The following is a 69,872-nucleotide window of genomic DNA, read 5'->3' as shown; positions in this document are numbered from 1 at the left end:
GTTTATAAATGCTTTATAAATGATTATAAATGCTATGAAAGCTTATGAATTGGAATCCTCGTAACGCTTGTAAATAATGAAACACCTATTTATTAACAGTTTACTAATGCGTGTTCATGATAGGTTTTGTAACGTGTTGACCCCGTTATATTGATTCATATTCATATCAATCCATACGGTTTCTGCTCACACTATTGGTACGGAACGTTCCACTGTTGTAATCCATATTGAGTAGTAGATAGAGGACAAGACAAACTTAATCCACAAACCACGCAACTCTCTTTCCCCCAACACAAAGTTACATAACCAAGGTGTTAAATCCATGTCTCTACAGGCTATTCAGGTAATGCCGTGCTGGCAGGGGTCTGGCCTGGGCTTAACCCTGTGGAGCTTGCTATGCCACAGAGATGTACTAATGGAGTGTCTTGGGGTCAATCCGTTCGGCTAATACAGAAAAATCACACAATAGCTCTCCTGGTCCCAATCAATGGAAAAGACAACAACCAATCAGAATAAATCAAAGGCTTTGTTGAAATAGGAGGGTGTCCAAAAACTGTCCATCAAGCCGTTCATAGGGCTATAAAGGGAAGTCTTTACATCTGGTTTAGTGATAAGCATCATGACAGATATATGTTATGCTCCCATCTCCGCAGGCTGCCACGAGACTGTTGGACGAGATGTGCCATCTCACGGCCCAGTCGCTGACATCACTGGAGACCTCGGACCACTTCCAGGTGGTCAAGATGTTAGGGGAGGGGTCGTACGGGAAGGTCATGTTGGCTGTACATCGGAAAAGAGGTCAACTATGGATCTGTTTTAATCCTAACCCCAGTTTGCCTGGCCTCATATCTCCAGAATGTCTTTCTTTCTTTTGTTCTGATCACTTTTCTCTCTTTTCCTTCCCCCAAGGCACTCCAATGGCCCTGAAGTTCTTTCCTCGTGATTCCACAAATCTCTTCTCCTTTTTGCGAGAGTATAACCTCTCCCTCTCCTTCTGCACCCACCCGTCCCTGACCAAGGCCCTGGGCATTGCCTTCTCCACCCCCTCACATTACGTTTTCGCCCAGCAAGCCAGCCTCTTCGGTGATCTATACGACGTCATTGTCCCTGAGGTATAATATACAGTATGTGTAAAAAAATTTTTTTAAAACATCCACGCCCATGAGACATTTGTCAGTGTTCTCTTATAAATCTTTGGTAACTAACAAAATGGGAAATGTAGTTCAACTGTGCCTATGTCTATGTCTCAGGTGGGTGTGGAGGAGGACTGTGTCCAGAGGGTGGTTTCCCAGCTGTGCGGTGCCCTAACCCACCTCCACTCCCTGGGCTTCGTCCACCGCGACGTCAAGCCTGAGAACATCTTCCTGGTCGACGCTGCCTGCCGCTGGGTCAAACTGGGCGACTTCGGCATGGCCAAGGCCACGGGAACCAAGGTACCTGGTGTGTGGTACAGTTCTGCTTACTGTACGCCCGAGGCAGAGATATCAAAGGAGTCGGAGGATAGTAGACATAATACTGCTTCAAAACCAGATGGAGGAAATGGGTTGGACAGCAAGATCAAGCGGGTGTGGGTGTCGGTAGAGGCCAGTACAGACTGCTGGGCCTTGGGGATCCTCACCTACGCCATGCTGACTGGCAGTCTACCCTGGACGCAGACAGCGTCCGACGACCGCTCTTACATCAAGTACAAAGAGTGGTTTGACCAGCAGAAAGATCAAGAAGGTCAGGACGATGAACTAGACCTATGGGGGGGGGAAGGAAAAGACGAGGGCATCATGATGAGTTTGGATAAAGACAAGCAGAATCGGAGCAAGAGAAAATCCCATCCGGTCGCCCCCCAGTTTGCCTGTTTCACCCCACTGGCCAGTTCCCTTTTCCTGTCACTACTTCACCCGCAGCCTAGGCTTCGCGGTAGGCCCGACGATGTGCTGGGCTACCTGGGAGGAGACTGGTTGCAGGTGAAGGAGAAGATACAGCTGGAGGAGGAGAAGAAGAAAATGAGAGGGCGTGAGGTCATCAGGAACGAAAACGAGAGGGAGGGACGGGGAGAGGGATAAAGGAGTGGCGACACACGATCATATGAACTCACAAACTCAGAGGTGAAAGAGACAATATTTTTTGACCTCCCAGAAGACAATACATATCCTCTGATGTGTCACATTGGTGCATAAAAAGACCGTGTACAGTATATAATACCACTACAGTTGCACTTACTACAAGATAAATAGCCATCAAGTCATTGTTGATACTGGATAGCATTTGGGGATAGACACAGCTGCAATTGGCTACTTTAGGGACTTGTAAGCACTTTAAAAGTATAATTTCGATGTGTTCAATCTAGTCAATTCTAAGTGTGACTTGATGATGGTGTTTCTGTATTCTAATGTTTTTTTTATAATATGTAAATGTCATCTGATTGTCATATAATTTCTTGTGGTTGGAATTGAGTCTAATAAACATTTTATTCTGAATTATCATTTGGATTAAACTCATAACTTCAACGTTTTCCTGGGCCTGCCTCGCCTAGATTGCTATGATACTTACAGATGTTAAAGTCTTCTCCATTTTGTGTTGATTCTACAGTAAGTTATCTGGTTACTCTACTGTATTAAGTTAAGCAAGAAAATTGACCAGATTTCAGATTTGTTTATTGTATTATTGGACTTGGAAAGTAGAATAACAACTGCGACTGCAAGCACCGCACTAGGCAGAAACTGGTTGAATCATCGATGTTTCCATGTCATTTCAACAACAAAAATGCAATGTGATGACATTGAATTAACGTGGAAAACTGATTCGATTAGCAAAAAGTCGTCAACATAAAGGGAATTCAGTCTTTTTCACCCAACTTTTAACCTAAGTCCAATGACATGGTGAGAGGTTTTGTTGATTTCACGTTGAATTCAGGTTAACTCAACCAAACGTAAATCAAAACTAGACGTTGAACTGACGTATGTGCCTAGTGGGACATGACTATCACTCCATAATGTGAACTCCATGCAGTAGGCAGTCGGCCTTCAACAAGTAGCCATACCCCTTGCCATAGAAGGAACTGGCATTATGATACAACATAAATCTGCTCGTCTGCACAGCAGGGTCCTCCAAAATCCCATAATAATGCACAATGTCAGCAGAACGTCATCGTCCCCATTGCAAATGGACGGAAATATGGAGGCCATCTTATGTGTTTGGGACCATCTCACTCCACAAGACGACACAGTGACTGTCATTCACTTATCATGACAAACAAGATCCAGAGAGGATTGGAACAAAATGGCTGCTTGTTATGACACATTTGCATTGTGGTGTGCGAGTAACTGAACACTATGTAATAACCATAATATGACACCCCGGCATGCATAGGCCTACATACAAGCACACACCCTCACATACAGACACTAACACTCAGAGTACCAAACACACACAGAGAGATCTTCCCAGGGTGCCACCACAGACATATTTAAAAATAGACCGGACTCAGTTTATTAACCACTACGAACCATCATCATCCCCAACCCCCTGCTCGGCACCTTTCTCACTCTCTGGCCTACAAAGTTCTCAAACAGGTCACACACAGCATTCACTTAACCCACTCACACACACGTTCAGTCAACATTATCACAAGCAATGGGTGAATTCCTTGAACAGACCACACATGAACACGTAGTCCTGTCAGCTCTCTTTCTCATACCATCAATGCACATACACTACCGGTCAAAATGAATCAATGCACATACACTACCGGTCAAAATGAATCAATGCACATACACTACCGGTCAAAATGAATCAATGCGCATACACTACCGGTCAAAATGAATCAATGCACATACACTATCGGTCAAAATGAATCAATGCACATACACTACCGGTCAAAATGAATCAATGCACATACACTACCGGTCAAAATGAATCAATGCACATACACTACCGGTCAAAATGAATCAATGCACATACACTACCAGTCAAAATGAATCAATGCACATACACTACCTGTCAAAATGAATCAATGCACATACACTACTGGTCAAAATGAATCAATGCACATACACTACCGGTCAAAATGAATCAATGATGCACATACACTACCGGTCAAAATGAATCAATGCACATACACTACCGGTCACCTTCACATTCAAGGGTTTTTATTTTTACCATTTTCTACATTGTATAATAATAGCGAATACATCAAAACTATATGGAATCATGCAGTGACCAAAAAAGTGTAAACAAATAAAACATATATTTTATATTTGAGATATTTCAAATAGCCAGCCTTTGCCTTGATGACAGCTTTGCAAACTCTTAGCATTCTCTCAACCAGCTTCATGAGGTTGGCACCTGGAATGCATTTCAAATAACAGGTGTGCCTTGTTAAAAGTACATTTGTGGAATTTCTTTCCTTCTTAATGCGTTTGAGCCAATCAGTTGTGTTGTGACAAGGTAGAGGGGTATCAAGAAGACAGTCATATTTGGTAAAATATTTGGCTCTCATGAGGACCACCACAGGAATGGAAGACCCAGAGTTACCTCTGCTGCAGAGGATAAGTTCATTAGAGTTATCAGCCTCAGAGATTGCAGCCCAAATAAATGCTTCATAGAGTTCAAGTAACAAACACATCTAAACATCAACCGTTGAGAGGAGACTGTTTGAATCAGGCTATCATGGAATTGCTGAAAAGAAACCACTACTAAAGGACACCAATAAGAAGAAGAGACTTGCTTGGGCCAAGAAACACAAGCAATGGACATTAGACCGGTGGAAATTTGTCCTTTGGTTTGGAGTCCAAATTGAAGATTTTTGGTTCCAACCGCTGTGTCTTTGTGAGATGCGGTGTGGGTGAACGGATGATCTCTGCATGTGTATTTCCTACCGGAGGTGGTGTTATGGTGTGGGGGTGCTTTGCTGGTGACACTGCATGGCTACCACAGCATTCTGCAACGATACGTCATCACATCTGGTTTGGGCTTAGTGGGACTACCATTTGTTTTTCAACAGGACAATGACCCAACACACCTCCAGTCTGTGTAAGGGCTATTTTACCAAGAAGGAGAGTGATGGAGTGTTACATCAGATGACCTGGCCTCCACAATCCCCCGACCTCAACCCAACTGAGATGGTTAAGAATGAGTAGGACCACATAGTCAAGGAAAAGCAGCCAACAAGTGCTCAGCGTATGTGGGAAATCCTTCAAGACTAATGGAAAAGCATTCCAAGTGAAGCTGGTTGAGAGAATGCCAAGAGTGTGCAAAGCTGTCATCAAGGCAATGGAAGGCAACTTTAAACAAATCTAAATGTATTTTTAAATTCTTCAATTGGTTACTACATAATTCCCTATGAGTTCTTTCATAGTTTTTGATGTCTTTACTTTATTCTACAATGTAGAAAATAAAGAAAAACCTTGAAGGCAAAAAACACCATTCGTCGAACATTCTCATGAAATAATAACAAAATACTAAATCTAACTTTCAAACGTTCTTTTTTACCCTCTAAGCTTAATGAAGGTCATTTTTTTCTAGCATGCATTATCCATGAGACGCACGAAGACACACAACTCCTTTTGAAGGTTTTTATTGCCACTTTCACATGTCATGATGAGTAATGAGGACCAAGGCAATAAATCATAAGTACGCATCCAGTGACAGGCAAAGGGTATTTGAAGAATCTCAAATATAAAATATATTTTGATGTGTTTAACAATTTTTTGGGTTACTACATGATTCCATATGTGTTATTTCATACAGTAAAGAAAAAAGTACAAATAAAGAAAAAACATTGAATGAGTGTATGTAACGTTTGTCGTCGGAAGGAGACCAAGGGGGAGGCGTACATTCTATTCCACCAAGAAAAACAATAAACAATACAACGAACAAAAAGCTTAATCGTGCAAACTACATTTTTTTTAACCTTTATTTAACTAGGCAAGTCAGTTAAGAACAAATTCTTATTTTCAATGACAGCCTAGGAACAATGGGTTAACTGCCTGTTCAGGGGCAGAACAACAGATTGGGACCATGTCAGCTCGGGGGTTTGAACTTGCAACCTTCCGGATACTAGTCCAACGCTCTAACCACTAGGCTACCCTGCCGCTACCCTACATGCACTTAAACAAAGACAAGATCCCACACTGAAGGAGGGAAAAAGGGCTGCCTAAGTATGAGACAATGAAAGACAGCTGCCTTTGATTGGGAACCACACTCGGCCAAACACAAAGAAATAGAGAACATAGAATGGCCACCCAAATCACACCCTGACCTAAACAAACATAGAGAATAAATAGGATCTCTAAGGTCAGGGCATGACAATGAGTAGGTGTTCTAAAACTTTTGACTGGTAGTGTACGTGAACAGTAAACACTCCGTGAGCATATATCACACTAACTCCATGTACAATGAGTCTGCCAATAAAATAGTTATTCTTTAGAACTATTGTAAAAAGTCTTCGTGTACAACCCTACATGGGTCAATTCTGCCTGACTGTGTTCGGCTAGTCAATTTATTAGCTTGAATACATTTGCTCTCTTGACACCCGCAACTTCTTGGAAACGACAGCTTGGAAACGACAGCGAGGTCAGTGGCAAGATATCTACGTGCACAGTATGTTGAACCATTACCCAGTCAAATCAAAACATCATAGAACTGTAACTCAACCAACACAAGGCAACTGGAAAACGTGTGGTTGTATCATTCTTACCTAACACTTTACATACAACCTGGTCTCAAATATGTAAATCCAGGACACTCAAATTAGTCTGATATGTTACATTTGGTATGGTTACCTAAGACAATATTTAACACTTTCTCCAATTAGAAAAAAACAGTACAAGAATTCAACATCTATTGGGTTTGAGTAATCTTGACCCATAGACTACATTAGATCCCAAAGACCAACAGCCGGTCCTTACAAACAACTGATTCCATGTTGGGTCCTGGGCGATACAACTCCTGATCCCCTTGTAAAACACTGAGGTTGAAGCGCCCAATGCAAGATAGGTCACACTACAATGGGTTGTCCTTTGCGTAAATCAAAGCGCAAAAATTCTGGTTTTATGAGCAAAACCGAGGGCCGAAAATGGCGTCAGAAAAGGGGCACTAGCCAGTTGTAAATGTATATGGATGGATAAAATACAGTTGTCATCTGCCAGGCTAACAACACCAGGTTACAACTCACTCGGCCAAAACTCGTTAATTACGTCTCGTTAACGGCTGGACAGTTTCATTAGGGTATGACACATGAGAAGGAGAGGGGGCTGGGTTGGAGGGGGCTGAGAAGGATCGCTGCACAGCTCCAATACATTATTACAACCGCGGCGCACTCCTGACATTTCACCTGATATGAGTCACTAATGGTGTGTGCTTGTAAAAGTACGCCAAAGTTTGTGTGTGTGAGAGTGAGTGAGAGTGGGGGGGGGGTCAAGAAAGATCGAGAGAGATGCAAGAAACTGCATTGTAGATATGTTTAAAATGTATTTTCTCGTGGCCACAACATCAGAACATCACATGCCAACTAAATTCAAACCGATCTGTCTCGTATTTTGGCTTAGAGTTTCATAGATATGTATTAAATGTTGACATACAATTTTACATAAGGTGCCAGTCTCTGATGGGTAAGTTAATATTAGCATCCAGTAGCTACAAGTCTGTTAATGGGCCTAGTACACGACTAGTGCAGTCAGGCACTCTGCGGTCTGACACCTGAACCCCCGCACTGCCTTCGACCAGACCTGTGTTTGTGAGGCAACTTTAAAAAATGATGGATGTAAGACATGAGGGCATTGGAATCAGAACTAGAATCTCATGTGCTTGTATACAAATGTCAAATATAATTTGAAATAGATAACAAAGTGACATTTCAAAGATGCTATTCAGTCACATCCTCCCGAAAAGGATACTTTTATAATATGAGTTGGATTGAAGTGTTAGAAAGATGTTTCAGATATATTTTCAGAATTAATGAGGCTCTATGGTAACACTGAAAACACCAAAATCAAATACCTAAAGCGAAATACAGCACATTTATCCAAAAATGGTTTTTCGGAATCGACAACCACCAAGTCGATGGAAACATCATGTTAAATTGTGTTTTGAGAGCAACATCCCTTCCTCTGCCACAACTAACCACTACCACCAACCACTAATTTTAGCATTTTCTAATGTAGGATAATGAATGTCCCCTAGTTAGCATGCTTCAATTATCATGTCCAAATCATCTCTGAAAGGGATTGTGTAGCTCAAATGAAGTTTATTTTGGATGATTTGGGCATGAAATTAAAGCATACCAATGAGGGACATTTACTTACAGTGCCTTGCGAAAGTATTCGGCCCCCTTGAACTTTGCGACCTTTTGCCACATTTCAGGCTTCAAACATAAAGATATAAAACTGTATTTTTTTGTGAAGAATCAACAACAAGTGGGACACAATCATGAAGTGGAACGATATTTATTGGATATTTCAAACTTTATTAACAAATCAAAAACTGAAAAATTGGGCGTGCAAAATTATTCAGCCCCTTTACTTTCAGTGCAGCAAACTCTCTCCAGAAGTTCAGCGAGGATCTCTGAATGATCCAATGTTGACCTAAATGACTAATGATGATAAATACAATCCATCTGTGTGTAATCAAGTCTCCGTATAAATGCACCTGCACTGTGATAGTCTCAGAGGTCCGTTAAAAGCGCAGAGAGCATCATGAAGAACAAGGAACACACCAGGCAGGTCCGAGATACTGTTGTGAAGAAGTTTAAAGCCGGATTTGGATACAAAAATATTTCCCAAGCTTTAAACATCCCAAGGAGCACTGTGCAAGCGATAATATTGAAATGGAAGGAGTATCAGACCACTGCAAATCTACCAAGACCTGGCCGTCCCTCTAAACTTTCAGCTCATACAAGGAGAAGACTGATCAGAGATGCAGCCAAGAGGCCCATGATCACTCTGGATGAACTGCAGAGCTCTACAGCTGAGGTGGGAGACTCTGTCCATAGGACAACAATCAGTCGTATATTGCACAAATCTGGCCTTTATGGAAGAGTGGCAAGAAGAAAGCCATTTCTTAAAGATATCCATAAAAAGTGTCGTTTAAAGTTTGCCACAAGCCACCTGGGAGACACACCAAACATGTGGAAGAAGGTGCTCTGGTCAGATGAAACCAAAATTGAACTTTTTGGCAACAATGCAAAACGTTATGTTTGGCGTAAAAGCAACACAGCTGAACACACCATCCCCACTGTCAAACATGGTGGTGGCAGCATCATGGTTTGGGCCTGCTTTTCTTCAGCAGGGACAGGGAAGTTGGTTAAAATTGATGGGAAGATGGATGGAGCCAAATACAGGACCATTCTGGAAGAAAACCTGATGGAGTCTGCAAAAGACCTGAGACTGGGACGGAGATTTGTCTTCCAACAAGACAATGATCCAAAACATAAAGCAAAATCTACAATGGAATGGTTCAAAAATAAACATATCCAGGTGTTAGAATGGCCAAGTCAAAGTCCAGACCTGAATCCAATCGAGAATCTGTGGAAAGAACTGAAAACTGCTGTTCACAAATGCTCTCCATCCAACCTCACTGAGCTCGAGCTGTTTTGCAAGGAGGAATGGGAAAAAAATTCAGTCTCTCAATGTGCAAAACTGATAGAGACATACCCCAAGCGACTTACAGCTGTAATCGCAGCAAAAGGTGGCGCTACAAAGTATTAACTTAAGGGGGCTGAATAATTTTGCACGCCCAATTTTTCAGTTTTTGATTTGTTAAAAAAGTTTGAAATATCCAATAAATGTCGTTCCACGTCATGATTGTGTCCCACTTGTTGTTGATTCTTCACAAAAAAATACAGTTTTATATCTTTATGTTTGAAGCCTGAAATGTGGCAAAAGGTCGCAAAGTTCAAGGGGGCCGAATACTTTCTGTATATGTGTTATTTGTTAGAAAATGCTAATATTAACAGCTGGTGTCAGTGGCTAGTTGAACATAACCAAAGTGTGGATTGCAGTCTTTTCTTGTACATACAGCCAGTAGAGTAAGGAAACAAATGTGCTAATTTCCAATTTGGCTAAGTTATCCATTGAATGTGAAAAATGTAAGGATATGTGACACTGAGCTTGGTCCAGACCCTCTTGGTATTTTCACAGTACGTCATCTTCAAAGCATTGACAGACTCATAGCATTGCAAGTCCCGTTCCTCAGAACTATGAGTGTATGTGTATGAGCCCCGTGTTGCCAATTGATCAGTTGAACGATATCCTGGGACGGATGGGGACAGATGGGGGAATAGAGCGAGACAGATGAGGCTCAGTGGAAGTCATTGAGACTGTACCTCCTCTCCTTTTTCCATCTCTCTCATTACTCTCACTATCCATCCATCTCCTTCCTTCGTTTTCACTGTCAGCAATGCTAAAAGCGACCAGCCACGGAGAGATCATGCACTGACCCCCTGTTCCTCACCTCTCCCTCACTCTTCCTTCTCGTCTGTCTAGGTCATGTCACCAGCAACCAGTCATGGAGTCACGCTAACCCCCTCTCACCCCCACCTCTTTCTCTCTCCCCCTCTCTCTCCCCCACTCCTTCTCTTCATTGACTTCCAGCCTCTGCCTGGCTTGTCACAGTCTTATCAATCTGTCTGTCCACTGTGTTCTTCACATGATGTTCCCTGTGCCCATGTCCCCCTGACCCTGTTGTGCCAACTTGGTATTTGTGGCGAATGTGTCAGGTCAATTGAAAGGTCCAATGCAGCTATTTTATTTTAATATCAAATAATAAAATAAATATTTTCTTCTATTTATTCAGGGCAACCCAACTGAGACCAGTGTCTCATTTACAATGGTGCCTGACAAAATTACATCAACAAAATGATTAAGAAACTATCAGACAGCTATGAATACATCAGGTTATTACAACAAGTTATAATAATACATTGAAACAATTGCACGTTTCAGTAAACTCATTTAACAAGAGTTTTAAACTGCTCTATCGGCAGCAGGGAATCCATTTTGTGTAATGAAAGTTCCGGAGGGATCCGTGACAGCTTCCTGCTGTTCGTAGAGAGGTAAGATCTAAAAGATCTCAAAAATAAGCCCATCTTAAATCTTAGCTCATCTGTATACATATTTTAAAAGGTTAGATCTTATCAATCCAAACGCCCAGATATTTATAGGCGGGACCCCACTCGATAAGAGAACCAAGCATCCAATGAGTGAATGTGTAGCCCATGTGAGATAATTCCCTGTGAATTAGGGAACAAAGTATATTTAGTTTTGCCTGCATTAAGTAAAAGTTTTAAATCACCATCCGAAAGCACACATTGTCTGTCAAATAGTTTTTAAACCATTTGCAAGAGTCCTTATCTAGGCCCATTTCAGACGGTTTTTGAATGAGTAGGGAATGGTCAACTGTGTCGAAGGCCTTGGAACGGCCTCTACATAAGGCAGCACAACGATTTTTATGATCTAGGCAATTTAACCCATCAGCTGAAACAAGCATAGTGGCTGAAACAGTGCAATTGCCAGGTCTTAAACCAGACTAGTGGAAATGTAGAATAGATTGAGAAGTTGAAAAAGTTCTTAGCTGGGAGTTGATCCAAATCTTTCCAAATCTTAGGGATAACACCAGTAGCAATTTGTCAAGTAAAAAAACACAGGTCAGAGGTTCAACGACGAGCGGGGCAGAGAGCTGTAGTGAGAAGAGGTCAAGTGAACCATCTCCTGCATAAACATTACATCATAGAAATCAAATGGTTGTAATGAAAATAAAGTATGTGGGGGCGGCAGGTAGCCTAGTGGTTAAGAGTGTTGGGCCAGTAACCGAAAGGTTGCTAGGTTGAATCCCCGAGCTGACGAGGTACACATCTGTTGTTCTGCCCCTGAACAAGGTAGTTAACCCACTGTTCCAAGGCTGTCATTGTAAATAAGAATTTGTTCTTAACTGACTTGCCTAGTTAAGTAAAATAAATTAAATGTGTGTCTGCCTCATTCTCTACAATCTGATGTGACTAAAGGACTCCCTCTAGTGGAATGAGATACATTTGCATAGATTATCCTTCCAAACAGATGGCTAGCTGACGCAAAATGGTTATTAAAAGCACTACAAATTTCCATTTTGTCTAGTATGGGACCAGAGGCTTTCAAAACCTGCTGGGCATTACGACGGGGTGGTGTTTTGTTTGAAGGATTTGACCACTTTTCAGAAGTTGGCTTGATTACCACCACTCTCCGACACACAATTCGAGAAATATGTTGATTTTGCTTTTCTTTGAGATAGATGTCCATTTCTCAAATGTCTGAAGGACAAAAACATCTTCTTAGCAAAGAGCATTTTCTCAAGCATTTTGCTAGAACTGTCTAAGGGGTGGTTTGAGTGGGGAACTGAAAATGAGCTGTTATTGGCTTTGAGGTTTGGAGCTCTATTTCTTATTGGCTTAGTAACTAATTTACCGCATGGTGATGTCACCTTAGAAGGCCAAAACTCCCTCCTAATAAAACAGTGTGGAAATATATGTACATAAAACCCCCAAAACTCCCTTTGACTGCACTGGGCCTTTAACTTCTCAACCTTTCGTGCTTTAGATAATGTGAGGTAGTTCAATGTGGGAATCGGCGTGGGCCTGTGTTAACCTTCATGTCCCGTGTACAGTATATAGGTGTGAGTAGATATATTGAGGCTGGGGTAGCAGGTTAAAAGCACAGTGGTGTAAGTACTTAACTAAAAATACTTTAAAGTACTACTTATGGAGTTTTTTTTGTATTTGTACTTTACTATTTTACTTTTACTTTCACTTCACTACATCCCTAAAGAAAATAATGTACTTTTTACTCCATACATTTTCCCTGACACCCAAAAATACTTGTTACATTTTGAATGATTAGCAGGACAGGAAAATGGTCCAATTCACACACTTATCAAGAGAACATCCCAGGCCATCCCTACTACCTGATCTGGCGGACTGCCTAAACACAAATGCTTCGTTTGTAAATGATGTCTGAGTGTTGGAGTGTGCCCCTGGCTATCTGTAAATAAATTTTAAAAAACAAGAAAATCGTGCCATCTGGTTTGCTTAATATAAGGAATTTGAAAGGATTTATACTTTTACTTATGATAGTTAAGTACATTTGATCAATTACATTTACTTTTGTTACTTTAAGTATATTTAAAATCAGATACTTCTACTCAAGTAGTATTTTACTGGGTGACTTTCACTTGAGTCATTTTCTGTTAAGGTATCTTTACTTTTACTCAAGAATGATAATTGGGCACTTTTTCCACCACTGTAAAAGCAGAGCATGTACAAAGCAATTCAAAGTGGCTCTGTAGTGATCAGCGTTGGGCTGTCCCCCTAGTGGTAAAGGTTGACAGCCACAACAACTATTTGACATACTTTTTCCCCTGTCAAGGGATATAGGGATGTAAATGTAAAACTTGAACAATTAATATCCTCATTTTTGGAATGTATTTTGGGAAGCCATGTTATCTAACACCTTTGACATACAGTAGCAGTCAAAAGCTTGGACACACCTACTCGTTCAAGGGTTTTTATTTATTTGCACTATTTTCTACATTGTAGAACAATAGTGAAGAACTCAAAACTGTGAAATAACACATAAGGAATCATGTAGTAACCAAAAAAGTGTTAAACAAATCAAAATATATTTTTGATTTTAGATTCTTCAAAGTCGCCATCCTTTGCCTTAATGGCTTTGCACACTCTTGGCATTCTCTCAACCAACTTCACCTGGAATGCTTTTCAACAGTCTTGAAGAGGTTCCCATATATGCTGAGCACTTGTTGGCTGCTTTTCCTTCACTCTGTGGTCCAACTCATCCCAAACCATTTCAATTGGGTTGAGGTCAGGTGATTGTGAAGACCAGGTCCTCTTCCTCTTGGTCAAATAGCACTTACACAGCCTGGAGGTGTGCGGGGTCATTGTCCTGTTGAAAAACAATTGATAGTCCCATTAAGTGCAAATCAGATGGGATGGCATGTCGCTGCAGAATGCTGTGTTAGCCATACTGGTTCAGTGTGCCTTGAATTCTAAATAAATCACTGAGTGTCACCAGCAAAGCACCCCCACTCCTCCTCCTCCATACTTCATGGTGGGAACCACACATACGGAGATCATCCGATTCACCTACTCTGCGTCTCACAAAGACTCCGAGGTTGGAACCAAGAATCTCAAATTTGGACTCATCAGACCCAAGGACAGATATCCACCAGTATTATGTCCATTGCTCGTGTTTCTTGGCCCAAGCAAGTCTGTTCTTCTTACTGGTGTCCTTTAGTAGGGGTTTCTTTTCAGCAATTTGACAATGAAGGCCTGATTCACACAGTCTCCTCTCAACAGTTGAGGTTGAGATGTGTCTGTTACTTGAACTCTGTGAAGCATTTATTTGGGCTGCAATATCTGAGGCTGGTAACTCTAATGAACTTATCCTCTGCAGCAGAGGTAACTCTGGGTCTTCCCTTCCTGTGGTGGTCCTCATGAGAGCCAGTTTCATCATAGCGCTTGATGGTTTTTGCAACTGCACTTGAAGAAACGTTCAAAGTTCTTTACATTTTCCGGATTGACTGACCTTCATGTCTTAAAGTAATGGACTGTCATTTCTCTTTGCTAATTTGATCTGTTTTTGCCATAATATGGACTTGGTCTTTTACCAAATAGGGCTGTCTTCTATATGCCACCCTACCTTGACCCAACACAACTGGCATAAACCCATTAAGGAAAGAAAGAAAATCCACAAATTAACCTCAGGCACACACTCTCATGAAATAATAACAAAATACTAAATCTAACTTGCAAACGTCTTTTTACCCTCAAAAGCTTAATGGTCATTTTTTTCCTAGCATGCATCATCCATTAGACGCACAAAGACGCACGACTCCTTTTGAAGGTTTTTATTGCCACTTTCACATGTCATGATGAGTAATGAGGACCAAGGCAATAAATCATAAGTACGCATCCAGTGACAGAGCCATGTGAAACCATGTTCTGGGGAAGGTAAACAAACACTGTTGACATGAGGCAACTTCAGTCATTCACTTCCAACAGCATTCATCAATAAACAGCAGCACATCCTCCCCAACAATAGCTGGAGTTGTCTTACATTCATCAAATTACACTGTTAGACAATCATATTTCACAGCCTGGTTGACAGATTGGTTTCTGCATTGGCTATTGATAGAGGAATAGACAAACACAGATCTAGCATCCCAGGCTACTTACTTCATAAAACAGACAAATTAATCATTGAATAGCACTTGAGCATATTGTTAGTTTTATACTGATTTACTTGTCATTCTTTTCATTACAAGTATGCATTTTAACCAATTTTTCATCCAATGTACACTACATCACAACTACCTACCTACAAATGGACTGTAGAGTGCTCTGTCAAGTCCTCCACAAAGTAAACACAGATACATGCTCTTCTCTCTTCAAAAAGGCCCAGTGTGTGAGGTGGTCAGTACAATGGTAACAGATACATTCATCAATATGAGCTCTACTCCGTTTCTCCCCGTTCTCCCAAAAAGCGCCTACAGTTTGTGTGCAATCATAAGGAATATGGTAGATTCCCTCAGGCCAATGCATATACTAATCCAATGCTTTTAAATCCTTGAGGGGGAGAAAACAAATGCACAGAGGAGGAGAGAGGAGAAAACGGAATTGAGCTACTGTCCTAGCAATTAATTACTACAAATCCTTTTCCCTATTATGATCAGAAGAAAACCATATGGGAAAGGACGTCTCCCTATGGGTTGCCCTCTATAAATCAAGCATGTCGTGATGATTAGGTAAACATTAACAAGAGGGCACTGTTTCTGGGTAAAAAGCAGTACTGTAATATTGCTCCTATTCCTGTGATAACAAGAAATTGAAGATCCTATCATCATAGCCCTTAGGCGGTATTGAAGACCTACCATAAATCTCATATGCCAAAACATTGAATATGTGCAATAGATTTGCATTATTATCCAAAATATGACTTCATTATTATTTTTTTTACTTTGGGGGGGGGAGACTATAGCCTACACTCATTCATAGTTTTGATAAAGACATTCTAGAAGTGCATGGTGTTCCTTGCCTCTTGGACAGTTTTCTGTTGTATTGTAGTGACAGAGGGAGGCGGTGCGTTCAGCGATGGAATCAAATAAAAAAACATGCCGTGACGTGGACTCAAAACTGGCCCCAATTCAGAGTGTGCTGTTGTCGCGATGTTGGGGGGAGAGAACTGAAGATAAAAGATACAATTTTTACAGGCTGATTGACTCATAGCAATACCGGTGTTACAGAATATCAAGCATGTACAGTACCAGTCACAAGTTTGGACACACCTACTCATTCAAGGGTTTTTCTTTATTTGTACTATTTTCTACACTGCAGTATAATAGTGAAGACATCAAAACTACAAAATAACACATATGGAATCATATAGTAACCAAAATATGTTCAATCAAAACATATTTTAGATTCTTCAAAGTAGCCACCCTTTGCCTTGATGGCGGCTTTGCACACTTTTGGCATTCTCTCAACCAGCTTCATGAGGTAGTCAACTGGAATGCTTTTCCAACAGTCTTGAAGGAGTTCCCACATATGCTGAGCACTTGTTGGCTGCTTTTCCTTCCCTCTGCAGTCCAACACATCCCAAACTCTCTCAATTGGGTTGAGGTCGGGTGACTGTGGATGCCAGGTCATCTGATGCGGCACTCCATCAGTCTCCCTCAAATAGCCCTTACACAGCCTGGAGGTGTGTTGGGTCAATGTCCTGTTAAAAAACAAATGATGGTCCCACTAAGCGCAAACCAGATGGGATGGCATATCGTTGCAGAATGCTGTGGTAGCCATGCTGGTTAAGTGTGCCTTGAATTCTAAATATTTCACAGACAGTGTCACAAGCAAAGCACACCCACACCATCACACCTCCTCCTCCATGCTTCACTGTGGGAACCACACATGCGGAGGTCAGCCGTCCTACTCGGCATCTCACAAAGAGAGGTTGGAACCAAAAATCTCAAATTTGGATACATCAGTCCAAAGAACAGATTTTTGTCGGTCTAATGTCCATTGCTCGTGTTTCTTGGCCAAAGCAAGTATCTTCCTCTTATTGGTGTCCTTTAGTAGTGGTTTCTTTGCAGCAATTCAACCATGAAGGTCTGGTTATGTCTCCTCTGAACAGTTGATGTTGAGATATGTCTGTTACTTGAACTCTGTGAAGCATTTATTTGGTCTGCAATCTGAGGTGTAGTTAATTGTCGATATCTGAGGCTGGTAACTCTAATGAACTCATCTGCAGCAGAGGTAACGGTCTTCCTTTCCTGTCTCGGTCCTCATGAGAGGCAGTTACATCATGGTGCTTGGTGGTTTTTGTGACTGCACTTGAAGAAACGTTCAAAGGTCTTTACATCTTCCGGATTGACTGACCTTCATGTCTTAAAGTAATGATGGACTGTTGTTTCTCTTTGATTATTTGAGCTGTTCTTGCCATAATATGGACTTGGTCTTTTACCAAATAGGGCTGTCTTCTGTATACCACCCCTACCTTGTCACAACTGATTGGCTCAAACGCATTAAGGAAAGAAATTCCACAAATTAACAAGGCACACCTGTTAATTGAAATGCAGTCCAGGTGACAACTTCGTGAAGCTGGTTGAGAGAATGCCAGGAGTATGCAAAGTTGTCATCAAGGCAAAGGCTGGCTACTTTGAAGAATCTCAAATATATTTTTGATTTGTTGAACACTTTTTTGGTTACTACATGATTCCATGTGTTATTTCATAGTTTGTCTTCACTATTATTCTACAATGTAGAAAATAGTAAAAATAAAGAAAAACCCTGGAATAAATAGGTGTGTCCAAACTTTTGACTGGAAGTGTAGTAGTGTATGTCATAGCATAACAAAAAAAAAAAGCTAAAATAAGCTCATCACAGACAGTTGTAACAAGTTACCTTGCAGGAGTGGAGAAGTCTCCCCAAAGAGCAGTGCTGGGATTAGATGATTGGACCACAGTGTTGGAGTTACTACTGTCCAGATCTAGCAAACAGCCTAGAGAGAGAAAAAGAGACCCTTTTGTGTGTTCAATGGCAACTGTTCATTTGTGATTGCCAAAGCAACTGACATAAACAATGTTAACATATGTTTCCCATGCCAATAAAGCCCCTTTGAATTGAGAGAGAAAGAATAAACAACCAAAGCTACCAAATTAAAGCTTTATTTAGCTATAGAGAAAAGTTAATCAAGGCTATATTGAGAGTTTTAACTGCTGTACCGATCTCTGGGCCTCCTGTTTGAGGCACTGTGTTGTGATTGGAGAAGGTAGAGGAAGGAGGAGGAGCCATCTTGCCTTTTGGTGGCGGTGGAAGGAGAACAGACCCACCTGCCCCCTGTGAGCGTGGCTTATCTCTTTTTTTGCCTTGCTGGTAGAGAGAAAGGATGATAGGGAAAATATTGAAATTGGAACACTTAAGGAATATTGGGTGTTGATGAAAAGTTAAAATGGCCAATCCCAAACAAACCCCAGGGTCACAGGCTATAATTTTGTTATACAATTTCTATAAGAATGATCTAGTTTAATTGTTCCAGGTCTTTACCCCAATATTAAGGGTGATGGTTTGTCCTTCTTTAAATCCCAAGTCCAGCTTTGGTCCCGAAGCTGCCCCCTGAGGGTTTTTGCTGATCTCATTCTCTTGTTTCACCCACCTGTGAGACACACACAAAATCAACTTAATGTGCACTGACACTGGAAAAAGCAATGTCACATCAGTTGTTTTGGAAAGTGCAATATCTGGAACAAGCGTACTCAATGACACTTCGTTTTGGCTGGCAGCTTATGCTGCAGACAGGCCACAGTAGGTGTGTTTGTTATTAGTGGGAAATGGTGAAGCACCAGTGTTTGAGTGCCTTAACAGTCACACGGTCCCTGGAGTGACCCCTTCCATCACTTACTTAAAGTGGTCCTGCAAAGACACGTTGAAGTCAAAAGAGTCCCCTCTGTCCCCGAATCCAACACCAATGAACGCACTGCGGCCTGAGAGAGTAGGTTGACAAAGCTGTATGAGTGCATAGGCATGGATCTGACAGTGTATTGTGAATTGACATTTGAGGAGAGCTGACAAATTCGAACGCGATCCAAGACATGACGTTGACATAGATTGATGAAAGTACTATAACTTGCTAAAGGAAGCTGACATAACACTATATGACCTGTGTAAAAGTCTGACAGCTATGAACGCACAGGGAGGGGCTTTCACTCATATTTACACACCATTGCCATCCTGTATTCGCAGGACAAAGTAGCGACTGGAGTCGCTTACGGTTTCAACTGCGATGCCGGGATACTCTGTGACAGGGGCTTGGGCGAACAGCTCCCCTGCAGGATGGGAGGAGAAAACATAATAATATGCCACACGGATAAGCTGTATGAAGTTCTATTTACTGGCTACATCGAATGGTTCCTGATGAGCAATGCTGGGACAAAGGGGCAGCTGTGCAACACACACACACAGTTTCATGACTCTCTCACCTGAGACCTTGTCTTCCAGTTTGATGTAGGCCACTTTGCCCTTCGCCGTGATCCGCATGCGCCCTGACCAATCGGGCACATCCAGCTTCCAGTCTGCTGCCCTACAGTTAATACCCAGGTCAGAGGTAGCCAACAACAAAGCAAAACAGGAAGTACATCATAAGGTCAGTAAACAGTACCTATTTAAACTGTTCTCAGACAGCTTTTGTAACAAATAGTACTGTGTAATATGGAGATAATTCTGAATTGACCCAATTGTCTTGTTCTTATAAAGGCCTGAAGGCAAGACTATTATGAAGATCACAAACCCCAATTAATAGCATATCAGATCATCTACAGTCTTAGAGAAACTCAATTAAAACCATTTAGCCTACAGTTAACTGGGCCACACACATATAGGCCAGATTGAAAACAGTAGTCTGCTGAAACTACTTGTTATCCTCCCTGGCAGCTGGCACTGCTTGTTTCAGTTGTCCTTAAATAGACAATGGTTTCATTATTTGAGCAATTCTGTAATAAAATGTTACTGTCACAATAAGACTGTTGTAGAATGATTGCTAGCCTTGGCAAAAGGATATAGGGATATTTATCACCTAGAAACCTTCATATAACAATTGCGGTCAATGCATTACACCAATACATTTTCTGGGTAAACTATGGTGATAAACAACACACGCAAATAGACATAGCATGCCATTCACTTTCGATTCATCCGCACTGATAATGCCAGCTTTGCGAGTGTAACATCAATATTGCCAATGGGGCAGAATAATTAATTACTCATAGGCCTACGCAAAACAAATATTAGACACACAACGACAGCGTTAAACATCCTCTGAGCAAACAGACAGATATAGGCGCACACACACAATGCAGCACTCTGACCACAGATAGAACCACCGGCACCGCGCGTTTAGTCCAACACCCCAAAAAATGGGCCAACCCTTTGCATTTACCTGTATCCACGATTTGTAGCCCTCGGTGGTATGCGATAAACATTGATGTCGGGTTTAACGCACAGGATTGACTCATATTCGCCTTCGGCCGCCATTTATGTCAAATAAATTGATGATGTGTGTCGTATTTATCGGTCCTTTCGTGTTTTTGCGAGTGGCCTACACACTCACAAGCCACGAGACGGCGATGACGTGACGGGGATTCAAGAGCGGAGTTTGTGTTCCAGGATGCATTGACCCTGAGCACATCCCCCAATGTTATAAGGCAGCATACCCCTTCCATTAATTAGTGGTGGGAAAAGTACCCAATTGTCATAACTGAGTAAAAGTAGACACCACAAGTAAAAGTCATATAGTGTTATTCTCTAAGTAAAATATACTTAAATATCAAAAGCACATGTAATTGCTAAAATATACTTAAGTATCAAAAGTTAAAGTATAAATAATTTCAAATTCCTTATATTAAGTAAACCAGGTGTCAACATTTTCTTGTTTTTAAAATGTATTTACGGATAGCCAGGGAAACACTCCAACATTTAGACATAATTTACAAATGAAGCATGTGTGTTTAGTGAGTCCACCAGATCATAAGCAGTAGTGATGACCAGGGATGTTCTGTTGATAAGTGCATGATTTTGACATTTTTCCTTTTTGGTGTCAAGGAAAATGTATGGAGTAAAAAGTACAATATTTTCTTAAGGAATGTAGTGAAGTAAAAGTAGTCAAAAATATAAATTGTAAAATAAAGTACAGATACCCCCAAAAAACGACTTAAGTACTACTTTAAAGTATTTTTTCTTAAGTTCTTTACACCACTGCCAATATGCATAGATGTGTAAGCACCCCTATATGGCATTTGTAACCAATGCAAACAGATGTTTATGTAAACATTTGAGACCCCAAAAATGCCGACCTTATGAGAAACAGGCAAGACTGCTCCCAATAATAAGCCATTAATTTGTGGAAAAACAAAGAAACGAACAGAGTCGTTTGTTTCCCTCTCAATAAAGACACTGTTACTACATTGTTTAATTATATTGACTACAATGTAGCCTAACATCATCGTACTTATTAAGTAGGGGGGTGGTCTTTTAGTCAGGTGCGGATTGCAGACGGAAGCGGAAATTGTAGTTTTTTTTGCAGATCTCTGAAAACATCTCGAAGGTTCGTATTCCATTGAAATAGACGCAGAATCATATAAATAAATGTATGCTCAATGGAAGTATGTATTTTAAAGGTGTCAGTTGTCCATAAAAGTAGACCAAAACTATATTTCCAAAGCTGTCATCAGACGGCTGTTGACAGCTAACTGGTTCGCTTGCTCTAAAAACAACATTCGACAGCCATGAAGACGCACTGACGGTTTTTAGCTACGCCGGTCGCTGTCCATGGTGCTGAATCGTGATGCATTTCGTAGATGGATGTACATAACGCTACTAGCGTTCGTGACAAGACGAGAATTGCCAAATAACATGCTAAATTGACAATAGCCTACTCAGGTGCATAGCTAATCGGTAACACTGCAGAGCCTGGATTTGTCGCCATAGTATTGGCATTGCAGAATGTTCGCTAGCTAGCCACATAGCTAGCTTAGCTTTTTGCAAACATGAATGGTGTTGATTTGGTCGCAATCATGACTAGGTCTAGTTTCTAGGCTGCTTTCGGCATTTTCTGTTTGGCATTTACATTATAAAAACACAAACAATTTGTTGCCCAATGGCATGTGAAGTAGCTTCTTCACTAGCCTAGCTATGTCATTGCTTTGCTCCCTTTTAGAATATTTTTCCAGATCTGTGTGTGCTGGGATCCGATGTCGTCGTGGAGAGAGAGACTAAAATAATGAGCATCCAGTGAGCCAGTGAGACCAGATCGCAAGACAGACTCACGTCTTTGACACCCCCCCCACTATCCGTTTTATTTCAATAGGTATGGAGATGTAGCTATCAGCAGCATGATTTGGGATAAATGCCAAGCAGCTTCTCCTGTGTTGATACCTGCCATTACGTGAGGCGAGACAGAAGCTTCATTCATATATGGACGAAAGCTCTGTCTGCTTCCGTTGAGTATGCGTCCGTGTGTGTGTACATGCTGTTACTAGTCTTTATACTGACTAGGTCCTTGTGGTTTGAGACACCCCATTAGGCGTCATGACGTCCTCTATGCTACGCCGACAATTGAAGAACCTCGTTCAAAACTTCTCTGAGGCTGAGGTCAAGGTAAGGGAGATGATTTACTTTACCCCATCCCCATCTTGTCTTTGACCCCTCTCCTTTCCCCTCTTTCCTTTTCCCTCCACTCTCACTTCTCATTCTCTTCTGTCATCACTCACTCCTCCTGTTCTCTCCTTTCTTGCTCTCTGTCCTGCGTTCTCAGATTTTTCTCCTGATTTGTCTCATCTTCCTTGCACTCTCTGCCACGACATGCTTCCCTTCATCTTGACTATCCCTCTCTTTCTCCCCTCTTGATGTTGTACCCAGGGTGCGTCAATTTTACCTTGCAAGGGCCGGTGTGGGTTCATTCTTTTGTGACAGCCAATTAGTAGCACACCTAATTCAACTGATCACAGTCTTGGATCAAGGCTTTCATTTAGTAGAATCAACCTAGTACTGCTTGGCTGGAGCAAAAGCCTGCTTCCACACTGGCCCTTGCAGAGTAAGATTGGCCACATATGCTGTTCGGTTGACACTGTCAGCATTCTAAAATACCTTTGCAGCTTCCTTCTAATATAAGACACACCCTCTGTAGCAGAGCATGAGTCAGTTCTCCATCTGTTACCCCTGTCTGTAACACCAGTGACTCTATCACCAGTATTTCCCCTACAATTAAATACAGTAGTACAAGTGAACAATAATCTGTATTAACACTGCTGTATGTCTGTCAGGTGAGGGAGGCCACCTCCAATGACCCATGGGGTCCCTCTAGCTCGCAGATGGCTGACATCTCGGACCTCACCTACAATGTGGTGGCCTGCAATGAGATCATGACCATGCTGTGGAAACGCCTCAAAGACGATAAGAACTGGAGGCACATCTACAAGGTGAGGGCAAAGATAAATAATTACGAATGTACAGTACCAGTCAAGAGTTTGGGCACACCTACTCATTCAAGGGTTTTTCCTTATTTTTACTATTTTCTACATTGTAGAATAATAATGAAGACATCACAACTATGAAATAACACATATGGAATCATGTAGTAACCAAAAAAGTATTAAACAATTCAAAATGTATTTTATATTTGAGATTCTTCAAAGTAGCCACCCTTTGCCTTGATGACAGCTTTGCACACTCTCAGCATTCTCTCTACCAGCTTCATCTGGAATGCTTTTCCAACAGTCTTGAAGGAGTTCCCACATATGCTGAGCACTTGTTGCCTGCTTTTCATTCACTCTGTGGTCCAACTCATCCCAAACCATCTCAACTGGGTTGAGGTTGGGTGATTGTGGAGGCCAGGTCATATGACGCAGCACTCCATCACTCTCCTTCTTGGTCAAATAGCCCTTACACAGCCTGGATGTGTGTTGGGTCATTGGCCTGATAACAAATTATAGTCCCACTATGCACAAACCAGATGGGATGGCGTATCGCTGAAGAATGCTGTGGTAGCCATGCTGGTTAAGTGTGCCTTGAATTCTAAATAAATCACAGACAGTGTCATCAGCAAAGCACTCCCACACCATCACACCTCCTCCTCCATGCTTCTCGGTGGGAACCACACAAGTGGGGATCATCCGATCTTGTACTCAGCGTTTCACAGAGACACAGTGGTTGGAACCAAAAATCTCAAATTTGGACTCATCAGACCAAAGGACAGATTTCCACCGGTCTAATGTCCATTACTGGTGTTTCTTGGCCAAAGCAAGTCTCTTCTTCCTATTGGTGTCCTTCCTTTTTCTTTGCAGCAATTCGACCATGAAGGCCTGATTCATGCAGTCTCCTCTGAACAGTTGATGTTGAGATGTGTCTGTTACTTGAACTCTGTGAAGCATTTATTTGGGCTGCAATCTGAGGTGCAGTTAACTCCAATGAACTTATCTTCTGCAGCAGAGAACTCTGGGTCTTCCTTTCCTTCCTTTTTATTTTTGGTTATTTAGGTTGGTTGGTGGTTTTTCAAGTGCTTTGTAAAACTGTAGCCCATATATTTTATCTTTCTGTGAAAAGATGGTCTTCATATTATTTGACACTTTCTTCTTTGTTTTTTTTTCTATTGCCACAAATCAGATACAAATAAATGTCCTCCACAGGATGTGTATTGGCATGGGAAATATATACAGTATGTATGGTAATCTTTCTCAGTTTTTACAATCCACTTGTAATTTCATAAAAACCCTCCCATCTTTGCCACACTATGGTGTCAACTTAACTTTTTATGTATTTATTTTTCTGTTGATGATCGCTCCCATTCAGTGATTAAGTCGCAGAGTGTTTTTAAGGAGCAGGGGACGCTCATCTGGATCCCCTATTTAGTTTTTCTCCCATCCCCCAACTGCAGTCATTGACAACTGGATTTTTATTTTTATTTATTTTATTTCACCTTTATTTAACCAGGTAGGCTAGTTGAGAACACGTTCTCATTTGCAACTGCGACCTGGCCAAGATAAAGCATAGCAGTGTGAACAGACAACACAGAGTTACACATGGAGTAAACAATTAACAAGTCAATAACACAGTAGAAAAAAAAGAGAGTCTATATACATTGTGTGCAAAAGGCATGAGGAGGTAGGCAAATAATTACAATTTTGCAGATTAACACTGGAGTGATAAATGATCAGATGGTAATGTACAGGTAGAGATATTGGTGTGCAAAAGAGCAGAAAAGTAAATAAATAAAAACAGTATGGGGATGAGGTAGGTAAAGTTGGGTGGGCTATTTACCGATAGACTATGTACAGCTGCAGCGATCGGTTAGCTGCTCAGATAGCAGATGTTTGAAGTTGGTGAGGGAGATAAGTCTCCAACTTCAGCGATTTTTGCAATTCGTTCCAGTCACAGGCAGCAGAGAACTGGAACGATCCCCTATTTTGTTTTTCTCCCATCCCCCAACTGCAGTCATTGACTCATCTGGATCCCCCAGTTTGTTTTTCTCCCATCCCCCAACTGCAGTCATTGACTAATCTGGATCCCCCATTTGGTTTTTCTCCCATCCTCCAACTGCAGTCATTGACTCTGCTGGAGAACCTATTAAAGACGGGCTCAGACCGCGTTCTGAATACGATGAAGGACAACATCTACATTGTGAAAGCGCTAACAGAGTTCCGTTTCCAGGACAAGGATGGGAAAGATCAGGTACTAAAGCTTGCTAAATGCATGTTTGTCCCACCAACTCCTCTGATATGCAGGTTCCATCTCCAATGTGCTCTTTTTGAAGCCTCCCCACTTGAGAAATTCACTGTGAGCTAATTTACTAATGAATAATTATTATTATTAGCATAACTCCAGCATAACTCCAGTGGAAGTGCTTTGTAGAACATGAATAGGCTTAAACTGGTCCGGGAGACCAGTCCAAATATTGAGTGAGGCTTGAGGTATCTGGCTCGACTAACATCTAAGTTAACACATTGCTTTTCCATGCATAGATGATCATTTGAGCTTCCCCTTACTAATTCTGCACAGTTACATTTAGGGAGCACCATGCTTCAGAAAGAGAGCTGCCTAGCAGTACTAATGATGTCTCCTTATGCTATCCTTTACAGGGGGTGAACGTGAGGGAGAAGGCCAAGGTAGTACTGGTTCTTATGGAGGATGACGAGAAACTAAAGGAAGAGCGAGAGTTTGCACTCAAGACCAGAGACAAGATCTCAAAGAATGCCACTGGTGAGCGTTACAGAGCACACTCAAAATTTGAGAGACTTCAATTGACCATTTCCCTTAAAACATTATTGGAAAAGCCCCACAGGACACAAAACTGAATTGACCCCAACCCTGCTTTACCATAATAATGTATCTCGTTATGCTATATCTTATCGTGCTCTTTCTACAGCCTCCTCGGACGACCCCAATGACCCCAAGGACCCCAACTACAAGCCAGTGTATGTCCCAGGAGCCACCGGGCTCCCCTCCCTAGCCAACATCCCGTCTGTGGCTGATCTTGCCGCCAGCTTTGAGGCCAAGAAGCAAGAAAAACTGAGACGAGAGGCCCAGAAAAAAGAGGAGGAACGAAGGGTAAGTATTACAATTTAATAGTCAGATTTCTCCCTTTATTTGGACTTTCAAAGGCACCTTTCAAAGGTAAATGATTGTACACTTCGGACATATTGGATCATCTACCAAATAAATGTGTGTTTGGCATCATGATTGTCTAGTCTCTTATGTGATTGCAGTCAAAGATGACCAAGGAAGAGCTTGAATGGGAGGATGCCGCCAAAGCAGGAAAGCCTAAGGTTGCTGATGGCTTTGGCGGGGCAGATGAACCATCAGAGGACGATGCATGGGGTGCAGCAGCCAAAGCACCCGCTCCTGATCCTTGGGGGGGTGCGCCCAAAGCTTCATCCGAGGATGCATGGGGTGGAACATCCAAAGCTCCATCCGAGGATGCATGGGGTGCACCATCTAATGCTACAACAGAAGAAGCAGATCCTTTTGCGGCGCCAGCCAGTGCCCCAATAGATGGTTCAGATCCTTTTGCGGCGCCAGCCAGTGCCCCAATAGATGGTTCAGATCCTTTTGCGGCTCCAAAAGATGGTTCCGATCCATTTTCGGCACCATCCAATGCACCATCTAAAGTTGAAGCTGATCCATTTGGGGCACCAAAAGATTATCAATTTTCAGCACCATCCAATACACCAAAAGGTGGTTCTGATCCGTTTGGGGCACCAAGAGATGATCAATTTTCGGCACCGTCCAATGCACCATCTAAAGTTGAAGCTGATCCGTTTGGGGCACCAAAAGATGATCCATTTTCAGCACCATCCAATACACCAAAAGGTGGTTCTGATCCGTTTGGGGCACCAAAAGGTGATCCATTTTCAGCACCATCCAATACACCAAAAGTTGATTCTGATCCGTTTGGGGCACCAAAAGAGGATACATTTTCAGCACCATCCAATACGCCAAAAGACAGTTCAGATCCCTTTGGGGCACCAAAAGACGGTTCAGATCCTTTTGGGGCACCAAAAGACAGTTCAGATCCTTTTGGGGGCCCATTGAATGTCCCAACGAAGGGTGCTGATCCTTTTAGTGCACCATCCAGTCCAAAAACCGATGCTTCAGACACGTGGGGTGCTCTATCTAATCCACTGTCCGAAAAGAAGGCTGATCCCTGGGGAGACGAGGGGACCACAGCTGCCTCTCCCCCCGCAGATCCATTTGGCGATGGCTCGAAGGCTGATGGTGACGCATGGGGACCAACAGGTAAGCAGTGATGGTTATAATCTTGTGACACCATCATATGTGCTCTTAATTCAGATTTTTGTCTCAATCCTTAGGTTAAATACATGATATAAAATGTGTATACGGTCATTTTAAGATGTAGAGCACAATTTCCATATAACAATTTTTCATTGGAGTTCCCCTTTAAATCCATTTAACCCCACCCCCTTTACACCAGCATCGTCTCCGCCCACCGCCAGTGACCCTTGGGGTGCACCTGCAGCTCCCACCGACACAGCATCCACAGACGACCCCTGGGGAGATGGAGGGGCTTCCACCACCACAGACGCTATGAACTCTGACCCATGGGGAGCTCCAAGTAATGGCACAGGTAATGTACTGTAGTATTGTATGCTTTCTCAAGGCTGTTGCCTCCAAGCTCTGAGGAAGGCGTCTGACACGCCACAGTGTAAGCCTGTTTGTCCACCAATAAACCTTAAAACACCCTTGCATGCAGACATCTGAGTGCCCCTTTTTCTTTTTCTGGGATAGTCGGCAATTGAAGTGCCCTGGGGTAAGATGTTTTTAAAATGTATTCCTATGTCTCTTTGTTGAGCACCGTATTCCATTTTTCAGTCGAGCTGAGCTGAAGAGCGCCTGTGTACTCTAACAGATCCCAGTAATGTGTTTGTGTGTTAGTGCTCCGTCTGTCTTCCCTCTATGCCTGTGCCTCCGACACTATACTTGACACACCCTTGTCGTCATATATCTTTCATGATACTGTGAGCGGACCAAGTAATTGGGCGTCACTCTAAAGCGGGAAGGTGAAATAAACGAGTCAGGAGTAAGTTTTCTTGATTGAACACAGTTCTCTATTGAGGGCATTGGCTCAACACAAACACTCCAACATAATCAATTAAAATCTTCCAAGGAAAAACATACATCTTCTCCAGATGAAACAAGAACATAATAGGATTATCTTTAAACTACAACAAAAAGTCACGGGATTGTCACCGTCTTAATGGTTCTTCCTGGATAGCTCCTCTCTCTCGGTGGCCATCTTCCAGAGATAGTTTTCCCCCCCTTCTCTGCTGGTTCCATTCTCTCTCTTATAGGGGAAGGAGAGTATGTCATTAGTACCGTCAGCTGTGCTTAATTGCCTCTGCTTACCTTGTGTCCCATGCCTTGTTGGGCTACTATCCATGATCCCAGCCTGCCCTCTGGTGGTCCTTCCACAATACACACTAATATCGTGATGATATTGTAATATTTCGCAGGCCCAATTTTCCTCTCTCTCTCTCTCTCTCTCTCTCTCTCTACAGACAATGGAGCCACAGCGGATGAAGACAACAAATCGCCAGCTTCCTTCCATGGTGCCGGCGCTTCGCTTGTGGACGTGGGCTCAGTCCTTTCCCCCCAAACCCAAACCCAAACCCCCCCCCCCGCACCAAGTAACAAAGTAAGGACGGGTAAACAAGAGACCAGACCCTGAGAGAGATAGACAGAGAGAACCAGAGGGTGAATATGAGAAGTATATTTATGTTAATTTAAAGCAGTGTTTGTGATTCAGTGTTTTCACTAGGCCTTCCTCCCCCCTATAGTGCATAACTGTTGTGTGGGTCAGCATCGGTAGTAGTCATGCATAGATTTTAGAGATGTAACCTTTTCCCTCCTCTCTCTGTTCTATACTCTCTCTTGGAAGGCTCTGTACTGTATATCTGTCCTCCCTCTCTTGCCCCATTTTCTTTTGCTTTTCCTAATTTCCTAGGCGTTTTACAAGGCCCAGGCATGGCTGGCCCTATGGGCAGAGTTACATCCATTGCTGGAGTGTCTCGTACTACAATCTCCCCAAACTCCAGCCTTTTTGGTTCCACCCACATGTCCTACGGTGTTACCCGCCTTTGGGTTCCACGACCCCTTGCTGGGGCCTCCTTTAACCCAGCTATCATCCCATTCCCTGGGAATGCCTCATCCTGGCCTGGCAATGCCTGAAATGGGACCTCAGATGGCATGCCCCTGTTTTGGAGCTGGGATGGTACAACCCAATTGTCTGGGTTGGGTTCCTCAGGCAGGACACTCTGCAGTGGCTCTGCAGTGGAGCTTCCACTCCTCAAATGGGAGGGTGGTCCCATTGCAGTGACACATGATTTTAGACACCAGAATGGGAGAACCTCCCCAACGGAACAACAATCCTATACTTTTTTGAAAAGCTACAACCTGTCCAGCTTACCTTCCTCAACCCCAATATCTACAATGGTTAACATAATGTACATGTCCAATGTAAGTGTATGCAATAATATGTAAGAAATGAAACAAGACAAAATATAAGTATCTCAAAATAGTTTTTCCAAGAAAAACATTCAATTTTGGTTGATTCGATGTTCATTTCGGTTCTTTCAAGAGTGGGAAGCTGAGATGGGGCCTTAGGAGTTAGTTCCAATTAGTCCTTCTGTGATTTTGTTCTTGTGCTGTGATTTTTCAATTAGACTGGTTATTATCAATGCTCACCTTCTCTATGCTTGACTCATAAGGCTCTGAGATAGGTGGAGGGAGGGTTAAGAAGACCTGATGAATCATTACAGTAGTCGACAATGGAACATGTACACAGAAAGAACAGGATGTCAGTAGAGCTGCTATCAGGTGTGTGTGTGTGTGTGTGAGAGAGAGTTTTGTGTGAAGATGAGGTGAGATCCTTGAGCAAAAGTAACTTATTTGTGATTTTTTTTAAAGTACAATTGTATCTATTTATTAATTTACTTATTAGCCTATTTACTGTATTTATTAATTCAATTATTTGTTTGTTTCTTGAACACTTGGCCTCCGACAGATACTTTCAAAACAAACTAGAGACATATTCAAATTCATTCATCTCACATTACTGACAGCAAGCATCAAAGTGGTCTTTGTCCTGTGGGTTTCTTTAGTTGACCATTGACTTTGGATGGAAAAGGTCATATCCAATTGGATAGAACCCATAATCATCCACATTATCAGCCAATAACCAATAGTGGCTTTATTTCGCTTTTGTCATTTTATACACTTAAGTCTACTTATTTACTTGTGTTTGGGAACAAACAGATTGTGTACAAATGAAAGCTGAATTTGTCATATTTTTTTTTTCCCTGTCCTGCTTATGTTGTTGAAAACTGTATCTCAGTCAGTTGAAAGTCTTTTTGTCAAATATTTGTATGACAAGACAACATCCCATGCACACGGTATTGTTATGTTTATCTGTTCAGTGAGTTTTCATCGTAAGGCCTATGAATCCTCCTTGTCATTCTGTGTTTTGCATTTCCTCTTTGGCCTCAAACAAAGCAGTTGAAATACAACAAGACGGTACACAACATGTGAAGTGACATGAAAATCGGACTGGAAGTCACAAGATGAATTCATCTGAATCGTAGTGCAAAAGGATTAGTATTGTTACGATAATTCATTTTATCGTGGCTACTATTATCATTTAATTCACATGATATGCTTTTTTATTTATGTCAAGGCTGTGGTGTAAATTGTGACAGTACACATTTGAGAAATAAAGTTATTCAATACTTGAGATCTCAGATCTGACTATGGTATGGGCAAATGCTCTCTCTTTTTTTGTTGGCATTTCTTGTTTTAAGGTGTCTCCATCAATGCCTTTTATCTCTTTTGATTGAGGTGTATGGCCTGTGCTCAATCCACATCAGTGATGGTACCTATTACAAATGGCCACATGAGGGCTGGTGAAACATCTGTCACTACAGTCACTCCAGTATAGTTTGCACATACATGCATGTGCGCCACAGTTCTAATGCCCAATTTCAATTATTTTCATTCAGTCGCTCACGTCACTCTTTCAGCTCCTCGCCAAAATCGTGATGATTCAAAGTGATTTGTGGACATAATTTGAGGAACAGCTGTTTGAAGGGGAGTGATCTAAACGGAGATTGCTGGGTCGAAGGGAGATTGGGTGGATCAGTGTTGAGAGTACTACATAACTTGAACACTCCAAATGACGGGATGAAAGCGAGCGGGTGAGCGGCGCACATACTGTACATTCTCTAATTCCACTCCTCATTCAGAGTATGGCATGACCTTTGGAAAGCGGGGCGGTGACTCGTCATCCGGGTCAAGATGGGGATTCCCCGGAGGCGAACAGATAAACAGCATAGAACAACACATGACCCTTAATCATTATGTTGTGAACTACAAAGTAGAGTCATGGATTTGCTTAAAGTGGAGCGTAAGAAATTGTGGGAGAGAGAGCGAGAGAATGTGACGATGGACGGATGGATGATAGATAGATAGATAGATAGATAGATATAGGGAGCAAAGGGAGAGAAAGTAACAGATGGGTTTGTGAGGATTAAGTGAAATCTGGGTGGGTTTGTGATAGAAACTCACCCAAGAAAGGCAGAAGCGTGAGGAAGAGAGGGAGAGAGAGTGAGAAAAGGTGAAGAAAGTTAATCTGGTAGAGGACAGTGTCGATGTCTCTGAAGGCCTTATATGGTATGTTTTTTTTTCTTCATTCACAAACATCCGTTCGGTAACTTTCGTGCATGTCTTGTACAACCGTATGGGGGGACAAGGACTCAATGGAAAGCCCGGCGATATGCAGCACAGAGAAAATACAACCGGTATGGCCATTTGAACTCAAATCTAGGCACAGCTATTACAGGAAATGAAACTGCGTGTGTGATTGTGTGGCTGTGTCATATTTAATCATATTGCTGGACAATGGGGATAGGAGATTTTCTTTGGTTTACGCATTAAATTGATGCGGTTCCTAGACTGCTGCAAATATTTTCCAGTTTCGAGTCAAGTATAAAAAAAATGTTTTGCCGGAGTATCTGGAGTTAATATGAATGAGACTCTTAGGAAGGAGATATTGATTGACAGTTTGCAACAAACGTTTTGTTGAAACGCTTACAGATTTGGAAAATTAAGCGCTTGTAATGTAATACTTTTGGGAGAAATGTTTGAAGGTTATTCTAATTGTTGAAATATTTTGGTGTCATGATGGGATAAATTAAATACCTGAGTCTGATTAACTCCTGTTTTTACTGTAATGAGGAATAATCTCTGTCATTATTTTGTGCCGCAATTGACAACCCAATCTGGCAACAACACAGCTTTACTCTCTTCGGAAAAGGGGTTCCAAAAAGGTTATTTGGCTGTGGTCTTTTTATGACATTTTTTACATGTAACATATGCTCTTATTCAGAGTCCAGGGTTCTACCTGGAACCAAAATGGGTTCTCCTATGGGAACAGCCGAATAACCATTTTAGGTTATAGATGGCACCTTTTTTTCAAAGAGTGTATAGTGGTAATTGATGCAGATGTCGCCAGATTAAATAGAATACACAAACATCTGTGATTCTGCTATCTTTGTCAGATTATGTAAAATAGCAAAGACCATATCAACACAGATTAATTAATATTTCAATGATTATTCCCTAAAGCAAGGTTCGCGGACGGAATTTGTCCCCCCAAGTTTTCTGAGCAAAAAAATTAAATAACATATAGTTTTTTTGTTTCATTGTAGAACATTAAATACAGTAAAAACACCAGGAAATAAGATCCAAGTGATTTTTAAATAAGAAATCTGTTCACAAGTATTCCCACGCATAATAGAGAAACGTGATGGTAAGCAAGGTTGAAATGATTGCTTTATGCAAGTATTATACTGTATCTATTTGGGCTTTTTGCGGTCAATTTGCAGTCTACAAATGATTTGTAATTGTGTTCCGGACCCCTGACCATCCGCTCAAGAACAAATCAGCCCGCGGCTGAGTCTAGTTGATGATCCCTGCGCTAAAGTATCCAATAATCATTCATGGAGTCAAGACAGACCTCAGAGGTGCGTTTAGTTCGCTTGAACGTTTGCTACGTTGCTGAACGGTTTGTTCGGAACAACACGCTTCCCCAAAACGTTATTGAACAAAGTTTGAGTTATGTTTGCTCCTGTTTGGTGGCTGTGGTTTGAAGCCATGTGTGACGTGTTTAAATGGCAGTGGCCATGCTGACTGCATTCACCATCTCCCAACCAATCCTTGTTTTTAAACTGGTCGTTCAGTAGTCTTTTCTGTTCAATTGAACGTTCCAGAACGTAAATCGTACTGAACGCAGCCCAGACCAGTACACCAAACCATCCGCATAGTGTGATGATGCAGAAGATTGTGATTATGAAGATTGTGACAATGATAAAGATTGTGATGACGGGATATGATGACAATTATGACGATGATAGGATGACGATTGTGTGGATTGTGATGCAAAAGATTGTGATGATGATAAAGATTGTTGTGACGATGAAATGATGATGGTCTGTTTACGTAATCCACATAGTCCAATGTATATACAATATGTAATCTCAAATTTTGCTGACTATATGGATTACATTGTTGTCTAAGCCTATTGCCATGTGATATGAAATGTTTCTACATAAAGGAGATTACATCAAGAACAGTGCTTTCTGTAGATTGTGTCCCCTTAATTACTCCTCCCGGTACTAATCCAAATTATTTGTCTTGCTCTATAGGTGGTTGGACAGACGTTACGAGTGTGGGATTAAACAGATTGATTTTGTACAGGGAGATTAACACAGATTAATGAGGATTACGGGTCTACAGAGAGGTAGACGAATCATTATATCAAATCACAATCTTCCTGAGAAAGCCGAGATGCACGGGAAGAACAGAATGTTTCCTGAGAAAAAGAAAGGAGACAGGAGAAAATAATTTGTGGTTCTATAAAACGTGGTAAAATGTACGTGTGTATCTTCCAGGACCCAACTGTATACCAACGAACACATAATAAATCCATGTCATATACTGGAAATATGGGATGTAGCATATGGATGTAAAATGTAAGAAATTAATTATATATATTTTTCTTCCCAAATCAAAAGCTCTCTGCCTGATTGCCTCAGTTCAATGACTGCTTTGATTTGCAAATTATTCAAGTTGTTATTGCGGGACCACAGCTGGATCAGCGTGTAAAGTGTGGAGGAATGTCGAAAGGACTAATTGAAGGTGACAGAGGCTAGCTAGCCCTCATCCAATCCATCTGGCTCGGTGAATAAATCCTCCGCTCTATTGCCCTCTTCTTCTACTTCTTCCATCCCATAATTTTCTCACAGTTTCCTAATCCCACTCTGCCATACCATCCCTTTGTCAATCCCCCTTTCTCTACTCTATATCGCTCCATTCCATTTTCCCTCATTCTGCCTTGTCATTGAGTCCCCCCACCAGTTCCCTCCTCATCGTCATCACTGCCCTCACTCTAGCTGATCTGTCATCCCTGTACCCGTCCTCTAACCAGCCCCCATCACCCTGTTTCACCATCATTCGTCTCAAGCTCCTCTTGAGACACCCCGTCTCTCCCCCGACTTCTCTCCCACCTCTGTCTCTCCATCGGAGGGCCACTTTTTCTCTTAGCAGTGGCTCCTGTCCCACACCCACACCCATAAGCCACCATGCTGGAGAACATGTCACGATGCAACCGCTCCCTGCTCTCCTTGTCCCTGACCTCACTGGCCCTGGCATTGTCCATCCTGGCCTTCTGCACCTCGTACTGGTGCGAGGGGACCCACAAGGTTGCCAAGCCCCTCTGCCTCTCCCCGGTCAAGTTGAAGAACTGCGGCCAGAACAACAGCCAGCCTTACACCACAGGTAGGGAAATAATTCACCTATTCACCTGTGCAAGAATGAATGTGGAGCCCGGTACCTAAATAATGATTTGTTTCCCTTGCTTTGTACTTGTTGAACCAACCCCTGAACATGAATCATGACACTGAGAATTGTTGCTTTTCAGAGAAGGCACACAAAGGTTTGTTGACAAAGCCCAATGTATGTAATCTCAAAGTTAGTTGAATATGTGGATTACATTGTTGTCTTAAGTCTATTGCCATGGAATATGCAATTTTCTACATAAGGTAGATTATGTAAAAAACAGATTTCATACGGATTTTGCTGTAGATTGTTGCCCCTTCATTCCGTTGACACCAGGGGGTGGTTTATGGACTCATGGGCACTTTTGATCTCTGTCCCTGAAGAATATTAAATTATGGTCTTGAAATGCCTTTGAGAAAAATGGTTTGAAGATGTGTGTTTCTGAAGTTAATTGTAGAGAAAAATTACAGTAGTACGGTGTGTAGACTAGATGCATATATTTCGCCTAAAACTGTCTAACCGTTCCTGTCCCAATGACCCTCTTACCCTCTCTTTTCTTCAGAGACTCCCACTCTGGACCCTAAGAAGCCGTCAAACAACATCACCTTGTCGCCCCTGGAAAAGGAAGAGCAGGCGAGGCTTCAGAAAAAGGCCCTCGCCAACGCAGTGCACTACATCTGGGAGACAGGCGAGGATAAGTACATGCTGCGCTACTTCCACACAGGTTTCTGGTTGTCCTGCGAGGCACACAATGAGGGTGAGCATTGGGTCTTTATCCAGGCCATTGTTTAAGTATGCTTTACCTTTTATAGAAAGGGGGGTTATGTAGCCTTCATCCCAAGAACCTAATGATGACTGGTTCTTGCACTGTAAGATCCAATCTCCTCAATGAATGTACTTGCTATGACTGTGATATGTGGTTGTCTCACCTAGCTATAATGAATGCACTAAGTAAGTCGCTCTGGATAAGAGCATCTCCTAAATGACTAAAATGTAAATTAATCTCTAGCCTTAGCCAGTAATTGCTTGACACGGAGAACTTCATTGGAAAAGTGAATAAAACAGGAGACGGCTCTCGTTTTAGGCTGTTGATCTACAGAACCTTGATTGAGTGAAGTCTTACAATAGAGTCAGACCTAGGACATTGACTTGTGGAACCCCAATAATGACTGGACACTAGTTACTAGAATGCACTATAATGTTGATATATCTATCAGCAATTACCATTTTATCTTTGACAGTGGAACAGCAAAACAGCCACATTCAATCTATCTCTGCAAGACTGGTTGCTTTAACACCATACGCATTCTCTGATCTGGGATAGTCCCTAATCAACCAAGGCTATTTAGAAGTAAATCATCACAAGCGGGTGCTCTGTTAATAATTGAATCATCTTTAATGTTGGCAATGTAAGCTCGAGTCAGTGAAGGAAAACTCAAAGTAATGTCTTTGCATGTCGCCTTAGGACTAATTTGCAAAATCACTGTAGAGAGGGGAGAGTTAGAGCTTTTGTCTTGACCCTAGATAGAGAACATCTGGTGGATTATTCTACTCCAGAAAGTGTCCCCCTCCGATTACCCATGCCAATTGGAGCACTATTTTAAAATCTCACAACAGACACTCAAGGGATCTAAATTAAATCAGTATGTCAATTTCCTTGACAAGGCCCTAAAAGATACAGTACAAGTGAATATACTGACTTAAGTTGTATTTGTTGCTAATCACATTGTATTTGTCTTTCAGAGGAGAAATGCCGGAGCTTCATTGAATTGACTCCAGGAGAGACACAAGGTTTGTGCTCATTGAAAGTAGATATAGGTGAAGCTAATACGTCGCCATTTAAATTGCGGGTCGTCAAGTCAAATAAGCACTGTATGCCAACGTTTTCTTGCTCTGCCTCTCTCCAATCTTAATTTTCCCTCTCTCTCTATCGCACTCTTCCTCAATCTATTTCTCACTCACTCACTCACTCACAGGGGTGCTGTGGCTGTCAGTAGTATCAGAGTTTGCGTACATAGGCCTGTTGGCCATGGGCTTTCTCCTCATGTGGGTGGAGGTGCTGTGTCTCTGTGCCCATAAGGAGATGTACGCTCTCAAGATCAACGCCTTTGCCGCAATATGCACTGTCCTTTCAGGTGAGACGGCCACGACGAGCGGACATGTCTCTTATCACCACAATGATCTATACCAAGGCTTTTAAGCATTCTGTAGAAATATTCACAAGGTAAAGCATTGATTATTCGATGTTGGTCAAATAAATTAAGAGATTGTCAGAAAATAAATCATTCTTCCTTCCCCCTTTCTCGCTCTCTCAGGTCTGATGGGGATGGTGGCTCATATGATGTACACCACAGTGTTCCAGATGACTGTGAGCATTGGGCCAAAAGATTGGAGACCACAGACCTGGGACTACGGCTGGTCATTTGTGTAAGTATTCCCTTCGGCATAGTTCACCCAAATTTACAAAATTGCTTATTTTGTTCCCTTACCCTGAAAGCAGTCTTTGGACATGGAGATTCTACAATCCATGATTGGTTTGTTTACCTAGGCACTGTCTCCAACCATTAGCTTAAGTATTTTCTAACCACAGTCCAATTGAAAACCGTGGAGTCCGGAATTATTGGATACCTTCATAAAGATGAGCAAAGAACTATTTGCTATTTTAATTTTATTTTTATAATTGTATTTTATACTATTACAATTTCTCAGAGAAAGCGATTGTGTTTATCAACTAGTACAAATCTCAAAAAGATAGGGGTCCAAATCCACAAAGAAATGGTTCATTGACCACAAAATCTATATTTTGCAATGGCCATCTGTCTCAGGATTTGAACCCCATTGAAAACCTGTGGTTTGAATTGAAGAGGGAAGCAGAATAAGGATATCAAGGATCTGGTAATATATCTGTATGGAGGAATGGTTTAAGATCCCTCCCAATGTGTTCTCCAATTTCATAAAATATTTGATTAAAAATACCTTATCCACGCAAGGGTAGGGTACTGGAGTATTGAAAACAATAATCCAATAATTGGATGATCCAATAATAAATTATTGGGATCCAATATTTTTAAAATATTTTTTACATTACTTCTTAGACGAACTAACACAATTCTGAGCAACTGTATTAGTATAAAACAATATAATAATACAAAAAAGTGAGCATACAGTATAGCACAGTATTTGTATTGCTTATTTTATACTGTGTTTTTTGCTTATCTTTATCAAGGGATCCATTAATTCTGGACCCGATATCAGCATATTTTAAACTTCTAGGCCATATTTACAGCCTATTCATAACCAATGACCACTACGGCCCTTACCATCCTTTCTCTCTCTTACCCTCAGTCTAGCCTGGATCTCCTTCAGCTGCTGCATGGCGGCGGCCGTCTTCACCCTCAACTCTTACACCAAGACGCTGATAGAGATGAAGCACCGCACCCGCGTTCGTCTGGAGGAGGCCCGGGCGGCCATCCAGGCCCCCTCGTACGACGAGGTGTTGCAGGCGGCCGGGGGCGCCTGCTCAGTCAGCAGCCTGCTCCAGCACTGCAAGCAGGGGGCGATGATCGACCCCGGTCCGGGGGTTCCAGATCACAGAGGGCTGGTGATGATGGCTGGTGGCTGTGGGACAAAGGGGTGTGAGGACTGCGAGAGAGAGATGGATGAGATTGAGGATGCCCTGGATCGGGAAGAGAGGGAGGAGATGGAGGGAGAGGACTGTGAGAGGTGCTGAGGGAAGGGAGGAGGTAGAGGTTAAAAAGAGGTTCTAGCCACCTGGAACTTATTTTTGTCTTTTATTTTTTACATGTTTTGGATTGAACTGTGAAATGGACTGTGCTTGATTTCAGTACCTCAACCCATAAATTAAATCTGAGTAGCTAAAGCTCTAAAACCACACACAGAGATTGACATGTATTGTCTGGGAAGAGATCAATAGAGACAATCGCTAAGAAATGCCTGGCATTGGCCACATTTAACATATATATTCTATATTATTTTATTGTATTGATGGTAACCCTGTTATTACTATCCTGATATTGATAGTAACTGTGGTGACATGGTGAATAAAAGTGGTTAAAGTGAAACTGTCTCATGTCAATGACTTAGTATTGGGATTTTCTCTGAGTCTCTGTTGTCATGCCAGTTCTAATTAAACTGGATGAATCCCGGGCCTTGTCGGTTGGGACAACTCTCTCAATATCACCGGTTGATGTCCAGAAAGAGATTAAGTGATCTTGTAGTTAAACATACAGTGATGCAAAGATGACATAAATATACAGGGAGCTTCGGAAGTTAACAGATGCTTGACAGAAGATTATGTCAATAATCTCCCCAGTCAGAGGAACAAGGGCAGAGAGCGAGAGAGTGGGGCTAGGGAAGGATGGATTGATGTGTGTGACAGTCATCTCTAAGTCTGTAGGGATATTCATATATACACACAAAAGGACACCACCTTCAATTAGTGGATTTGGCTATTTCAGTCCCACCTGTTGCTGACGGGTGTATAAAATTGAGCACACAGCCATGCAATCTCCATATTCAAATATTGGCAGTAGAACGGCCTTACTGAGGAACTCCGAGACTTTCAACATGGCACCGTCATAGGATGCCACCTTTCCAACAAGTCAATTCATCAAATTGCTGCCCCAGTCAAATGTAAGTGGTGTTTTTGTGAAGTAGAAACATCTACGAGCACCAGTGGTAGGCCGCACAAGTATACAGAATGGGACCAGCGAGTGTTTGAAGTGCGTATATAATCATCTGACCTCGGTTTCAATACTCACTACCGAGTTCCAAACTGCCTCTGGAAGCAACGTCAGCACAATAACTGTTCCGTCAGGAGCTTCATTAAATGGGTTTCCATGGCTGAGCAGCTGCACACAAGTCTAAGATCACAATGCGCAATGCCAAGCGTTGGTGTGGTGTAAAGCTTGCCGCCATTGGACTCTGAAGCAAAGGAAACACGTTCTCTGGAGTGATGAATCACACTTCACCACCTGGCAGTCGGACGGACGAATCTGGGTTTGAACGCTAGCTGCCCCAATGTAGAATGCCAACTGTACAGTTTGGTGGAGGAGGAATAATGGTCTGCAGCTGTTTTTCATGGTTCGGCTTGGCTCCTTAGTTCCAGTGAAGGGAAATCTTAATGCGAGAGAGATTGCTGACATTATAGATGATTCTGTGCTTCCAACTTTGTGGAAACAATTTGGGTTAGGCCCTTTCCTGTTTCAGCATGACAATGCCCCGCACAAAGCGAGGTCCATGAAGAAGTGGTATGTCGAGATCGGTGTAGAAGAACTTGACTAGCCTGCACAGAGCCCTGACCTCAACCCCATCAACACCTATAGGATGAATGCGAGCCAGGCCTAATCACCCAACATCAGAGCCCGACCTCACTAATGCTCTTGTGGCTGAATGGACGCAAGTCCACGGGGTGGGGGGGGGGGGACAAACTCCATATTAATGCCCATGATTTTAGAATGAGATGTTATTTTTTTAAATATGTTTATTATTTTCCAATAAAAAAAGAAGACAAGAGAAACAAACATTGACATTCATTGTAGTGTTGAACGGGATGGCAAATTTAGGTCGATTTCCCCGGGCGCCGAAGACGTGTTTGTCGATTAAGGCAGCCCCCCGCACCTCTCTGATTCACAGGGGTAGACAAATTTCAGGTGAATACATTGTTGGACAACTGACTAGTTATCCCCCTTTCCCTTTCCTTTCCCTAGGTACAGTCTCCAATTTCCGAAATTGCAATATGAGCCTTTTGGCTAATAGACGACAGAGAGACAGCCTTCCCTTCCTGGTTATTCCCATCAACTGAACCAAACAATCATCAAATTTCAATCGTCAAATGTATTTATATAGCCCTTCTTACATCAGCTGATATATCAAAGTGCTGTACAGAAAAACAGCCTAAAACCCCAGGAACCAGGCTATGAGGGGTGGCCAGTCTCTTCTGGTTGTGCCGGGTGAAGATTATAACAGTAAATGGCCAATATGTTCATAAATGACCAGCATGGTCAAATAATAGTAATCACAGTGAACAGGTCAGGGTTCCATAGACACAGGCAGAACAGTTGAAACTGGAGCAGCAGCACGGCTAGGTGGACTGGGGACAACAAGGTGTCATCATGCCAGGTAGTCCTGAGGCATGGTCCTAGGGCTCAGGTCCTCCGAGAGAGAGAGAGATTGAGAGTGAGAGAGTGAGAGAGAGAGAAAGAAAGAAAGAAAGAAAGAAAGAGAGAATTAGAGAGAGCATACTAAAATTCACACAGGACACCAGATAAGACAGGAGAAGTACTCCAGATATAACAGACTGACCCTAGCCCCCCGACACATAAACTACTGCAGCATAAATACTGGAGGCTGAGACAGGAGGGGTCAGGAGAAACTGTGGCCCCATCCGATGATACCCCCGGACGGGGAAAAACAGGCAGGATATAACCCCACCCACTTTGCCAAAGCACAGCCCCCACACCACTAGAGGGATATCTTCAACCACCAACTTACCATCCTGAGACAAGGCCGAGTATAGCCCACAAAGATCTCCACCACAGCACAACCCAAGGGGGGGCGCAAACCCAGACAGGAAGACCACGTCAGTGACTCAACCCACTCAAGTGAAGCACCTCTCCTAGGGACGGCAAAGAAAAACACCAGTAAGCCAGTGACTCAGCCCATTCCATAAAAATTGAGCTCTATAGGAGAAAGCCCTGCCTCCAGCTGTTTGCTTCTAGGGACAATTAGGAGGGACAATTCTAGGGACAATTAGGAGGCCTGCGTCTTGTGACCGTAGCGTACGTGTAGGTATGTACGGCAGGACCAAATCGGAAAGATAGGTAGAAGCAAGCCCATGTGATGCTTTGTAGGTTAGCAGTTAAACCTTGAAATCAGCCCTTGCCTTAACAGGAAGCCAGTGTGGGGATTTTTTGGTTCTAGTCAAAGTTTTTGGTTCTAGTTAGGATTCTAGCAGCTGTATTTAGCATTAACTGAAGTTTATTTAGTGCTTTACTTGGGTAGCAAGGAAAGTAAAGCATTGCAGTAATCTAACCTAGAAGTTAAAGCCATCCTCTCTTGGGGAATGCTGCTTTTTAGTTAGCTTTGCGACAGTATCAAAAATACATTTCGGATTGTTCTTATTTTCCTCAATTAGGTTGGAAAAATAGGATGATCGAGCAGCATTGAGGGCTGAACGCACAAAAATAACAAATTGTGCCCAAACAAGGAACATAGACAATAGTATAGCGCGTAAAAATATCCACAATATACAGAACACGTAACAACAAACAATCCGACACAAAGACATGATGGGGAACAGAGGAATAAATACATATGAGTTGATTGGGGAATGAAAACCAGGTGTGCAGGGAACAAGACAAAACAAATGGATACATGAAAAATAGAGCGGCGATGGCTAGAAAGCCGGTGACGTCGACCGAACAAGGAGAGGAGACGACTTTGGCGGAAGTCATGACACTTTCCAAGCCAGTTGGAAGACTTCCAGTTTGGTGTGGCGCCATTTCCGTTCCAATTTTCTGGAAGCTTGCTTCAGAGCTCGGGTATTTTCTGTATACCAGGGAGCTAGTTTCTTATGACAAATGTTTTTAGGGGTGCAACTGCATCTAGGGTCTTGTGCAAGGTTAAATTGAGTTCCTCAGTTAGGTGATTAACTGTTTTTTGTCCTCTGACTTCCTTGGGTAGGCAGAGGGAGTCTGAAAGGGCATCAAGGAATCTTTGGGTTGTCTGAGAATTTACAGCATGACTTTTGATGCTCCTTGGTTGGGGTCTGAGCAGATTATTTGTTGCGTTTGCAAACATAATAAAATGGTGGACCGATAGTCCAAGATTATGAGGAAAAATATTAAGATCCACAATATTTATTCCATGGGACAAAACTAGGTCTAGAGTATGACTGTGGCAGTGAGTAGGTCCGGAGACATGTTGGTCAAAACCCACTGAGTCGATGATGGCTCCGAAAGCCTTTTGGAGTGGGTCTGTGGACTTTTCCATGTGAATATTAAAGTCACCAAAAATGTGAATATTATCTGCTATGACTGCAAGGTCCGATAGGAATTCTGGGAATATTTGATGCAGTTGTGAGTAATGTAACCTGTGTATCACCTTAAACTGAACAAGGAATGAGAAGTTCAACGAGTAGGTGTCCACATACTTTGGTCATGTAGTGTATGTAGTAAATTACAGAGAATGTAAATAAAAAAATAAGGATAGGAATTATGCAACAGTAGCCTATATGATCAGCAATGTAAGTAGTATGACAATACTGTACGGAATGTATTTGGCAAGAGTTTATATGTTGTATGGATCGATTTTAAATGTAATGTTGACATTTCCAATCAGAAAATAGCAATTTATTTTAATCATGTATCAACCGTTAAAATAACTTTTCTTGAAGTGAAATGCTTTATCTCACAATAATTATTTAGAATCAAAACTGAAAACAAATTATTTACAAAAACAGAGGGGGGAAACACAAATAACACAATCAAACACAAAGTCAAATAATCATCTGATAGACAGATTTGATTTTGCCTTCCCATACACCCCAGCTCTCTAAGAACTGTTAAAGAGACATTTTTATCTAATGAAGCTTGAAGCTAATGGAATATAAAGTTCATGACAAATCTTTCATAAAGTCAATATCTTATCAAAAGAAAAGTTTTGCACATTAAACGAGTGAGACTTTAAATGCTAGAACCATGCTCCAACAGACAGAGAAAACACTAGTTCAGCAATACTTTCAGTCGAAGCGTTTGCACTTCTATAAAGTTTCAGAGGGTAACATTAAGTCAAAGAAACAAATTGAAAAGCACAATAATCCTTATCCTTCAATAACAGTGGCACATTCTGAGTAAAGTAGTTTCAACAATTTTGACCAAGTTTCTTTCTACTTTACAACAACAACATCTCCAGTACCTGCACTACTCTCCGACACATGTCCTCAAATTGCACCATTTTGTTCCTCTCCGTCGCCCATGCTCAATATTTAGAAAATCAAGCATATGATTTTGCATTGTCTTAAAGATGGAGGATTGGTTGATTTCCAGTATAAGTATACGTTTTTTCAAGATAATTGACGAGAAGAGTATCGTCTAACCCATCGGTTACATTGTAATACTTCTGACAGACAACCTTCTAAATTTGTGCAAGACTAGTATACAGTACACACTGATTGCACAAAAACACTATGAACACCTGCTCTTTCCATGACATAGACTGACCAGGTGAAAGCAATGATCCCTTATTGATGTCACTTGTTAAATCCACTTCAATCAGTGTAGATGAAGGGGAGGAGACAGGTTAAAGAATAATTTTTAAGCCTTGAGGCTTGGATTGTGTATGTGTGCCATTCAGAAGGTGAATGGGCAAGACAAAATATTAAAGACCTTTGAATGGGGTATGGTAGTAGGTACCAGGCACAACAGTTTGAGTCAAGAACTGCAACACTGCTGGGTTTTTCAAGTTTAACAGTTTCCCGTCTGTATCAAGAACAGTCCACCAATCAAAGGACATCCAGCTAAATTGACACAACTGTGGGAAGCATTGGAGCCAACATGGGCCAGCATCCCGATGGAATGCTTTCGCCACCTTGTAGAGTCCTTGTAAAGTCCCAACGAATTGAGGCTGTTCTGAGGGCGAAAGGGAGGAGGGTGCAACTCAATATCCGGAAGGTGTTCTTAATGGTTGTACACTCAGTGTATAGTATAAAGTATACACTTCAGTATGTGGCAATTGCACAATAAATCATGTACATCATAACATAAGTCAGTGAGTGTTACATTGACTTGGACATGTACATGTTCATATTTTCTTATAGATGTCCTTCAAATCTCTTTCTGGTCCACAATACACTTTAGAATCAGACCTGGGTTCAAATAGTATGTTTTCACAATCAAGCACAGTTAAAGTACTTGAAGAAGAAAAAAATACTATTTGAACCCAGGTCTGATCAATTCTTGACATTAGACTGGGATTAAAACAAAATACTTCCTGCGGTATGATTGAGGATAGCGGTAGGGATTGTGGAATGTAGGAGCCTGAACCCAGATCTGTTTGTGCTGTCTTGCCAACTCCTATTGTCAACGCCTATGGTCTTATGGTCAAACAGATCTGGGACCAAGCTAGGAATGTAGACAGGAGGCAACCGAATTTATTAGCAGCATTTATTAGCATATGAATGAGGCGAAGCGCATCCTCATCACACCCATGATGAACTCTCCTTCTGTAACTCGCTCTGAGGTGGGGAGAGAGAGCAAGAGAAAGAAACAGATAGGAAGCATCATCATCAGGTTTATATTACAGTTACAATGTCAAATCACATTAAACAAGACTTGATTATTCTCACCATTGTCTTTTTTTCTCTCTAAGAATGTCCAGAGTTTGTTGGCCCTCTTCTCCGGTGTGTTATCATTGTTGGGAAGCTCAGCCTGTGTTAAGGAATTATCTTGAAAATAGCCTGTTGGATACACAAGGGGCATAGTTTATAATCAGTCAAATATCAGGGAGGGACTAAATATGGTATAGCTTTTGCTCCATACAATTTTGAAGAGATTACCACACTGTTTATTGTGACCAGTATAAACATTATAATAACAAATCCATCGCAGATCAACGACTGGACTGCCTATCACCCCCCCCCCCCCCCCCCCCCCATTTCGCGCTTCAACACCCTGAAGAACGATACCGGTGTTTTATTTTTGGTAGCGCGATGGCTAGCAACAATGACAGCATTTTGTAAAAAAAAATTTAATGCATATGACCATGGGAATATCAGAGCTGTGTCCATGGTAATCTCGTAAACAATTCATTTAGACCTGGTGTTTATTTGAAACAGTTTTTTTGTTTGTTGCTGAAATGGGTGCCGATGCCCAGTTATTAAAATGGACAGGCATCTATTATATTTACTGACAAACATGTGAAACAAATCGTGCCGACTACGTCAAAAAACATGGAACCATTTAATCCACATTCACTTTTGGAATTACGCTCAATACAAGCGGTTTGCTGTTGTAAAGTGTTTGTGAAAGGATGCCATGGAAATTCTTTCACCCTACATCAACTATAAACACCAGATCACTGCAGTGAGAACATATCCTTAGAACATCCCAATCTTGTTCTTTTTAATCTTCTCACAAAACCATATCCCAGGCCTGATTAAGTTTATATGGGAACATTTTAAACGAGAGATTACTGTGGAACATTGATGGTTGTACTTTGAAACAATCAAGTTGTAATCTTTACAGGTAAGGATAAAGAATACGTATCGCTCCGAAGCGTTGTCAAAAACGCATTCTTCAAAAACGCATTCAGGTAAGGATAAAGAATACGTATCGCTCCGAAACGTTGTCAAAAACGCATTCTTTCCTGAACAATGTAAATGTATGAAATAATCATATACCATTAACATGAACATTTTAAGACAGGGAAAATATGTTGGTTTCGAGGGATTTCAAATGTTAGTATCTACCATTTATAAATATGCTTCCCATCTGAGCCTTAGTTTTGATTAAATCTCATTGTGTTCCCATGGCTTGTAAGCAATCAAAATAACATTTTGGAGAGAAGAATGGTGGTACAAAAACCACTAAATCACATGTCAACTGTAAACATGGAGCTTAAAGAAGATTAGAGCCTAAGGACTGGTGCCAACTGGAAAATCAGCAGCAGCTTGTTCTCATTTACAGTTCACACAGACTTGGTTTGTTGAGAAGGATTTAGGCTTTTTTTAATATACAGTACCAGTGAAAGGTTTGGTCACACCTACTCATTCAAGGGTTTTTCTTTATTTTTACTATTTTCTACTTTGTAGAATAACAGTGAAGACATCACAACTATGAAATAACACATATGGAATCGTGTAGTAAAAAGTGTTACAAATCAAAATACATTTTACATTTTAGATTCTTCAAAATAGCCACCCTTTGCCTTGATGACATCTCATCCCAAACCATCTCAACTCGGTTGAGGTTGGATGATTGTGGAAGCCAAATAGTCAAATAGCCCTTACACAGCCTGGAGGTGTGTTGGGTCATTGTCCTGTTGAAAAACAAATTGTAGTCCCACTAAGTGCAAAACCAATCAAGTCTCTTCTTATTATTGGTGTCGTTTAGTAGTGGTTTCTTTGCAGCAATTCGACCATGAAGGCCTGATTCACGCAGTCTCCTCTGAACAGTTGATGTTGCGATGTATCTGTTACTTGAACTCTGTGAAGCATTTATTTGGGCTGCAGTCTGAGGTGCAGTTAACTCTAATGAACTTATGGGTCTTACTTTCCTGTGGCGGTCCTCATGAGAGCCAGTTTCATCATAGCGCTTGATGGTTTTTGCAACTGCACTTGAAGAAACTTTCAAAGTTTGTTACATTTTCCAGATTGACTGACCTTCATGTCTTAAAGTAATGATGGACTCTCAATTCTCTTTGCTTATTTGAGCTGTTCTTGCCATAAAATGGACAGGGCTGTCTTTTGTATACCACCCCTACCTTGTCACAATACAGCTGATTGGCTCAAACACATTAAGAAGGAAAGAAATTCCACAAATGTACTTTTAACAAGGCACACCTGTTAATTGAAATGCATTCCAGGTGACTTCCTCATGAAGCTGTTTGAGAGAATGCTAAGAGTGTGCAAAGCTGTTATCAAGGCAAAGGGTGGCTACTTTGAAGAATCTCAAATATGAAATATATTTTCATTTGTTTAACACTTTTTTGGTTACTACATGATTCCATATGTGTTATTTCATAGTTTCGATGTATTCACTATTATTCTACAATGTAAAAATGGACAAAATAAAGAAAAACCCTGGAATAAGTAGGTGTGTCCAACCTTTTGACTGGTACTGAATGTAAACCACCACTAAACCCAGCAAAATACAGTATGTGGTGTTTACCATTGGTCACATTTACACTGACTGTTCAGATATTGGTTGGCAGTATTGTACGCTTCACCATGATCCCTACAGGGTGGGTAAACTCACTGTCCTTCTTTAGCATATATCCAGCTCGAAGGGCCATATAAGAAATGGTAGGTTTAAAAAAAACATTTTCATTTGGCCTTAAACATTATTCACGATTTTAGTATTCAACATCCTTTGCATGTCTGAACAATTGACACATTTACTTTCAGACAGCATGGGAGATAATCGCACAGTGAGTGTTACGTACATCATGACCTGCAGCCCAGGACACACCGAGATGTGTCTTTAAGTCTTTAAGACACTGTTTATCCCTCCCTCCCTCCCTCCCTCCTACACACTTTTAGTTTAACCTCAGTACTAGGTCATGTTTAATTGTTTACCGCTCATTAATTCTGGCCTTCCTCGGTATACAACTGGTTACCTAAGTGATGGAGAGCTGACTATGGGTCCGGTGAATACGGTCATGCGCTGCAGTGGAGTGGTATCAGTGCCAGAATGAATCTGCACCGCAGGGACATTGACACTATCGCTGAGTCAAAACAAATTACACCTGCCTCCAGGTCACAATAATGCTACCTGAGTCTCCATAGCAGGACAGAGGCACCAATGCAATTACTTTTGAGATTTTCGGTGTCTAATGGAACGTCAAGATTTTTTTGATTGAACATTACATTTTTTGGCTTAGTTAGCTCATGTTATAAAGTGTTTCATTATCCTATGGCTGAGAGCCCTTGATATAAGCATCGCCCATTTCTGGGTAAAAGGTTTGTGTGTAGAAATGTCAGAGGATCTGTTCAGGGGACAAGTACTACATCTTAGAAGCTAAAACAGAGCTTGATGCTTATCCCTCCTCCATACTGCCTGAGACCCTAACCACAGCCCCTCCCCCATCTCTGTACAACCATATGATACTTGATGACCAGAATCAACCTCACACAACCTTAAACCATAACCCCCTCAATGTCAATACAGAGGCTTAGTTTAAGGCTAGTTTGGATTTACTCATACGGTCAGCAGAGAGAAAAGGGGATCCTGCTACACCTGCCGTCTGGGCTAAGTCAATTATACAGGATTGTTAAGGTGCTGAGCCCCAAACACACCCAAATTAACTTCTTATCTGCACATTTTTGTTTCTCCATCAATCCACGTCTACACACACAATATATATTTTATGCAATTGTAGCAGTATAGCAGCTTCCGTCCCTCGCCTCGCCCCAACCTGGGCTCGAACCGGGGACCCTCTGCACACATCAACAGTCACCCTCGAAGCATCGTTACCCATCGCTCCACAAAAGCCGCGGCCTTTGCAGAGCAAGGGGAACCACTAGTCCAAGGTCTCAGAGCGAGTGAAGTCACCGATCGAAACGCTATTAGCGCGCACCACCGCTAACTAGCTAGCCATTTCACATCGGTTACACAATTACAAGTACAAACAACTTTAAACAATTACATTATTTTAAACCTATTGCAATGAGCATTTTATCCCCATACTGTAGACTGCTGTGTAGGTATTGTCTGTAGCTTTACCTTCAACACCATCAGTAAGACTTGTCCGTTGTCAACACTTGAGTTGAATAAGAAAACAACAACAATTGTCTTACAGATATGAGCTGTTTTCACAGATATCAGCTGAGGTTAGTGTAGAGGGGCCATGCAACCATTTCTCAACACATGGTTGGCAGTTCCTAGATAGCCAACTGTAGGTCCGTCTTTTAGGTTTAGGTGCTTTAGTCAGTTGGGATCCCACCTAGAGGATTTGGTCAAACTATGTACAGTAATATAGAAAAAAATGTCTGCTCACTGTTTCTTTGTTGCCAGGATGTGGTTATTTAATAAACCGTCAAGCTTTATTCAAATCACCTTTGAGGTAAATGACCACGTTAGTTTTATTAAATCATCATGTTAGCTTTATTAAATCACCAGATTTGGGAGCAGCATAACAGTGAACAAAGATTCCTTTGTTGATGTAGATCTTATTTTTGTTGAGCTCCTGTTACTATTTAAGATTTTCATAAACCCCCTCTTTCCATCATGTACACTTAACCGCTATCGAGACAGAGACAGACAGAATAGTAAAGGGTGGTCTGACAACACACAGGTAACCTATTCTTCTCTACTAATTAGAAAGGGCTAAACGTTCAGGTCCTTGGGTCTCACAGAACTAAGACGAGTTAGTGATGATTGGCCCCTCTGTCTTTGGTCCAGGGGTCTTAAGTGCGCTTACCTGACCTATAAGCCGAAGCCCACCACCTGCTCAGGTGAAACTGCCTGGAAGAAAATGTGCATTATATTTGTTGGTAGAGTGCTAATTACTTCCCTAATTTCGTTGGAGTTGGTATAAGTATAATGACGGTCACTGGTTGACAACCATGATAGCTGTACATAAAAGAAGGATGGGTCTTGATAGCCAGAGGTTTCACCACATCTTGTCTACTTTTGTTCATCACTAGGACCTGAGGGGTTTACTACAATGCAGGATCAATACGTTAGCAAGCTAACTTGCGTACATTTTCTGAAATAACTTTTTATATATATTTAAAAAAAGATGAGCTTGAAATGGGTATGGTCTAATTGCCTCAACAACCAGAAACACATACCTAAGTTTATGGAACCAGAAAACCAATAGTTATTTCTAGTTGTTTATCAAAGTTAGCTGGCTAACTAGTTGATCCTGCTTTGTAGTATTGCCCTCTGAGCGGTCAAGTTTTTATTGATTTGGTTAACCCGTTTTCTCCTTCTCCCTTGTTTTCTCTGGCCTTTTCCTTACCCAACCTGTATTGCTTAGTGTCATTGCTTAATTGACTGGCACAATGTTAATTTTCAACACCCCCAGTCAGTGTATTATAGGGACGCAACACTGTGAAGGGGTTTTCATTTATCAACACTGAAAAAGATGGGCCTATGAACGTTAGAAAGTACTCATTTTAACACTGTGTGTGGAATCTAAGCCAGGAAGGATGTGTTTACTCAGGCATCCCAATTTCAATCTTTTGCCCAATTATTGGCAAAATGTCATTATTGGGCTGCCTGTTTAAATGCAGCCAAAGTGTGTCTGAATCTTTGTGTTTCACACAGTGAACATAATTGCATTGATCAACTGAATACAAACATTCTTACAGCAAAAGAGGTATGTATGTAGTATAATACATACCTCTATAATAAATACACTTCTGGTGCAGTTTTAGGGGTTAAGTACCTTGCTCAAGGGCACACCAATAAAAGATAGCATCGAGGATACTGATTATGTTTCTTCTCCATTTATTGTCTATTATTGGCTTGTTTGTTTTTACAGTGAATTCGGAAAGTATTCAGACCCTTTCACTTTTTCCACATTTTGTTACATTACAACCTTATTCTAAAATTGATCAAATATATATTTTTCCTCATCAATCTACACACAATTCTCCATAATGACAAATTAAATGTTATCAAATCTATTAAAAATAAAAAACAAAAATGACTTATTTACATAAGTATTCAGACCCTTTGCTATGAGACTCGAAATTTATTTGGAAAGGCACACACCTGTCTCTAAAAGGTCTCACAGTTGACAGTGCATGTCAGAGCAAAAACCAAGCCATGAGGTCGAACAAATTATCCGTAGAGCTCTGAGACAGGATTGTGTCAAGGCACAGATCTGGGGAGGGTACCAAAAAATGTCTGCAGCTTTGAAGGTCCCCAAGAACACAGTGGCCTCCATCATTCTTAAATGGAAGAAGATTGGGACCACCAAGACTCTTCCTATAGCTGGCCGACTTGCCAAACAGCAATCGGGGGAGAAGGGCCTTGGTCAGGGAGGTGACCAAGAACCCAATGGTCACTCTGACAGAGATCCAGAGTTTCTCTGTGGAGATGGGAGAACCTTCCAGAAGGACAACTATCTTTGCAGCTCTCCACCAATCAGGCCTTTATTGTAGAGTGGCCAGACCGAAGCCACTCCTCAGTAAAAGGCACATGACAGACCACTCGAGTTTGCCAAAAGGCACCTAAAGACTCTCAGACCATGAGAAACAAGATTCTTTGGTCTGATGAAACCAATATTGAACTATTTGGTTTGAATACCAAGCGTCACGTCTGGATGAAACCTAGCACCATCCTTACGGTGAAGCATAGTGGTGGCAGCATCATGCTGTCGGGATGTTTTTCACCGGCAGGGACTTGAAGACTAGTCAGGATGGAGGGAAAGATGAACAGAGCAAAGTACAGAGAGGTCCTTGATGAAAACCTGCTCCAGAGTGCTCAGGATCTCAGACTGGGGTGTAGGTTGATCTTCCAACAGGACAACGAACCTAAGCACACAGCCAAGACAACACAGGAGTGGCTTCGGGACAAGTCTCTGAATGTCCTTGAGTGGCCCAGCCAGAGGCCGGACTTGAACCCGATCAAACATTTCTGGAGAAACCTGAAAATGGCTGTGCAGTAACGCTCCCCATCCAACCTGACAGAGCTTGAGAGGATCTGCAAAGGTGCTTCAACAAATTAAAGCGTCTGAATACTTATGTTAATGTGATATGGGGTATTGTGTGTAGATTGATGAGGGAAAAAAATATTTAATACATTTTAGAATAAGGCTGTAATGTAACAAAATGAGGAAAAAGTCAAGGGGTCTGAATACTTTCTGAATGCGCTGTATGTGTGAAGCCCCACTATATCACTTCTAGAAGTAATAAGGGGGAAAATGAAGTTGTTTGAATTTAATTTAAATGATGCCAGATACTGAAATACCTTTAACATTGATTCAATTTTCTCAACCACATCAAGAGAGATCTCTGGAAAGACTGGCGCCAAGACATGTGTTTACATCAGTCCCCCAATTAACCTGTGAATTAAATCAAACTACTTAAAAGTTCAGATGACCAGAACACCTACTGACAGAGGCATAGCTCCAGATCCCCTTAAAACAGGATGGCATAGTGCCACTCTTCAGCTATAGTCTAGTCCTCACATTCCACTTTCTCCACACACACCTTATCCATTGTGATCTCCCTGGCCTGACACACATTCACCCCCACTTGTTTTGTCCATCCATTCCTATTTTAAAGAGTGCCCTGAGGTTTAGGCCTAGTGGGTGGTGGGCCGACCGTGCTAATGAAGGGATCTTTTGATTGACGAAGAGACAGAGGGAGGAGAGGTTAAAGTCATGGTTTATGCCAGGACGGAGCGGTGCCAAAGCGATCTAATGGCCATGCCATCCATCTGTCTGTATGTCAGATACATGCCATGATAAATATAGTGAGGAGTATGAAAAGAGCTGGCAATTAGATCACAACAATGGAACATGGAACAAACAAGCCCGGGCAGGACAGGCTATATAGGCAGGTTAACTCTGCTCCCGGCAGTCCACAGACTGCAGACTTTTGTTCCAGCTCTTAAATACCGGATTAGACTAATCATGTTCTCATTTTAGGCCATGATTAAATTGAAGACCATCATTAATTAATTAAATCAGGTGTTGATTCTGAGCTAGAACAAAACTCTGCACACACAGCGGCTGGCCCTCCTGGACCAGAGTTGCCCTCTTATAGACTACAAGTTTTTTTTTAAATCTACATTTGACAGGACAAATCTATTTTCTCTTCTTCCAGGAGAGCCCATGCCTTCTATTAAGCCTGTTGTTTTTAAGTATGATTGTACTAAATACGTCTTGCCAGGTTTACAGAATATGAGTTGACTGACGGTATCCTCTGAATAAGATAGCATTAAACTTCATTTGAGCCCTCTCAATATAAAGCTAATGATGTTTTGTTTAAGTCGTTTAAAAAGCTCCCATTTGCTCTTATTTGCATTTGAATTGTGATCATACACATCACCTAGAAAATAGAGTACAATTATGAATATCTATCTACACAAAGTAGTAGGCACAATAGTCACCATACACACTTGCATTGGTGTATCTCTGCGATGGAATATGCATTGTGTGTATGTATGTAAGTTCTTCAGTGTGTTTAAATGTATGCTGTGTGATTTGGTTGAATAAGAGTGTCAGTCCAAACAGGTCTACTGGTACATAATATACATACTCTCCTTGTGGGGACCTGAGAATAAATCTGTTTGTCTCCATCTACAGTTCACTGTAGAAACTGTCCCAAAATAAGAGCAAAACAAGCTGGAATGGTCAGAGAGACTGAAAATACTGCAACTGCTGGAAGTGTCTTGTAAAGCGCAATGGATCACAGTTTGTGACAAGCAATCAATATTTCAATACCATCTAAATGATTTACATTACTAGTACACCTAGAAACATTTTCAAAATTGAAAGAGTCCGAAGAGGCTGTTCACACAAGGAAACATACATTTGCAAAATAATTATATGAAAAAGATTGACTGTCAGACCACACAAGAGATTTCAAATCACATCCACTAATAGCATCCAATAGTAACCGATGAGCAATTGCATTATTAAAGAAATGTTTTGACATTACTAGTTTGTAATATTTTACCTTTATTTAACTAGGCAAGTCAGTTAAGAACAAATTCTTATTTTCAATGACGGCCTAGGAACAGTGGGTTAACTGCCTTGTTCAGTGGCAGAAGGACAGATGTTTACCTTTAGCTCAGGGATTTGATCTTGCAACCTTTCCGTTACAAGTCCAATGCTCTAACCACTAGACTACCTGCCACCCCTACACAGGGGACATTACATGTTAGGTGAGTGCAGTCAACCCTTTGGCATAAAACACGGCTATTATTACCCATCAAACACTAATACTGCTGGACTCAAGTCTCAGAAGAAAATGTAAAATACTGCACTAGAACAAGAACTATTGAAGTGGTTCAATGTGAGGGGACATTGGGGGTAATTGATCCATGTCTGGCATCCACCCACCAACGTGAAGATGGAAAGCCTATTGAAAGAAGTGGCAGGCAGAGCGAGAGGTTACAGATCAATTGCATGTCATTATTTTACATGTTGCAGAGTAGATGCATCACAATTAGTATGTCTTGGCATGTATTTATTTTATTTAACCTTTATTTTAACAGGGAATCATGCTGTCTCTTTGACAGATGAGTCCTATACTGTATTTATAATTTAGAATATGTTTGGGCCTATAACCCATTATTTAAGCCCCGATGAGTAACTTACCTGTTTTTATGGACAGACACAGCCCTAAGGTTCCCTGGGGTGATGGATATGCATCTTGCGGCTGAGGGTGCGGGCCAGTCGGTCCACAGTGGTGCCAATGTGGCCCAGCTCTTTGCTGGAGGCAAGGCAGTCAATGTTGCCGCTGTACCCCAGCACCCAGAGACATGAGCATGACCAGTGCCCCTGTGTACACCAGGAGATCCCCAAAGTCTCTGCCTTTGATATCCAGAGGGACAAAGACTCCCACCAGCAAGGCGGCGCCACCCAGCAAGTCCATCAGCACAAGTCCATTTACAGTGGGACAGGCCATCACAGAGCACCAGGCCGTCACACCTGAATGAGTGAGGGAATCAGAAATCTGACAAAAAAATTACAATAAATACTAGGGAATATGAAAAGCTAAATATAATTTATCATCTCCATGAGTGGGAAATAAAAGTGATTGGTATTAGGTAACAAAAATGTAAACACAATGTTTGTATGGTATAAACAGGAATCCACAGGGCAAAAACTGGTTTAATCAACGTTGTTTCCACTTAATTTCAACCCCAAAAGTATATGTAAGGACGTTGAATCAACGTGGAAAACTGTTGAGAATTGCAAAATGTAATCAAAGTAAGAGAATCTCGTATTTTTTTCACCCAACTTTTAAAATAAATCCAACGACAGGGTGAAATTGTTGGTTGAATTCACGTTGAATTCTTGTTAGTTGACAGCTCAACCAAATGTAAATCAAAACTGTGCCCTGTGGGAAGGTACTATTTTATAATCTCAGCATATCCAAACTAATGACATTTTCGCTCCAAAGCAACAAAGAAAATAGTAAGGCTAGGCAGAATATTTTGTTAAACATGCTTTTGATAATCGGTAGACTGACGTTTAGTTGCGCTTTGTCATGTTTTACTTGTTTATTTTTAATTTGCCCAGGTGACCCTGATGTCAACTCCGACACCTTTTAATGTCATTATTTATTAGAAAAAATAATTGTCTACCTGGCCAAGTTTTGTATTCTCCCGGAATTGCCGAATTCGAACCCATCTTTAATATTTTTGTGTTTTCTCAAAAACGAATTTATCCCCTCCCACAATCTCACCTGAGCTCCTCCCACATACAGTATGCAAAAATTGTATGAAATGATTATCATGGTAGGCTATAAGATGCAAATGCAGTAGTTGATGTAGGTTATTTGAAGACCCGATGAAGTAGGTAATTAGGTTTGTTTCACTGTAATTATTATACATTCTCATTAGCCATCGAAGAGGAAGTCCGAAGCGTTACACCCCCTACGCAGTAATTACGCACGTGGCTCGATTAGAAAAGCTGTCTAATTCACCCCATTTCACCTGATGGGAAGCGGATGGTTATTAACTTGCTTATTAACTTGCGGCTCGTTTGAAGAACGGGGTAACAACTAATACAAACCATTCGCTGACATTTCATGCTAAAACTTCAGTTGTTTTTTACCTGTATTCGTATTGCATTCTACATTGATTAGCTACATTTCAATTTCGGAGCAGGTGAACTTACTAGATACCATTTATATGGCGAAATCGCATTGGGGGTATCTTAATTGTTTTACAGCTGGTGACATCACCGTCTCGACGGACTAATGACTGTTTTAACACTTTTCTTGACGTATGATCCACGACGGTGCTTATTATAATGTTACAATGTTGCCATATGTATTACAGATTTGCAGAACAGCACTCAATCCACGAAGGATGACTGATCGGACAAGCACGAGGAATGCAACAGGTACTTTCATTTGTCTTCGTCCTCCGAATAGGCTGTATTGTTATTTTACAAAATGACTTCATTTACTTTGCAAATGTTTAAAATCAGAATTAGCTTACTCAATGCACTTCCATTTAAACAGTATATTTATCAAATTACATTTTTTATTTGTCACTCATGTGTCACTACCATTGACTGTGGTCCCTAAAGGTCTATATAATGTTGTGGATGAATATGAAGTCTCCTTCCCCTTTGAGGAGAACCAGGGCCGGTCTGCCTATCTGAACCAGAGTGAGCAGATTTTGGAAGGTACATTTGGGCATAATACCAGTCAGACAGATATATATATTTTTGGAGGGGGTGTTGGGTAACAACTAGGCTTCTGTATTAACCATTTTACCTGTCTCATACAGAATATTAGTAAGTTAAGCAACCCCTTATAAATGTGTTCTCCTATCATGACCATGTCAGATAAGATAGTTCAGGGCTACTCAAACCTGAGCAAAGTGATCTACAGTTTATTGATTGTCACTAATTGGATAGAAATTCCATTCACCTGGAGGGTGGAGGTGATTAAACTACCATCCCTCATGAATAGTGCCCTGCATAATCACCTCTTGATACCGTAATCAACTAAATTAATCATGTAATTATGGTGTCATAAGTAAGGTGGTCAATAACTTCTCAGGGCCTACCCATGTATGACCAATGCCTCAAACAGTCAAATAATGAACTGCCCCCTTCCAGAGTCGGCTTCTGAAATGCCTCCGCACTACAGCCCGTTCATGCTGATCACCAACCTGCGCACCCACCTTTGTGTGTCCCTGGAGAAGAATTCGTGGCTGCAGAAGCGCATTGAGGACCTGGAGGAGGAACGCAACTTCCTGCGCTGCCAGCTGGAACGCTTTGTCTCCTCCATGAGGACGCCGGAGAGCAACCGTAAAGACTGGGGGGGGGGGGGAGCACTTCTCTACTGACTTCCCACTGGGCACAGATGTCAATTCAGCATCTATTCCAGGTTGGTTCAATGTAATTTCATTGAACAACGTGGAAACAACATTGATTCAACCAGTGTGTGCCCAGTGGGTCAGTACTTGACTGTATATTCAATTGAAGCACTGTTTCTTATCTGGTCACACTTTCTATTTAGTGCACTGTTTGGAAGCATAATACAAGTGAATACACAACTATATAAGCTGATACATGGAGAGAGGTGAAATTTAGGTAGTGGGGGAAAAATAATTTAAAAAATTGGAACTCGTTTAAAAATCGATTATCCTCTCCCCTCTTTATTAGATGTTTATCCCGAATCCCAACACACTAGTCTGAACTACACTACTCTGAAACCTCCACCAGAGAGAGCTCCAAGCCCTCCTCCTTCACCCATGACCACCAGGTCTGGAATGCTACGGAAACACGTCCAGAGCCAACCTCACACATGTAGCAGCAGAGTACCTGGTGAGAGGGAAGCAGAATAGATTTTTGGGTGGGATGGCTTTTTAGGAGTGGGAGAGTCATACAGCTTAAGCTAGGCTTTAGTGTCAACTGTCATCTAGTGTCTTGAAGTGTACGAGGATACATTTTGTCACTGCCCCCCCCCCCCCAGTAAAACAGGAGGTGCGTGTGATCGAAGAAGATAAGTACTTTGAGGAAGATGGTTATATGGAGGAAGAGGAAGTGGAAGAGGAGGACGATTCATCGGACGAGAAGATGTCCAAGAAAAAGGGATCCAGGAATGGTGGGGAGCCGAGAATGAAAATGAGACGGGTTTTCCGGATTACTCGGGGCAAGGAAAGACAAAGAGGTAATCAAGTCAGTTTATTTCTATGTTATTTCCTATGCCCGGTGCATTCGTCTGCTGCGTAATAATATTCAATTGCATGTTGGAAAAAATGGTTTCCACACTTTTGGGGGAAATTCCTATCAACTGCTAACTAAAATGTCTCCTCTCCTTCAGTGAAAGATCCTGACGGTGTGCTCCACCGGTACCAGAAGATCCTCCTCACCTACCAGCGCCTGAGGAGCATGTCCAAGGCCTTCCAGGTCCACCGGGTGGACCGCAACACTATGGCCTCCACATCCCCCATCGCCGAGCTGCTGCTGGTAGCCCCAGAGAAGGTGGCCGAGGTGGGCGAGTTTGAGTCTTCCAAGGAGAAGCTCCTGGACTACGCCCGTCGCTGCTACAAGGCCCTGGACGAGCCCATGCACGCTAAAGTGGCAGCCATGAAGAAGAACCACCTGCTTCTGCCCATCTCCTACAGGTTCAGAAACTAATGGAGGGTCCTTTCCTCCTATAAGTTTAGACATGGAGGGAAGGTAGACTGAAAAGTTATTGACCTTCATGGGGAGTCACACTTTATTTTTTCGTATTTCTTTTTTTTTACCTCTTCTCTTGAAGTATCTTATTCATTGTGTTTGAAACATTTTCTGAAGGGCTAATTGCAGGATTACTGCATTGGGGGCACCGAGGGTAGTTTTTTGTTGTTGAGCGAGAGATATGTTTACACTTTTTTTTTTTTGAAGGAAAGAGATGGATTTTGTGTAAACGGTTGTAGTCTGTCACTGTATTAATTAAAAGCCACACACGGGATAATTTTGTGATGTCGCAACACACTGGATAATTTTGTGATGTAGCAACACACTGGATAATTTTGTGACGTAGCCTATTACAGCAGTTACACAGAAAAATGATGTTTGCTCCATCCTGCTGTTCATGTTAATTGGATTAAGTTTTTATAGTCTTTGATTCATGGCTCTTTCATTGTCAGGTGGCACAGCAGAATGATGATCTGCGGTGTGAGTTTCCGCATGATTCAGGAATGGTAGAAGCACTGACATACTGCAGACACTGTATTCCTTCCTTTGAGAGCCCTGCTAGTTTTTGTAGATGACTGCCATTCAGGGAAATATGTTCTACAAGTTTGCGGAGTCCAAATTAATGGAAAATGTGAAGAATTTGAGCATACATCAAATGCTGTTTTGATGGTAAAGACCGTTAATGGACAGGCATACCGTTCTGAGCCGTGGGTTTAAAGAAACTCCACCTGGACATGTTTATTTGTTTTCATTGTTGAACCATTTGTTAATACCTGATCCACAGCTACAATATTATTTTGTTTAATTTATGTATTTGACATTTTCTTTCCACATTTCGATAGTATATTGAGGTCAGTGAAAGCGGTGTAACCCATCTGCTGTACAATAAAAAAAAAACATTGTTTGCGCAAAATGCAGTTATGCGTTTTAGTCGTTGGTATCTGTCTTCCTAGATATTACATTTCAGAAATATGTCTCTTTCTAACTGGGCTCTGAACAATGTTCCAGAATTCCTCTGTTCAGCACACACACTACATCAGTATTATTCCATGCCGACAGGGGGCATCCTAATTTCCTGTGTCCAGTCTTGATTCAGACAAGCTGTGTTTATTTGTAGCCTTGGTAGCAAAACTAACAAGAGAAGTCATCCAATCTAGGTCTAAAATGTCGGATTTTGATGAATTCGAGAGATTGTTGACTGAAAATAAGAAAGGTGAGTGGTGACCATTCATCCTATAGTAATGGTTAATTGTACCAGCTAGGTTTTAGAGATTATTATTATTATAGGGAGCTAGCATACCAGTAGCTCGCTGTCACTACATTGCTGTCAGCTAGCTGCTTGCACTAGGCCTATGATTAGTTTTCCAAAACAATAGTAATTTATGACACATACTCACATTCTGGCATGTCTGCTCGCAATGTATGACAAAAGGCACTGATTGACCCGCTAGCCATCACAGACTAGCTAGTCACATCTGCCTGATCTGTTTTTTTTTTTTTCGGGAGCAAATTAAAAATAATTGGGACCTGTCCATGACTTTTGCTCTTAACTACACCACGCTCACCATCAGTTAGCGTATATAAAGGGTACTATACCAGGACACATTTATGCAATGTAGAATCAGGGAATAGTGTTACAGATATGCCCGCAGATGTGCTAACTCTGCATGTTGATAGCGTGAATGGCATTTGCCTTTTAACTCCTCTAACGTTAGCTATAACAGGAGTAGCAGCATAGACTTGTGCTTATGACTTTTTTTAAAGCAGTATGCTTAAGGATTTGTCTCTCCTCCTGCAACTAAGGGATCCTGTGACTTTGTCACTGTGACTCTCCCCTGCTCGCCTCCCCTTCCTCCCTCTTTCCCCCTTCAGAGCGGGACAAGGAGAATCGGCATGGGTGGCGTACCCCGTCCCGCAGTCTCAGCCGAGAGAGGAAGAAGAGGTGCCGGGAAAGGAGGAAGAGCAGGGAAAGCCGTGGCGACAGCAAGGAACGTCGTCGACACAGGCGCAGGTGGATACTGTACAAGTATTTGAAATTAGTTGCACTTCCATTTTGTGTGAATAGCTTTCTGTGGATCATTGACTGGTTTCAACTATTTCTTTCCCCACCTTTATGCAATAATAAACGGAATACCCTTGTTTTAACTGTTATTTCAGCATACAGACTCAAAAACAATCCCAAGAGACTGTTGTGAGGTACAGTATTACAGCAGACCGTGAGTGCATGACACTATCAAAGTTGAACTGCTAATTATGAGTCAGGTGTCCATCTGTTAAGTAATGTACTTGGTGGTTGTTGAGTGTTCTAATGTCAGAATGGTTCTTAAGGTAAGGGGAGACGACTTGGATCTATAATGGTCAGAGGCTTACTTTGAAATCAGGGCTTACATTATGGTAAATGTCTGATGTTTAAACCATATACAAATGGGAGCATGTAGATGCCAGGTAGATAGTTATAATACATTGCTCTTAGAACTCTATCAATCCAAAATGTATTTTTTTGTGATATCCCATTGATTCCCATACATTTGTGCTATCCATTAACCTCCGTCCACACGGTCTCTGCAATGCAAGGCTATATGTCCATCTCTCCTGTCCCCTCCTGTCTCTCTCCTGCAGTCGCTCTCCAGCTCTGCACAGAGAGAAGAAGAAGAAAGTGAGGAAGTACTGGGATGTCCCGGCACCAGGCTTCGAGCATATCACCCCCCTGCAGTACAAGGCTATGCAGGGTCAGTTTGTCAGTACTTGTAAGCACTCACTATAATAGTGTCACATCATGGTCCGTATTATTTTTGCTCAAAAGCAAAGGCTGTTAATGCGATTTTGTATGAAAGTATTCATCTCAGGCCCTCTCACTTAATACATACACAGTTGAAGTCGGAAGTTTACATACACCTCAGCCAAATACATTTAAACTCAGTTTTTCACAATTCCTGACATTTAATCCTAGTAAAAATCCCCTGTCTTAGGTCAGTTAGGATCACCACTTTATTTTAGGAATGTGAAAAGTCCGAATAATAGTAGAGTGATTTATTTCAGCTTTCATTTATTTCATCACATTCCCAGTGGCTCAGAAGTTTAGATACACTCAATTAGTATGTGGTAGCATTGCCTTTAAATTGTTTAACTTGCAAAACAAACTAAACGTTTGACCCAAGGAGGAATGGGAAAAAATTTCAGTCTCTCGATGTGCAAAACTGATAGAGACATACCCCAAGCGACTTACAGCTGTAATCGCAGCAAACTGTGGCGCTACAAAGTATTAACTTAAGGGGGCTGAATAATTTTGCACGCCCAATTTTTCAGTTTTTGATTTGTTAAAAAAATTTGAAATATCCAATAAATGTCGTTCCACTTCATGATTGTGTCCCACTTGTTGTTGATTCTTCACAAAAAAATACAGTTTTATATCTTTATGTTTGAAGCCTGAAATGTGGCAAAAGGTCGCAAAGTTCAAGGGGGCCGAATACTTTCGCAAGGCACTGTACATCCACAGGTACACCTCCAATTGACTCAAAATATGTCAATTTGCCTATCAGAAGCTTCTAAAGCTATGACATAATTTTCTGGAATTTTCCAAGCTGTTTAAAGGCACAGTCAACTTAGTGTATGTAAACTTCTGACCCACTGGAATTATGATACAGTGAATTATAAGTGAAAGAATCTGTCTGTAAACAATTGTTGGAAAAATTACTTGTGTCAAGCACACAGTAGATGTCCTAACCGACTTTCCAAAACTGTAGTTTGTTAATAACAAGGATTTTGTGGAGTAGTAGAAAATGAGTTTTAATGAATCCAACCTAAGTGTATGTAAACTTCCAACTTCAACTGTACATAAATACAGTGCATTCGGAAATTATTCAGATCCCGTTGCTTTTTTCCACATTTTGTTATGTTACAGCCATATTCTAAAAATTATTACATTTAATTTAAGAAAATCCTTATCAATCTACACAAAATAATACCCCATAATGACAAAGCGAAAACAGGTTTTTAGACATTTGCAAGTTTATTAAAAATAAAAAACAGGATTACCTTATTTACATATGTATTCAGATCCTTTTCTATGAGACTCGAAATTGAGCTCAGGTGCGTCCTGTTTCCAATGATCATCCTTGAGATGTTTCTACAACTTGATTGTAGTCCACCTGTGGTAAATTCAATTGATTGGACATGATTTGGAAAGGCACACACTATGTAAGGTCCCACAGTTGACAGTGCATGTCAGAGCAAAAACCAAGCCATGAGGTCGAAGGAATTGTCCGTTGAGGTCCGAGACAGGATTGTGTCGAGGGACAGATCTGGGGAAGGGTACCAAAATATTTCTACAGCATTGAAGGACCCCAAGAACACAGTGGCCTCCATCATTCTTAAATGGAAGAAGTTTGGAACCACCTCAGACTGGGGCGAAGTTTCACCTTCCAACAGGAAAATGGACCCTAAGCACACAGCCAAGACAATGCAGGAGTGGCTTCGTGACATGTCTCTCAACCTGAGCTTGAGAAGATCTGCAGAGAAGAATGGGAGAAACTCCCCAAATACAGGTGTTCCAAGCTTGTAGCGTCATACCCAAGAAGACTCGAGGCTGTAATCGTTGCCAAAGGTGCTTCAACAATATACCGAGTAAAGGGTCTGAATACTTATGTAAATGTAATATTTTATTATTTATATTTTTTAAATATATTTGCCAATATTTCAAAAAATCTGTTTTTACTTTGTCATTATGGGGTAATGTGTGTAGATTGATGAGGGAAAAAAACAAGGTTGTAACGTTAAAATTTGTGGAAAAAGTGAATGGGTCTGAGTACTTTACCAATGCACTGTATATAGTCATACATACACTGAGTGTACAAAACATTAAGAACACCTTCTTAATATTGCCCCCCAAAAATGTCCTTTGGGTGGTGGACCATTCTTGATATACACGGGAAACTGTTGAGTGAAAAACCCGCCAGCGTTGCAGTTCTCGACACAAACTGATGCGCCTGGAACATATTGCCATGCCCCGTTCAAAGGCACTTAAATCTTGTGTCTTGCCCACTTCACTCTCTAAATGGCACATGTCTCAAGGCTTAAACTTTTCTTTAATCTGTCACCTCCCCTTCATCTACTCTTTGATGTGAATTTAACAAGTGACTTCAATAAGGGATCATAGCTTTCACCTGGATTCCCTTGGTCAGCCTATGTCATGGAAAGAGCAGGTGTTGAGTATTTCTTCTCCGTTAGACTCCTATCTAACTTGAGTCCATGTTCCTCTCTCAGCTGCTGGCCAGATCCCAGCCACGGCCCTGCTGCCCACCATGATAACTCCAGAGGGGCTGCCTCCGGCCCCCACCTCTGTACCCGTGGTGGGCAGCCAAATGACCAGGCAGGCCAGGAGGCTCTACGTAGGCAACATACCGTTTGGCATCACAGAGGTAGGGAATGGGGAAACTGCTACCCTTTCCACACTACCTTAGCACAGCCAAGCTGAGCGGTACTGTGCTGGCTTGGTTAAGCATTCAACATAGTTGCAGTACGGTTCGGGTTGGCATGGTGGTGTGAAAAGGGTAAATAATTCACATGAAGCAGACTGGTGGGAAAAAAAACGTCAATCTTTACTATTGACTTGCCACTGGCTCTGAGTGAAGCCTGTGTCTCTGTATATGCTGATTACTACACATCAGCAAGTGAAGTCAATGCAACACTTGACAAAGAGCTGCAGTGTGCCCTAAAGTCCACAACCAGATGTATCAATTTCAGATCCAGTTACTGATTGGATGCACTGCATATATTATTCACCAAATCTAATGTACAGTTGAAGTCGGAAGTTTACATACACCTTTGCCAAATAAATTTAAACACAGTTTTTCACAATTCCTGGCATTTAATCCTAGTAAAAATTCCCTGTCTTAGGTCAGTTAGGATCACCACTTTATTTTATGAATGTGAAATGTCAGGATAATAGTAGAGAGTGATATATTTCAGCTTTTATTTATTTTGTCACATTCCCAGTGGGTCAGAAATTTACATACACTCAATTAGTATTTGGTAGCATTGCCTTTAAATAGTTGAACTTGGGTCAAACGTTTTGGGTAGCCTTCCACAAGCTTCCCACAATAAGTTGGGTAAATTTTGGCCCATTCCTCCTGACAGAACTGGTGTAACTGAGTCAGGTTTGTAGGCCTCCTTGCTCGCACACACTTTTTTCAGTTCTGCCCACAACTTTTCTATAGGATTGAGGTCAGGGCTTTGTGATGGCCACTCCAATACCTTGACTTTGTTGTCCTTAAGCCATTTTGCCACAACTTTGGAAGTATGCTTGGGGTCATTGTCCATTTGGAAGACCCCTTTGCGACCAAGCTTTAACTTCCTGATTGATGTCTTGAGATGTTGCTTCAATATAGACGTAATTTTCCTCATGATGCAATCTATTTTGTGAAGTGCACCAGTGCCTCCTGTAGCAATGCACCCCCACAACATGATGCTGCCACCCCTGTGCTTCACGGTTGGGATGGTGTTCTTCGGATTACAAGCCTCCCCCTTTTTCCTCCAAACATAACAATGAGCATCATGGCCAAACAGTTCTATTTTTGTTTCATCAGAACAGAGGACATTTCTCCAAAAAGTACGATCTTTGTTCCCATGTGCAGTTGTAAACCGTAGTTTGGATTTATTAGGGTGGTTTTGGAGCAGTGGCTTCTTCCTTGCTAAGCGGCCTTTCAGGTTATGTCGATATAGGACTCGTTTTTACTGTGGATATAGATACTTTTGTACCTGTTTCTTACAGCATCTTCACAAGGTCCTTTGCTGTTGTTCGGGGATTGATTTGCACTTTTCGCACCAAAGTACATTCATCTCTAGGAGACAGAACGCGTCTCCCTCCTGAGCGGTATGACAGCTGCGGGGTCCCATGGTGTTTATACTTGCGTACTATTGTTTGTACAGATGAATGTGGTACCTTCAGGCGTTTGGAAATTGCTCCCAATGATTAACCAGACTTGTGGAGGTCTAAAAAAAAAATTCTGGGGTCTTGGCTGATTTCTTTTGATTTTCCCATGATGTCAAGCAAAGAGGCACTGAGTTTGAAGGTAGGCCTTGAAATACATCCACAGGTACACCTTCAATTGACTCCAATTATGTCAATTCGCCTATCAGAAGCTTCTAAAGCCATGACATAATTTTCTGGAATTTTCCAAGCTGTTTAAAGGGACAGTCAACTTAATGTATGTAAACTTCTAACCCACTGGAATTGTGATACTGTGAAATAATCTGTCTGTAAACAATTGTTGATAAAGTACTCGTGTCATGCACAAAGTAGATGATCTAACCGAATTGCCAAAACTATAGTTTGTTAACAAGAAATGTTAGAGTGGTTGAAAAACAAGTTTTTTAATGACTCCAACGTAAGTGTATGTAAACTGTAGCCTAACAAAAATATAAAAGCAACATGTAAAGTCTTGGTCCCATGTTTCATGAGCGGAAATAAAATATACCTAACATTTTCCATATGCACAAAAAACGTATTTCTCTAAAATGTTGTGCACAAATGTGTTGACATCCCTGTTAGTCAGCATTCTCCTATGTCACAATAATCCATCCACCTGACAGGTGTGGCATATCAAGAAGCTGATTAAACAGCATGATAATTACACAGGTGCACCTGAAAGGCCACTCTAAAATGTGCAGTTTTGTCATACAACACAATGCCACAGATGTCTCAAGCTTTGAGGGAGCGTGCAATTGGCATGCTGATTGCAGGAATGTCCACCAGAGCTGTTGCCAGAGAATTGAAGGTTATTTTCTCTATCATAAGCTGCCTCCAACATCGTTTTTAGAGAATTTGACAGTACCGCCAACCGGCATCACAACCGCAAACCACGTGTAACCACGCCAGCCCAAGACCTTCACATACGGCTTCTTTACCTGCGCGATTGTCTGAGGCCAGCCACACGGAAAGCTGATGAAACTGTGGGTTTGCACAACTGAAGAATTTCTGCACTTTAAGAAACAGTCCAGGGGAAGCTCATCTTAGTACTCGTCGTCCTCACCAGGGTCTTGACCTGACTGCAATTTGCCGTTGTAACCGACATCAGTGGGCAAATGCTCACCTTTGATGGCCACTGTCACGATGGAGAGGTTTGCACTTCATGGATGAATCCCAGTTTCAATTGTACCAGGCTGGTGTCGTGTGGGCCAGCGGTTTGCTGATGTCAACGTTGTGAACAGAGTGCCCTATGGTGGCGGTGTGGTTATGGTATGGGCAGGCATAAGCTATGGAAATTATACACAATTCTAACTTATGGATGGCAATTTGAATGCACAGAGAAACCGTTATGAGATCCTGAGGCCCATTGTTGTGGCATTCTTCCGGCGCCATCACCTCATGTTTCAGCTTGATCATGCACAGCCCGATGTCGCAAGGATCTGTACACAATTGCTGGAAGCTGAAAATGTCCCAGTTCTTCCATGTCCTGCATACTCACCAGACATGTCACCGATTGAGCATGTTTTGGATGACTTTTGTTTTTAAAGGTATCTGTGACATACCGATGCATGTCTGCATTCCTAGTCATGTGAAATCCATAGATTAGAGCCTAATCAATTCATTTAAATTAGCTGATGTCCTTATATGAACTGTAACTCTGTAAAATCTTTGAAATTGTTGCATGTTGCGTTTGTTCATTGTAGCTGATCGGGTATAAGGCCTAATACAGTTAAAGACTAACGCCTCAACCCTATGCGATATGGTTAAAAATAACTCTGTGCATTTCATCACTACTGTCTCATAGAAGGCTCTCGACCAGGCTGGTTCTATGTACTTCTGCCTTCCCAACTGCAAAACGTATAAGTGATCGTCCATGTTGTGTCAATAGGAGGCAATGATGGATTTCTTCAATGCCCAGATGTGCCTTGGCGGACTCACCCAGGCCCCTGGCAACCCTGTCCTAGCTGTACAGATAAACCAGGACAAGAACTTTGCCTTCCTCGAGGTGTGTGCTCAACTAAAATGTATTTAGTATAAAAATGATGGCATAAAATACATGTCGATCATGGATGGCAGTTGTTAGCTAGCTTGCATTGCCCGCTAACAGTTGCCGTGCTGAAGTATCGTTGAGTTTTGCATGCTTCTACAATCGCACGTCATAATGTTGACCTTTTCCCTACCTGTTCCTCTTCCAGTTCCGCTCGGTGGACGAGACGACCCAGGCCATGGCCTTTGACGGCATCATCTTCCAGGGTCAGAGCCTGAAGATCAGACGGCCACACGACTACCAGCCCCTGCCCGGCATGAGTGAGAGCCCCAGTGTCTATGTACCAGGTGGGTCTTTCGAAAGATTGTTGACACAGTTGAATCCTCTGATTTCAATTTTAAAAAAATGTCTTAACCCTATATCTCACTTTTGCTTGGATTAGGAGTGGTTTCGACCGTGGTGCCAGACTCAGCCCACAAACTCTTCATCGGTGGCTTGCCAAATTACCTTAATGATGATCAGGTCAGTCCTTTCTAACTTATTGAAGTCCTTCTTTCTAAGTCTCTAGCATGATCAATACATTTCATAGTACTGTTTAGTTTTGTCAATCATCAAGGTTGAGAATTCATTTGTTTTAGTTCAGACAATATTACTGATAGAGCAATCCATCCCCTCATAATATTTTGTTCATTGTTTGTGTTTTCCGGTCTTCACCCCCCCCCCCCCCCCCCCCAGGTAAAAGAGCTATTGACCTCCTTTGGCCCTCTGAAGGCCTTCAACCTGGTCAAAGACAGCGCCACGGCCCTCTCCAAGGGCTACGCCTTCTGTGAATATGTGGACGTCAATTTGAACGACCAGGTCAGTGTCAGATATTGCACCTGTATTGCTGTGTGCAATATGTTTCTTGTTATGATCTGATATACCTGGCCAGGTGAAAGCCAATCTCATAGTAGTCATCTTCCATATTGCTGTTACCCATCCAGCCTTAGCAGATCAGCGCTGTTGTAGGAAAGGAGATGTGGATAGGAAACAAATTTTGACTATTGTGATGCATCCCTCTGTTCTAACTATGTTTGCCGTCTCAGGCAATTGCAGGGTTGAATGGGATGCAGCTGGGGGACAAGAAGCTCCTGGTCCAGAGAGCCAGTGTTGGGGCCAAGAATGCAGCTCTGGTGAGTAACAGAGATGATAGACTACAAGTAGAGGCACACTTTACAACTGGGTGCTGTTCAAAAGGAGCAAACGGTTGAAAACATTTTGAAATGGAAGGCACAAAACGTGGGAGAACATGCCAAGAGTGTGCAAAGCTGTCATCAAGGCAAAAGGGGGCTACTTTGGTTACTACATGATTCCATATGTGTTTTGATGTCTTCACTATTATTCTACAATGTAAAAAAATTAAGAAAAACCCTTGAATGAGTAGGTGT

At 41.7% G+C, this 69,872-nt stretch overlaps 6 protein-coding genes and 1 pseudogene across 24 annotated transcripts in view; 5 read left to right on the top strand and 2 right to left on the bottom strand.

The window, feature by feature from the left end:
* LOC110489291 (serine/threonine-protein kinase SBK1) overlaps positions 1-2,477 on the top strand; it is a 4,656-nt gene extending 2,179 nt beyond the window's left edge. Inside the window, exons 2-4 of one of the 2 annotated variants that reach the window (XM_021561993.3) lie at positions 654-798; positions 910-1,112; positions 1,251-2,477. In XM_021561993.3, coding sequence (XP_021417668.2) covers positions 654-798; positions 910-1,112; positions 1,251-2,057 — 1,155 coding nt within the window. In that variant the 3' untranslated portion in view covers positions 2,058-2,477. Of the gene's footprint in view, positions 1-653; positions 1,113-1,250 lie in introns of both variants that reach the window. The other variant, XM_021561992.3, reaches the window with a different exon arrangement.
* Positions 2,478-14,871: 12,394 nt separating this feature from the next.
* necap1 (NECAP endocytosis associated 1) lies at positions 14,872-20,719 on the bottom strand. Its single transcript, XM_021562029.3, has 8 exons — positions 20,463-20,719; positions 19,507-19,607; positions 19,249-19,353; positions 18,930-19,011; positions 18,575-18,683; positions 18,253-18,400; positions 17,933-18,029; positions 14,872-16,217 (listed from the first exon to the last, which is right to left on the bottom strand). The coding sequence occupies exons 1-8, from the start codon at positions 20,555-20,557 to the stop codon at positions 16,163-16,165; spliced, it is 792 nt and encodes a 263-aa protein (XP_021417704.2). The 5' UTR covers positions 20,558-20,719; the 3' UTR covers positions 14,872-16,162.
* Positions 20,720-21,547: 828 nt separating this feature from the next.
* LOC110489272 (uncharacterized) lies at positions 21,548-31,329 on the top strand. 11 transcript variants are annotated; one of them, XM_090228094.1, is made up of 11 exons: positions 21,556-21,626; positions 22,252-22,388; positions 22,605-22,678; positions 23,344-23,499; positions 25,619-25,747; positions 26,155-26,275; positions 26,442-26,623; positions 26,782-27,250; positions 27,452-27,811; positions 28,008-28,160; positions 29,092-31,329. In XM_090228094.1, the coding sequence occupies exons 3-11, from the start codon at positions 22,610-22,612 to the stop codon at positions 29,259-29,261; spliced, it is 1,809 nt and encodes a 602-aa protein (XP_090084220.1). In that variant the 5' UTR covers positions 21,556-21,626; positions 22,252-22,388; positions 22,605-22,609; the 3' UTR covers positions 29,262-31,329. The 11 variants fall into 11 exon arrangements, with proteins under 11 accessions (XP_090084215.1, XP_090084212.1, XP_090084220.1 ...); XM_090228093.1 differs by having other exon boundaries at positions 22,577-22,678; XM_090228092.1 differs by having other exon boundaries at positions 21,564-21,626; positions 22,593-22,678.
* A 554-nt stretch (positions 31,330-31,883) lies between these two features.
* LOC110489296 (germ cell-specific gene 1-like protein) lies at positions 31,884-39,504 on the top strand. 4 transcript variants are annotated; one of them, XM_036971478.2, is made up of 8 exons: positions 31,884-32,385; positions 34,291-34,517; positions 34,660-35,422; positions 35,985-36,179; positions 37,166-37,213; positions 37,399-37,557; positions 37,738-37,849; positions 38,768-39,504. In XM_036971478.2, the coding sequence occupies exons 3-8, from the start codon at positions 35,227-35,229 to the stop codon at positions 39,150-39,152; spliced, it is 1,095 nt and encodes a 364-aa protein (XP_036827373.1). In that variant the 5' UTR covers positions 31,884-32,385; positions 34,291-34,517; positions 34,660-35,226; the 3' UTR covers positions 39,153-39,504. The 4 variants fall into 4 exon arrangements, with proteins under 4 accessions (XP_036827373.1, XP_090084615.1, XP_090084614.1 ...); XM_090228489.1 differs by having other exon boundaries at positions 31,938-32,385; positions 34,291-35,422; XM_021562004.3 differs by having other exon boundaries at positions 32,010-32,257; positions 34,291-35,422.
* A 15,961-nt stretch (positions 39,505-55,465) lies between these two features.
* On the bottom strand, positions 55,466-56,551 carry LOC149970281 (transmembrane protein 238-like; annotated as a pseudogene).
* LOC110489294 (coiled-coil domain-containing protein 106) lies at positions 56,542-60,408 on the top strand. 3 transcript variants are annotated; one of them, XM_021561999.3, is made up of 7 exons: positions 56,542-56,845; positions 57,133-57,196; positions 57,386-57,484; positions 57,923-58,114; positions 58,472-58,633; positions 58,782-58,979; positions 59,133-60,408. In XM_021561999.3, the coding sequence occupies exons 2-7, from the start codon at positions 57,163-57,165 to the stop codon at positions 59,447-59,449; spliced, it is 1,002 nt and encodes a 333-aa protein (XP_021417674.1). In that variant the 5' UTR covers positions 56,542-56,845; positions 57,133-57,162; the 3' UTR covers positions 59,450-60,408. The 3 variants fall into 3 exon arrangements, with proteins under 3 accessions (XP_021417674.1, XP_090084232.1, XP_021417673.2); XM_021561998.3 differs by lacking the exon at positions 56,542-56,845 and adding an exon at positions 56,865-56,958; XM_090228106.1 differs by lacking the exon at positions 58,472-58,633 and having other exon boundaries at positions 56,764-56,845.
* A 162-nt stretch (positions 60,409-60,570) lies between these two features.
* LOC110489283 (splicing factor U2AF 65 kDa subunit) overlaps positions 60,571-69,872 on the top strand; it is a 19,055-nt gene continuing 9,753 nt past the window's right edge. Inside the window, exons 1-10 of one of the 3 annotated variants that reach the window (XM_036971266.2) lie at positions 60,571-60,704; positions 61,364-61,502; positions 61,649-61,687; positions 62,111-62,220; positions 64,754-64,908; positions 68,347-68,463; positions 68,654-68,792; positions 68,888-68,967; positions 69,181-69,303; positions 69,531-69,617. In XM_036971266.2, coding sequence (XP_036827161.1) covers positions 60,656-60,704; positions 61,364-61,502; positions 61,649-61,687; positions 62,111-62,220; positions 64,754-64,908; positions 68,347-68,463; positions 68,654-68,792; positions 68,888-68,967; positions 69,181-69,303; positions 69,531-69,617 — 1,038 coding nt within the window. In that variant the 5' untranslated portion in view covers positions 60,571-60,655. The remainder of the gene's footprint in view (positions 60,705-61,363; positions 61,503-61,648; positions 61,688-62,110; positions 62,221-64,753; positions 64,909-68,346; positions 68,464-68,653; positions 68,793-68,887; positions 68,968-69,180; positions 69,304-69,530; positions 69,618-69,872) is intronic. The other 2 variants (XM_090228101.1, XR_016493623.1) reach the window with 2 other exon arrangements.

Source organism: Oncorhynchus mykiss, chromosome 30, assembly GCF_057628025.1.
Source record: "Oncorhynchus mykiss isolate SJ-2025 chromosome 30, ASM5762802v1, whole genome shotgun sequence".
Lineage (NCBI taxonomy): Eukaryota > Metazoa > Chordata > Actinopteri > Salmoniformes > Salmonidae > Oncorhynchus > Oncorhynchus mykiss.
This window is presented reverse-complemented; position numbering and strand designations above follow the sequence as displayed.

Excerpts from the sequence above, each read along its gene's own strand:
- necap1 (XM_021562029.3), bottom strand. The coding sequence starts at position 20,557 with ATGGCGGCCGAAGGCGAATATGAGTCAATCCTGTGCGTTAAACCCGAC. Across the intron at positions 19,608-20,462 it reads GCTACAAATCGTGGATACAG|GGCAGCAGACTGGAAGCTGG; the intron begins GTAAATGCAAAG and ends TATTAACTGTAG. Across the intron at positions 18,030-18,252 it reads AACAGGAGGCCCAGAGATCG|GCTGTTTGCTAGATCTGGAC; the intron begins GTACAGCAGTTA and ends TTCTCTCTCTAG.
- LOC110489272 (XM_090228089.1), top strand. The coding sequence starts at position 22,610 with ATGACGTCCTCTATGCTACGCCGACAATTGAAGAACCTCGTTCAAAAC. Across the intron at positions 22,679-23,343 it reads TCTCTGAGGCTGAGGTCAAG|GTGAGGGAGGCCACCTCCAA; the intron begins GTAAGGGAGATG and ends TATGTCTGTCAG. Across the intron at positions 26,624-26,781 it reads AAAAAGAGGAGGAACGAAGG|TCAAAGATGACCAAGGAAGA; the intron begins GTAAGTATTACA and ends ATGTGATTGCAG.
- LOC110489296 (XM_036971478.2), top strand. The coding sequence starts at position 35,227 with ATGCTGGAGAACATGTCACGATGCAACCGCTCCCTGCTCTCCTTGTCC. Across the intron at positions 37,214-37,398 it reads GACTCCAGGAGAGACACAAG|GGGTGCTGTGGCTGTCAGTA; the intron begins GTTTGTGCTCAT and ends ACTCACTCACAG. Across the intron at positions 37,558-37,737 it reads AATATGCACTGTCCTTTCAG|GTCTGATGGGGATGGTGGCT; the intron begins GTGAGACGGCCA and ends TCGCTCTCTCAG.
- LOC110489294 (XM_021561999.3), top strand. The coding sequence starts at position 57,163 with ATGACTGATCGGACAAGCACGAGGAATGCAACAG. Across the intron at positions 58,115-58,471 it reads GAGGACGCCGGAGAGCAACC|ATGTTTATCCCGAATCCCAA; the intron begins GTAAAGACTGGG and ends CCTCTTTATTAG. Across the intron at positions 58,634-58,781 it reads ATGTAGCAGCAGAGTACCTG|TAAAACAGGAGGTGCGTGTG; the intron begins GTGAGAGGGAAG and ends CCCCCCCCCCAG.